The sequence below is a fragment of the Pinus tabuliformis genome, chromosome Q (genome assembly GCF_031772625.1).
Source record: "Pinus tabuliformis cultivar Carrire ecotype Pingquan chromosome Q, CPIR1, whole genome shotgun sequence".
NCBI lineage: Eukaryota > Viridiplantae > Streptophyta > Pinopsida > Pinales > Pinaceae > Pinus > Pinus tabuliformis.
Genome location: NC_142296.1, coordinates 1,302,323,208 through 1,302,395,296, shown reverse-complemented (window position 1 = coordinate 1,302,395,296; position 72,089 = coordinate 1,302,323,208). Strand labels below are relative to the sequence as shown.

Here is a 72,089-nt window from a genome sequence, read left to right as displayed (position 1 = left end):
TCTATATGGAACAACCCATTGGCTTCATACAAACAGACTCCAGCCTTGTTTGTCGACTTAAGAAATCCCTTTATGGCCTCAAGCAAGCTCCTCGGGCTTGGTATGCCAAAATGGATAGCTTTCTTTTAGAATCTGGCTTTTCTAGGTGTCATTCTGACAATACTGTCTACACCAAGAAAGTGGGCAACTCTCTTATCATCCTTGTTCTTTATGTTGATGATCTTATTCTTACTGGTAGTGATCCCAACCTTATAAACCATGTGAAGTCCAGCCTTAAAAAGAAATTTGAAATGACAGACTTAGGACACTTACACTATTTTCTCGGTCTTCAAGTCTTGCAATCCCAAGAGGGTATTTTCCTTTCCCAGTCCAAGTATGCTTGTGATATTCTTCGTCATTTTCACATGGAAGACTGTAAGCCAGCCCCTTCTCCCTTTCAGTCTGGAGTCAAACTTTCAGTCTCTTGTACTTCTCCTGAAGTTGATGCTACCTTATACCGTCAACTTGTCGGAAAACTCTTGTATTTAACCCATACTCGTCCTGATCTTTCCTTTGCTGTTGGCCTTGTTGCTCGTTTTATGCAAAACCCCCGTGAAAGTCATTGGAAAGCAGCTAAAAGAATACTTCGTTATGTTCGAGGTACAGTACAGTTTGGGATTCATTACAGTGCCAAAGCAGCTCCTCTGTTAGTTGGTTTCACTGATTCTGATTGGGCTGGTGACCCTGATGATCGGAAGTCTACTGCCGGTTATGTCTTCACTCTTGGTTCAGGACCTATTACATGGGCTTGTAAGAAACAGGCTGCCATTTCTCTTTCGTCAGCAGAAGCAGAGTATCGTGGTGCCGTGGAAGCTAGTAAGGAAGCCTTGTGGCTTCGTCAGATCCTATCAGAGTTTGGCTTTGAGCAGCAGCATCCAACCACACTTTGGTGTGATAATCAAAGTGCCATTCAGCTATGCAAAGATCCAGTCCAGCATCAGCGCAGCAAACACATTGAACTACACATGCACTTCATCAGAAAGCTCATTCATGACCATGTTCTTGAAGTGCAATATTGTCCAACAGATGATCAGGTTGCAGACATCTTCACAAAGGCTCTCACAGAGGCGAAGTTCACTAAACTTCGATATATGCTTGGAGTTCAGGAAGTTGTCACTAAGGGGGGATAGGCTCTAGTGCCTCCTTCCTTCTCCTATTGTGTCATATTTGTAAATCCTTCAATCCTATCCCAAGTTGTTCTTAAGGGGGGATGTTAGGATATTCCGACACATAGGATATAGTTAAGTTCAACTTGGTCTAGTATAGAGTTAGGTTAGAGTTAGGTAAAGTGTGTTTCTTTACCGTTGTACATTTTGTAACTTACAATCCGACGGTCACGATATGTAGTGATCCGACGGTTCACTCTCACCTCGGTATTACCGACACTTGATCCGTGGCTTGACACCCGATTGGTCCATGAGTTCTATTTAAAGCGCATGGAGGGTCATTGTTCGGGTTATCCGTGCATGAGAGAAGCTTATGTAAATTTTCATTCTTTGATTAATAAATTGCCTGTAGTACCCACGTTGGGACAGGCCGTGGACTGTTTCCGTCCTTGCACTCTGAGGGTTTTAACCACGTCAAAAATACTGGTGTATTGATTTGAGATCTGGTTGTGAGCGGTGTCCTTTTGGTATACTTTCTGTGGAACTTACCCTGTAAATTCCTACAATCACGAGAAGTCTACAGTGGTGAAGAATTTATTTTTCCATGCAGAAGAGAGCGTCCAAGTTTATAGAGTGGCCTAACTCAGCCTTGAATATTAACTCATGGCTAGAAGAAAATTTTGAATGTGATTTGTTTTATTCATGTTAACTCATGTTGATTTAGGGTCCGCCATACCATATATCATCAAATGCACAAATGAGTAAATTCATCAACCTCCATTGTCATTCTTACAGGCCTTCTCAAATAATTCTCTGAGCAGAACAACAAAAATTGTAGTGGAACCCATGGGGACAAATTTTCATATTTGATTATAAGACTCCTAAGTTATGGCAATGGTGGCACCCTTCAATATTGGTGCCACTAAGTTTTATTCTCACTACGAGAGAGAAGTGCCAAATTTGAGCTTTGATTTGCACCATGCTCATTGTATATGGAACTTAGGGTACTACATAGTTTGTGGATATATGATTTCAAAAAGCCATCTTATTCACAATGTGGTGAACCAATAAAATGTGAGTTATTAGTGATCCATGAACACGACAAGTGTCTTTAGGCAATTGTTACATGTGGTTGTTGCAAGTTCCCACTGCCAGTTATAGTTCTTGATAAACATCTAGCCGTTTAGGATAATAGAACAGAGTATTGGAATCCCCATGGAAAGTACATGAGAAGCATATGACAATGCGCCAAATATTGAGCAAAATGACATGGAGAAAAGGACGAGAGACAATAATGAAGGTGGATGGATTGTCTAAAAGATAAAATGTTACCCACCAAAGTCACAAGAAGAAGGAGAAGGATATTGAAGGGCAAGAAGCATCATTGATCTGAATTACCTACCTCTGATGTTTTAAATAATGATTTTAAGGTTATGACATCATTTAAAGTTGGAGAATGTATGAGAAAAGTTGCAAACAAGACTACTCCCCCACCTTTGGGTACAAAAAGCATGGATGGAATTGGTTGGTAGAATCCTTGGGAATATGTTACCAACTTAACTATAAAAACTGGTAAGATTGTTTTCGGTTCGTCTTCCAGTAAGTAGTGTGCCACAAAGCCTGTTGGAGAAATTAGTTCTAACGATAAACTATCGTGTGAGCTTCTTGTTGCATTAAAAACAATTTTTATTGCATAATAAACATTCGATAATATATTGGAAAATGACATTCTCGGATCAACAACCATTAGTTTTAAGCAGTTTCCCCGTAGCCTCCCAAGTTGCTGCATGTTGTTTAGCAACGTGCATTCTTTCAAAAGGTTGGAAACTAAAGATGCTTCCTAGTGTTAAGAAATGGTGAATCTTGTTTATGTTCTTATTGATGATAAAGGTGAAGTGTCACAACATGGGCGCAAGTGGTTGTTTAACTAGGCACCACGAGAAATAGATTTTTTAAGTGTTGAGAAACGAGGTAGGGGTAGTTCAAACATTTTGGAAAATGTTGCAAGATCTTGTTGAAGGTTTGAGGTGGATTCCTTTTTCAAGAGTACATGTAATGCCTTTATGTGGGGGAGATGTTGTGCTCATATTTTTCAACACCTAATTTGACCTTTTATCCTCATGTTTTACACTCATAACCACATATCGCCTATGTTATTATGCATCGCTAACTCTTTGAACCCAAAATCCTTTTGACACACATATCGAGGTAAAAGTTGCTGATTTGTATTAATTCCCAAGCCTCTAATGAATAAATTGAGTTTTAAGTTGATTTTGCAAATGACAAATTGTTTAGCCCAATTCTTGTACAAGTAGTTTAGTTCATGTACCTGATCATGGTTAGTACATTTGTGCCTTTCTAGAAGAAATTCTGCCACATGAGTTTTGAAGGAAAAGGTATTAAAATAATTCTAGGTTGGTCCAGTTTGTACATGAGAAGCTCCTACTCTAAAATAAAGTTAGGTCAAATGTAACACCCTCCTCCCACAACTACCTAAGTAACTATCCAACCAAGGTAACACATGAGACGAGAGGCTACTATGATTGGATTCAACCTCCTATGTGACCTTAAGGAAGTGGAATCAACAAAACATCACACACGGTCATCCAACATTGGCTTCAGAATCCTCGGGAGACAATTCAGCCACTCAGACAGCCTGTCCCTAGGTCCCACTAATGGTCTGGACATCTTAGACCTCAGTCACTCCCATGCCATGGGTAAGAGAGCGTCCAAAAACCCAAAGTCGCTCTCACAGTCTTGCCTGCCAACGATCAGAGACTAAGATTGCCAGTTCTGTGCCAGTGACCCCGGGATTTAAGCCACTTTTTCAAGCCCAGAGCCCAAGTCACTGCCCAAAATGGAGTGATATCTTAAAATCGGTAAAAGTATAGGGAAACAATGATGCCAAAGCAATAATTTGAACAATACCTTAACCAGACCCCTACTAGCTATGACAAACATTTCGTCAAACATATCATTAATATGTAACCTACAGGTATAAACAACAGAATTAAGTGTACGGATCTCATACTTATCTGAGAATAGTTATGAACCATTGTTCTCTCATGTCATTTGTTGCATTATCATCTATTAGGTCATAGACACATTATCCATTCATTTACAAGTAAAAACATGCTAAGAGCCATACATAGTTGTTGTCATAAAACATACATATAACCAACATAATAGGAACAAAAATATCATAAACATATCAACCATAAAATCCACATATACATCAATACATTTACACATGAAAATCAAGGGAATGAATTTCTCATTAATGAATGCAATAAACCAACCAGAGATGGGACTACCATGTTCCACCCAACCATAGATTGGCTGAGCCAAGTCTCTCTTCAGCCAATCACCCTCGTGCCATATTCCAAGCATGAATGTGGGACTCATAGAACACACCAAAAACACCAACAAGCATGGATTCCACCGAAGTTCTTCGCCTACACCATGAGGAATTTGAGTGCCTCCTAGTCTCTCAGGATTTACCGCAATCCACAGACCTATCTAAGGATCAATAGGCCCTACATCGAGACATACCCTCCAGGCTTTACCCTACATCCCATCTCGAGACTACTAGGCCCAACGGAAGGAAAATCCACCTCTTAGCTTTACTGTATATCCCGCCATTCACCAGCAAGGATTCTTAGGCCCACCGAGGCGCACAAACTGGCTTTACTATAACCCACAGTCCAGTTTATGGGTTACTAGGCCAGTGGCTTTACCATGATCCATAGTCCGGTTCAGGGACCACTAGGCCATGTGTTTGTCAGTTCGGAGATCCACCCCACTCAACTTCGAATCCAATCTGACCATCCCACATTAACCGAATGTGAGAACCCATCTCATCAAAGCTATCAAGAAATGGAAAGGCTAGGCTGAAGAACATTGTCACACCTAGAAAAACCCATGCCATGATAGAAAAGAACCACATGCAATCCCATGCATGCCAAATCTAGCAAGGAAAATACACATGCAAGTCAATACCTGCAATGAAGCCTATTGTAGCTGCTTGATCCTGCCTTTCCCTGCTTGATCTTTGCTTCCTCTTGCCTTCTTTGCCTTTCTTGCTCCAATGCCAAAGTGCTCCAAGAAACTCTAAGTGTCCAAGAGAGAGAGAGAGAGAGAGAGAGAGAGAGAGAGAGAATAATGAGAGAGCTCCAAAACTCAACTGACAAAAGGTTACCAACTGATCCTCAAAAGCCTTTTTATCAATGAGGCCTCTATTTTCTTCATTTTCCATTATTTTCCTTCATTTCCTCCTCACATGCAACATGTGACCTTTCACCTCTTTTTTCTCCTAATTTCCATTTTTTCATAAATAATTGTGCCAAAAATGTCATTTTGCCTTTCCAAAGCCTTAGCCATTGCCTTTACCAATTTCCTTAGCCATAAACAACCAAATGAACACCCCCTAGGATGTCTTGCCTAGCATTCAACTCGAAATAAGTGTCCCATCGACTGTGGTTATTGTTTTTAACTTTTATTACATGGAATTTTCACCATGGTTGTTACATCAAAGTTTTTAGGCAAACAACTTTGGGCACGTTTTTTGAGGCTACAAGAGAGAATTTCAAAAATTTGTGACTTGGCTTTTGTTCCTCGTATGGAAACTTGGTGACACAATGGGTTTTTTTTCCAAAATACTGAAAAATTTAAGGGATGTCCATGGTTCTTTAACACTAATTTGGCCAAAATGCATAATTAAGCCCATATTTGTAAACAGTGCCCATATTTGAGCAAAATGCCAAATTAGTGATCAAGACAACAAGGGGAGATGAATCTCAACTACCTTGAATAATAGAAACCGTTTGTTAACATGTATTTGTATTTTTGGGAAGCAAGAGATCTAACTTGTTTTGAGTGTCATTGTTTTACTATCTTGAATGTATTTCACAGTTAGGAAAATTCGAGATTGGGGGATTGGTTTTGTTCCACGTAATGCTTTGTTTGAACGAATACTTACTCATAATAGAGTTGGGAGTTGTTGATCATTCATTCTGTAATAGATTTTGGATGGGTAGTTGATAGGAGATTTATTGTGGCAACAAGGTTGTGTGTTGCCCTTTTGTAATCAAAGTTGGTTTATCATCAATGAATGTTGTTTGTTCCTAATCTTTGTTGTATCATCTCAATATGGTTTGAGTGTTCTTGGAAGCATTAACCAGGCTAAGAAGGATCCCTCAATCTTGTGTGATGATCTGCCTCTTTATTTTGATAGTTTAGTTCATGTTATTTAATTTGCCTCTATTGTTACTACATTACTTTATGTTCTAATGCTTCGTCTTTAATCTCAACATTTGATTCCAAGGAACTAAGATTCACAACTAGAATCCTTTGCTTTCTTGTTATTGGTTGCATGAACGTCGTCCGAAAGAAGTGAAAGATTGCAATCGAGGTCGTGCCAAGCGGTTTGAGACAAGGATTGGCTAGATGAATTTTGGTTTCAATGTGTTTTTATTGACCTTTAGTTTTCCTTCATAAATATGTCATTTAATTGCAATTTTTCAGCAGTAGTTTCGAGAATTAGGTTAGATTAGAGTATATTAGGATATAATAGGGTTTTTATCTCGCATATACTTTTATTGCATCTCCAAGTATTATGATCTCAGTTTGATAATTAAATGTTGGTAATATAATACATATATTTTTCCCAACATAATGCTTGACAACAACTACCGAAGTTGGAACCCCAAGAAGAGTTCATGAAGCTTGCAAATCTCACCGCTGCTCAAAACTGCAACACTGTCTATGATTTATAGAAAGCATCTTCTAACCCCTGATAATGGATAAATTGGGAATAAAGGGAGGATTGATCAACTCTGCTAGCTTTGGACCCCTAGACAAAGCTCAATTAGGAATTGCAAAACTGCAAATAATTATAACAAACAACCCTGATAAGCTCCATTGGGGAGACCAAACAAAAGGAGTGTTCCCAATCAAAGAATCCTACTCACTAAATAACATAACTCCCTCTCTAAAATGTCCATTTGGTTTAAAGTTTGGCTTCAAGGTCATTTTCCAAAAGTGGCACAATTCCTTTGGATGATAGTCATGTGTCATGCGCTCTTCTAGGAAAAAATAGGAAGAAATGGATTTGAGGGTTCGTCAATATGCTTACATTGCAAAAATTAGGAGGAAGACCTGGAGCACCTACTTAATTCTTGTCCCTTCTTTGGAAATTTATGGGATTGGGTTTTGACACTCTTTGGGCATTCTGACCAGAATTTTACCAGCCTCATAGACACTATTGATCAACGGAGACTAAGAATCTTCAACAATCCTATCCTAAACAGAGCATGGATCCTAGTGCTAGAAGTGCTATAATTTCTCTTATGGCTCATATGGAAATAACACAACAAGAGGATTTTCAAGTAAGTAGAGTCTTCAAAAAACACGGTTTGGAAAATTATCATACATAATGTCTAAGAAACAATTCTCTAATCTTCTTGGGTGCATCTTGATTGGGATGTAAACCCACATGCGAAAGTTATTCTTACCAAACTCGAGTTCTCCCTAGATATGAGTATTGCAATAGGACCCACCCTGCCTCATACTAGAGTTGACTCACCTATAATCTTCCCCCGTTTCCTAACAAGGTTTATCAAGCAAAATTTTGATGGAGCTTTGAAAGGAAATTTGAGCTTGGTTAGCTTTGGAGTATTTTCAGATATAACAATGGCCAAGATTGCTTTACTTGTCAACCACCCCTCCTGAAATCCAAGATGAAATTCGGTAACTTGAAGCCTGGGTTGCAAGTTACCTGAATGCCCGTTTCAAATCAGAAATCTAGGCGGAAGTCTTTGACTGGGTCCCAGATCTTGGCCTTACTAGAGGTAGTAGAAACCAATTTTTCCATTCCATCACTTTAAATTGGCAAATGAAGACAATGTTGGGATGTGTCATCAAAGAAGAACAAGATGATCATAATGAAATCATGGCTTGCCTCAATGACTTCCAACAGATTCAAAAGCTAGTGCTCTTGTCTTGTCAACTTGGATGCTTGGCTACCTCACATTGATAGGCATCTTAAATGTGGGAGACACTCTCCAACAAGACCAAGCACATAGGTTGCCACCCTTGCTTCTTCTTTTGAGGACTAATGCATGCCCAGGTCCCCTGTTATTTCATGTTTATGTTTAATGAAATTTATTTTACTTTCTCAAGTGTTTCACATTGTGGATTGTTAGTTACACCTAGTTGAATGTTTGTAAGTTTTATGATTACTTTGCTAGACATTTGTTTTGGCATAGTGATACATAGGCAATATGTTAATTTTGATAGACAAAAGAATGTTGCATCACTTATATATATATACTGGCACACAATCTTCTGACTACATTATTTTTTATATACTTCTTAAACACTGCTACAAAATAATGTTCAATTACTACAGATTTTCCTTTTGGATTCTCATTTGAACTAAAGATTTAAACCTCATCAAAAGTCTATTATCGATTATGTATATAATTATATATTTTTGCATGCACCTTTTGGTCAAATCTATATTTCATTCTTGTAATCTATTCTACCAAAATAGAGTCATTCTATTCTATATTATAACACAGAAAGTTATATTTAGCATGTTTGGAAAATGCTTTCTGTGTGGAATGATTCATTTATTAAAATGATATGAAGGAATTACTCAATGACGTTAACATCTATAACATTGACAACAAGGACATACTTCCAGAGCAAGATTCACATGAACAACCAATAAATTTTTTTAAATAAAGATATTTGTCATACACCCTGTACATTTTGCCATCAATAATTGTTATTTTTAATAATTATAATAATTAATAATAATAATTATTTTTATTATTATCATTTTTAAACTAAAAATAGACTAATTGATTCTATTAAAGTAACCTACAATTATTATAAGACATATGTAAAGCATATATGGAATTAATTATAACAATATATTCATTTACTTCTACTGGAACATACAAAATGCATATACAAAATACAATATAAAAATGAAGAGCCCAAAAAAAAATATAGTTTTATATATTGGAAAACAATATATTCTTGAGTTTACTTATTTATTTTCATTTTACATAAAAATATATATACATATATATATATTTTTATTTTCATTTTACATATTTATTTTAAGTGAGACACTCTTCATAGATATAATAGCATAGGAGTGTGAGTCATGTACTTTTGTATAAATGTGTTATATATTGAATTTTAAATTCTTAAAAATTAATGTAAACATTATTTGAAATTATAATATTTATTTTTATTAAAATTGGACAAATTTTAAAAATTGAATTATGAACAATTCTTCATTCAGTTTTCAATTTAACATTCGTAGAAATCAAAAAAATTCAAAATATATTTTAAAAAATTTAAAATTGATATATTGAGAATTTTACTAACAGTTTTAAATTTTAAATAAATAAACATAAAAAATTTACTTGAAGATATATATATATATATATATATATATATATATATTGTAAGTTGAAGATTTTCTATTAATAAAAAAGCATAAACAAAGATGTCAAAATGCATTTAGTCTCACCTTGATCAGGTTTGTTGACCAATGTTATAACCATACAACATACAAAAAGCAAAATGCCCAGTTGAGAGGTCCATAGCCTTAAAGGCCTAACACATCAGAAAACAAAAAGAACTAGAAAGACATCGGTTCCCATAATCAATCATTAGAGGTGATTGAAGCAAGATTATCTAGCCTCGCTCCTGGAGGAAGAAGAGAGCGATACATGTAGTTGACATGATGCTCAAAGTGTGCAAGCCAAGCTTCCAGCTTTTCGACTTTCTTCGTCAACGTATTTTTCCCACGCTAGACAATTACGACTCTTTCATGAACATGGCATTGGAAGTAGTGGATTTGCTTCAACTTGGCCATAATTGCCTCATGCTCCTCCCTACGGGCTCTGTTGTGAGACAATAGGTCAATGACATATTGGACGAACGCCTAAAGAGTCATGGAACTCCTGGTACGCCTGGAAGGAGAATCACCAGCTAAACCCACACGACCCTCGATGTCGCTCCATCCCTGTGAGGCCATGGCTCGGTCGCAACTCGATCCTATGCATCTTCTGACAACACCACAACTGCTCTGAATTAACACTATGTTGGCTCTGCCCACCGTGGAACCGGCCGAGGACCTACACCCTCCACGAGCTCCATGACTCCCATGCCCTAACACCACATAATGAACCAACACCCTGTCTTTTGCTTCCACCACTTGTGTTCACTATGCCACCCTGAACGCCTTCCTGAACAATTAACCCTTCCCTAAGGAGCGACACTTCTGCCTTGCCTGAACTGGGGCACGCAAGGAGTGCGGGCTTGCCTTCACACTGAAGTCCAAGAAGAAGCCCAAATCTGAAAGTCTATCCCCAATCCACGCCAAAGACCACCAAAATAAACCAAGCAGCACACAGCCAGAGACTACACACTCAATCAATTGGCCACCCTCCACTAGATGCCCAACAATCCACACAACAGACAATGAAGGAAAGGGAATTCGACGCTGCAGATCACCCCACCTTAAATTCACCACTAGAAAATATCGAACCAGGCTCTAGCATGTAAACGGACCCTTGCCTGGAGAGGCCACAGGGTGACCTTTGAACTGCGCACAAGAGCAGTTAGGAAAGCGGGCTCCCAGAGTCCCGACTGATGCTAGAGCCACAAGGCTATGCCGAAAGGAGGTCTTTTATCAGCGACCCCAAAAGGGAAGAATCAAGGGATGCCTATACCAGAAAGCCAACACCACCCTAGCACCAATTTTGCCACCCAAACGAAACCAACACCACGAGAAGTCTAGGTGTCATTTAAACAAGCAACATACTCCTTATACAGATGACCAAAGAACCACCATCCATAAGGCTAAGGTGAGAAACCAGCCAGACCTAGAGCAACCAGGGCCAAAACCAACCAGAACCTCAAACAACATGCCCTCCAACTTAGGAAGAAGAGGGAAAGTTTCACCAAGTGCAATAAGGAATGGAAGATTACCGAATTAAGCCCGCAGGAGGAGTGATAGATAGACGATCACGACTTGGAGATATAGGAACACAGAGGAATTCACATCTCTCGGAGAGCCAAAAAACAACCAGATAACTGCGTGCACCAAGCTACTTAACCAAATAAGCGTAAATGTCATTAAACCTCGAGACAGTACAATCCGTTGCACATAGACGAAGGAGGATGTTTCACACATACGAGATCAAGGTTATTAACTATCGTGTAGTGGAGGGGCTATAAGCCTACCCTTCCCCGCTTTAACCAAGGGTTAAATGTCATTCTTCACATGACGAGTGGATCTTGTACTCTGACACCCCCATCGGGGATACTTGAAGAATTTTTCAAAGTACATTTTTGAATTTTTAAATTGATATATTAAGAATTTTAATAACAATTTTAAATTTTAGATAAATAAATATAAAAAATTTACTTATTATCATTCTCTTCCATGGTGTATATATATAATCTTTACTTACCCTAAAATACTTAATTACATTAAAAAAATATTCATATAATTCATTTTACAATTTTGTTATAATTGGGAACACTTCTTACAACACATTATGACATCAAAATATTTTTATTTAAACCAAACAACAGAGACGCTAACTATATAACCTTGTTTCATAAATAAATTTTAAATAAAAATATTAAATATAATGTTAAATAAAATCCAAAAATATAAAACATAAAACATGATTTTGTAATAAGAATAGGAGAATAAACATAAAACAAAGCACAAGGTATTGTTTTATTTTATTAAATATTAAATACATAAAACAAAGAAGCCGTGAAACATGTAATATTTTTTTATTATTTTATTTTTATTTTTATTTTTATTTTTTTTATTTTTTTTTTTTTTCCGAAGGTGGTAAAACCTATCAACTCAGGTGTCAAACCAACAGTGAGGACAGCCATCTCTAGCTGCTATCCGCGAATGCTGGGATGACTCATCACTGTTAAATAGGAAAACCACGCCACCTGACATAACCCTGCTGGTGGTCCGTAATCGGGAGCAGGCTCTCACTCCTGCCAGATGCCTCTGGGTCTTGGGCCGTTAACCTGTTTCCTTACGTCCGAGGAAGACGAGCTCTTAGCCAAGCAGAAGCAGTTTTACGGCATACTCCAGGCCGCGTGAAACATGTAATATTATATACATTAGTAAATTTATAAATAAAATATTTTTTTATTTATATTAAATAAGAATTTAAAAGAATAATCATAAAATATTTAAGTTTTTTTTAGCTTTGAATCTCACAATATACATAATACTTTATAATACAATAATTTATTAAGTTCTCATTTATTCATTTTTCTCTCTATATATATAAGTTTAGATTTATCTTAACTCCGAATTTACCAAGTGTCCAAAAAGACCCTCCTTGGGGCTTGGTAGATCTAGAGTTAACATAGATTTAAGTTAGTTTAATCCCCCCTTTAAATAAGCTATATTCCACGTGGATACCATGGGTTCTCATACCATAGATCAATACATGAGTGAATACCATGAAATTATTTTTATTTTAATATTTTATTTTATTTTATTTTTTAATTCATTTTGGTCGAGTAAAAATGTTTTCACGTTATTAATTTTATTTTTATTTTTTATTTATCTGAGTCAAAATGTTTAGAGGACAGGGCATGACAAGGCATTACAACATCTCTTCCACCCTGGTTGGAGCACATCTCGACAATAATTGAAAAAGAAATGAATTCTAATTACGTAGTTATGTTTCTTTTTACAACTGCGTATAAAAATATGTTTGATATTAAATAAATCATTTTTTTTGTAAGCTTGGTAGGACCTTTTCATTCATTTTCTCAAAAAGTACAGGTTACAACCATAAATCAAATTGTTAGGTGGCCTCAACCTGCCCAGAGGGAAACCATATCTGTTGGCCACCTAACAACATTATATGCCATCCAAAAACATAATAATTTAAGCCTGACAAGCAGTGCTAAATATGTCTGAGTATCCTTATACTTCCTATACTCTAGATAACTTAAAACAAAAATTAAAGTATGTAGCTTCATCATATAACAAAATTCCAAAACATAAATTAAACCATCATGCTACTAGTCATAAGAGGAATCCACAAGGGTTGAATCCTTCGCACTTGAACCTAGAAGCTCATTTTGCAAGATACATGGAATGTGCTTTTCGATGTGACTATCGTTGAAGCTGAAACTGGATCAGTTGAAATTCCTTATGGAATTTCGAGAATCCCTGAGCAATCTTGGAGGATTTAGTGGGAGGGGTTACCACCGCTTTGACTACTAATTTTTTCATCAACCAATAAAGATAATTTGTCTGCTTATACTGAGAGGATATGCATCTGGAATGACAGGGGTCCGACACCAAATCTTGCCAATCTTCCATATCAATTTGTGTATCTGCAACTCGTTGATTCAAATCACTTCCCACCTTGCAATACACTTGTAGAATTTTTCTACACATCAGCTAGCTCTGATACCATGTAGAATTTTTCTACAAATCAGCTAGCTCACTGATATCATGTAGAAATTTCACCACCTGTAGATCAAACTAATATATGCAATGTACTAAAGCATAATACTAGATCTACTTCTACAACCAATTTAGCGGAAGCTCAATCGAACATGAGCAACATCAATAAGAACACATATAACTGATATGGAGAAATCAAACACACATAACACAGAATATATAACTAGGGGAAAGCACCAGCCTAAAACCTCATCTCTATATTATCATACAAGTGGAAATATGTCCGGATTACACAAAGCCTTAGCTCGGAAGCTATCCAACTCTCAGTACAATCCCTCTGCTACTCATAGACAGTCAAAGGCTTCTCACAAACCTTCTCCTTTGCCCTCCAAGCCTCCTATTTGTTTCCTGTGTCCTCCAGCTGCAACCTGTGCGATTCTCACCTCACACACAACACTGACCTCTGAAATAACTGCACAAAACTGAAGGAGATAAATCCTCATCATGGATGAGCTTCCTTTAGAGGAAAAATATTCATCCAACTGATAGTACATTGTCCCTTCTCTGATCTCAACTGGGTCTCTGTCTGATCTGACATGCATCAGTTATCCATGAGAGAATACTCAGTTGTCTGAAAATAACAGTTATTACACGTATGCAAGCATCAACAAACTGTATCTCGTTAATTTAACAACTTGTTAAATTAATCTAATTGAACTTGACTAAGTTAAATTAAGTCAACTAATCCTCTCAATATAGAACTCATCCTTAATTCCTCAATGAGTGGAGCAAATCAAGGACACATTCCCCAATCAATGGAGAAATTATTGCATGTTCTCACAAAGACTTCAAGTTTGATTTTTCTTAACTAATTAGCTCATGGAGAATTAATTAATTAATATTCAAATTGCTGGTAAGACCAAATTTGAATTTTACTTCCTATGTTAGATCAAGGACTGTCTAAAAATAGGAATCCAACTTGAACTCCTAAAAATAGAACTTCTATTTTTAGCACTTCCATTTTTCATTCCCTGTTGCCCAATCCAACATTGATGCCCAAACTATTATTTTTAGCAGTGCTATTTTTAGCAATTTCTTGTTGCCAATTTTCAACAATGCTGACAATCCTAAGGCAAATTACCTTCATGGAGGGCATGGGCTGTGTCTTAGATGAGACGAGAGGTTGTTTTATGGCCTTTATTTTTTCACTGGTCGAGGGCGCGTTTGACTACCCTCATAGGTCAACATTGGATTCTTACCACGACCGCAAGAACCCCCAACTTGCTGACCTTTCACCGAGGTGGCATGAGCCACGGAACAAATAATATTAGAACCCCTGATGGTATCAACCAGAGACCACAATGACAAAACCTTGGCTGCCCCACACGAAACAACCTTAAAATTCTAGAGGTCACACCGAACAGGAGAACCTATCAAACTGTCAAGGCAAGAAGGCATAACACAATAAGTATACCGACAACCTGCTCTACAATGGGGAGCGATAATGAGCTGGAGCAAACCTCGGAGCCCAAAAAAGCACAGCCAGGGCTTCCCTGAGCAACTCAAGATGTCAACATGAGACATACAAAAACGAACCAAAACCATGAATGTAACAACCTTGGTTAAAAATCCATGCAAAAATATATATAAGGCCACGCTCATGGGACACATATTCCGAGCTTAATGGTGGGGAAAACATCCTAGTGTGTGTTCATTTCAGTTATTATGGCTAAGGAAATTGGCAAAGGCAATGCCTAAGGCTTTAGAAATGCAAAATGGCATTTTTGACACATTTATTTATGAAAATAATGGAAATTATGAGAAAAGGGAGGTGAAGGTCACAAGTTGCATGTGAGGAGGAAAATGACGGAAAATAATGACCTCATTGATAAAAAGGCTTATGAGGATTAGTTGGTAGGCTTGGTTAGTGTAAGCTTGGTCAGTTCAGTTTTGGAGCTCTCTCAATATTCTCTCTCTCTCTCACTCTTGGATACTAAGATTTTTCTTGGAGTACTCTTGGAGGGTGACATACTTGAAGTTGTGGAGCAAGAAGGCAAAGGAAGAGCAGGAAAGCGCAAGACGACATCGGTATCAACAACTACAATGGATTTGGCTTGCAGGTACCGAGTTGCGTGTATGTTTTCCTCAATAGTTTTAGCATGCATGTGGTTTATTGGTCATGATTTGTCATTGGCATGGAGGATAGGTGGGATTGATAGTGGATTTGCCTAGCCTTTTCATTTCCTAGATAACCACGGAGATTGTGGGTTTATTTCCTTGTTTTGTCTTGGTTGGTTCTCATGTTTCCTTTAGCTTGGGTTGAGTTATTAGTTCCTGGAAACCTTGGTTGGAAAAACACTCAGGAAGCCTTGTAACAGCTTGGGTTGCGTTACTAGTCCTAGAAGCCTTGGTTGGACAAATGCTCTTGAAGCCTGGCGACATCTGTGGGTTGAGTTACTAGTCTTGGAAGCTTTGGTTGGAAGAAACACTCTGGAAGCCTCAGATAGAGACCAATTTGATGATGGTTTTATGATGCTCGACCGTGAGGTGGAATCACTGTTTGATGGGTTGAGGTGGATGGCCTTTGGAAGCCTTGGATGGTTTTGGATTGATGTGTTCTATGAGATGCCACATTCATGCTTGGAATATGACATGAGGGTGAATGACTGAAGAGAGATTTGGCTTAACCATTCTATGGTCGAGTGGAATGTGGAATTCCCATCTCGGGTTTGGATTTTGCATGATCAATATGAGGTTTTTTCTCTTTGTATTTCTGTGAGTATTACACTGGTTTATATGTGGATCATATGGCTGTGATTTCCTTGGTATTTATGTCGTTATTATGCTAGTTATGAATGTGTATTATGACAGTGGCTATGTATGACTCCCATCATGTTTTTACTTGTATATGAATGAACAATGTATTTATGGCCTAATGGATGAAACTGCAACTAATGTGATAAGGAAACAATGCTTCATAGCGAATCTCAGATAAGTACGAGACCCCTATGCTCAAATATGTTATTTACACATGTAGATTACATATTTGTGATATGTTTGACGAAATGCCTGTCATGGCTAGTAGGGGTCTAGTCAAGGTCTTATTCAAGTAATTGCATTAGTACTGTTATTTCCATGTTATCTTACTGTTATGAAGGTGTCATTCAATTATGGGCAGTGACCTAGGCTCTGGGCTTGAAAATGTGGCTTAAATCTTGGGGATGCTGGCACAAAACTGAGTAAAATAGTCTCTGGACGCTGGCTTGTAGGTTTGTGAGAGCGTCCAGAGGTCCCTGGATGCTGGCTTGCAGGTCTATGAGAGCTTCCAAAGGTCCTTGGATGTTGGCATGCCCATAATAGGAGAGCACCCAGAGGTCAATTGGTCCAAAATGTCAGTGGGACCCAGGGGCTGGTTGGTATAAATGTTGGGTTGGTTCCTGAGGGTCTTAATGTTGATGTTGAAGGTTTGTATGGTATGTTTTCATCGGTTCCACTTCTTCAATGTGAATTAAGAGGTCGAGTCATATCATAGTAACTTCTCGTCACATGTTTACCTCGGTTGGCTAGTTACTTGGGTAGATGTAGGAGGAGGGTGTTACAATGAAAACCCAATGTAGATCACTGAATACATCCATTGAAATATCATTACAGTTGCCACATGCAGTCAAACAAAGGAAATAAATTAGTTTCCATAGCTGATCCCCTAGTGTATTCCCATGTGAGAAAGCAAAATTCCAAAGTATACAGAGACAACCGTGCATAATACAAACAAACAATCATAATAATCAACCATTTCCTTCCAAAAACCATAGTGAGACTTCCATCGAACATCAGACATCTAGATATGACCACTCCTCCAAAGAAAAAGTAGAGATACTTGACGAGCAATAGAGGTGAGGCGAAAAAACCTAAGCTGGAAACATAGCTATAGAAAGCGACTAAAGCACAACGAAAGTCTGCTGCAACCCAATGGAGGACCACAAGGAGTACAGTCTCGAGTCCGCAACAATCCATGAACAAGACTCTATCCAAATTCCCCGTAGAACAAAAAATTTACTTACCCTTACAATGAAATTATCCTAAAACTTCGACAATACTTACCCTTACAATGAAATTATCCTAAAACTTCGACAATACTCTGTTAGTGCCACATTCCTTAATCACATTAATGGAATGCATGCGAGAGGCCAACTCTCCATACACCTTATACATGCGAGGGGTGGTGAAGCTCCGCCATTGTACCTTGTTCATTACTATATGCCAATTGATGAGCTCCATGCCTCCGACTCGCACCCCGATTGGAGAAAATTAAGTTTAAATTTAAATTTCAATAGATACCAACTTTTAACTCTTATGCCAATTAATTTATTGATATAAATGAGCTCAATTTTTAAAATGATTTAAACTTTTCAAACATAACCTGTTAAACCTACTTTTTAAAATATCAACTCAGGTGTATTATGCATACTTTCTCGTAAAAAGTGAATCGAAAGTCATGTCTTAAACAAATGTGGAATTAGCATCCAAAGTAAACAATAATAATTTAATTTAAATGACCTTCTAACCAAATATAAAATTAATTAAAAAAGTAAACAACAATAAATATTGTTTATTAATGATTGTTACTTCGGTATTTAAAATGCTTTTTGCATGTTTTGAATATGTCACTCACATGCCAGGGTCAAACGTGGCAGCCGGAACTCGGAAGAAAACAACAATCCTGGTTAGGTGCAGAGCCGCGTATCCATAAATATGTCCCACATGAATTGTGCAGGCGAGCACGAGAAAACCGACCTTAAGTTTGGCGGTTTTTTTTTCAAAAGAAGGTTAGAGGTCAAATCCGGGGGCGCAAGTAATCTCCTCTGGCGTCGGTCTTTTTAAAGATTACGCTCGGTCTTTTTTAAATATTACGCTTTGCGACCTCGACAGAGGGAGGCTAAAGAAAAAAGCTCTGTAACGTCGGTAGAAGACAGGAAGATCACCGAAAATGGATTCGCAGCCCGCAGTCTTAGTGATCACGGACTCCGTGACCATTCATGCAGCCATCGTTAGCTGGGGTATTCAAAACTTTCAAGTCAAAGCTGAAGATTTACATGTTATTACACAGGCAGATCGGTTAGGTTTGTCCAGAAATCCTTTTATTATTATTATTATTGTTTATGCAAATCCTCGTTTTTGTTTGTTTAGGCATTTCTGGATATTGATATGGATTGATCTGTTGCAGAGGGAAAATTAAATTTGAAATCGTCGTCACTGGATGCGGTCGTTTCGGTCTCTGGACTTCACACGCAGCAATGGCTGCTGGAGCTCGCGAGGGTTCTCAGACCTGGCGGGATTATCGTTCTTCAAAACCCTAATTCTGCAAATCATGTACGTGCCTGCAATTCTTTTGAAAATTTTAAGGCTTTTCTATGCATTCATGGGGTTGTTTCATGACAATTATGCTTTTTTTTATAGGATGTTAAAGAAACCCTTTCTGCCCTAGAACGCGATCTTCTGCTGTCGGGATTTGTAGTTTCAGAGAGCGCCGATGGCAGTATTGACGGGCTTGGGCCCTTGGTGGTTAAGGGACGGAAGCCTGTTTGGGAGACAGGATCCTCGTTTAAGCTTAAGAAGAAGGTGGTGGAGAAGCCAGCTAATGTGGTAAAGGCTGACATACCAGACTTCAGGGTTCAATTAGGGGATGACCTGGACGATCTCATTGATGAGGACAGTTTGCTTACAGAGGAGGATTTGAAGAAGCCCAACCTGCCACAAGGTTTTCTTCGAAACCCTAAATCTCACCATTGGAGTTAATTTTATTATGGGTTGCCAAAGGCAGAGGGTAGTTGAGAATCCATCATTTAAATTAATTAGTTATTTCCCCCCTTTTATAACTTCTTTTCTGTAAACTTAATATTGACCTCCTACCTTGCCGTTAAAAGAAAAATTCACATGATGGCTAAATTTGTGAAATTCAGTTCATTTCTTAATCAGAAGCAGTAAGTCTATCGAATGTTTACATGTATCATACATTACAGTTTATTAAGACACGCTTTCTTGGTCTATTTCTAAAATTGCATGTGAAATTTGTGTCTTCTAAAACAGTTACAGGTTTTAACAGCGATGCAAATGACGAACCATCATAAGGCTGTCAAATTTCAACACAGGGCCTTTTTTTGAGAAATATCCTCCTATTAACAGAACCATATATTAATAAAATTACAAAAAAGTGCAGAAGATTGTTCATTGCCACAAGAAGAGAGCAGGGGTAGAGTACACACGTTTTATAAAACCAGCAGAAACATACGGTGATATTCCTTGAAGCCACAAAACCAGGGAGAAACCAAAGACCAAGGTGCAAGAAAGTGCCGCTTTACAAGCGCAATGTAAGGGAGAGGCATGAGCCAGGGTTCTGTAAAGCCACTGAATATTTATCCCAGAAAACTGCTGAAAGGTTATTATGGGATATCACATCCTCAACACCTCAAGCAGACATGCTGCCAGCAAAACTGGCCAAAAATTCTCTGCTTTCCAGTTGCTAGCGGCACTGTGGTGCCTAGCTGAGCCAACTTCTCATTGCCCAAGCTGCCTGACCCAGACATAAAATATTCATAAAGTTTGAAGCGGACAAAGTTCCTTCTACAAATTAATTACTCCAGAAAACATGGAATATATAGATATCCATTAAGGATATAAATATTATATATTAAATATATGAATAAGAATGAGAATTGATATACAAATGAGAAGGAGAGGCTTGCTTATATACCAAGCAAGTGTCTCTTCATGTAGAGTCATGTCCTATTAGACATGTCCCTTCAACCTAATTACTATTTAATAATTATTTATGCTTATTATCATTTATATTATTTTACATTATTTATATATATTTTATTCGTTACATTGCCTCCTTCCTCAAAAAGCTTTGTCCTCAAAGCTTGTTGATGATAAAAGGCTTGATCTCTTTTTCGGCTTCAAGCGTCTTTCTATCTTGGAACAATCATCTTCGTCGATACAAGCTGATATGATCTTCTTAGTGACAAACAGAATTGTTGCACTGAGAAGGGATCATACCATCCCAGATTAATCTTCTATATAGTATTCTGATCACTAGAACTTTGTAACAACTTGGCATCATAAGACGAGATTGATTTTACGTCATTATTCTCTGAAACATCAATTTGTTGTTTCTGGTCTGAATGGTCCTGATACATAGATTGGTTGAGTTGTCTATTCTCACGATTTGGATGTTGATAGGGAACTTTTTTGGTTTTACTTTCCCTTATTGGGCATGTGGCAATTTTTATAATTTCTTCTGGCGTTATTGAATTTGGTTCCAGTGTAAAATCTTGGAGCGTTATTTTCTTCTTTTTGTTAGCTGAGACTATGTTTTAGCTATTCCTCAATGTTGAGTGGAAATTGTCCCAAATTTCAGCTGATGTTAAAGGACATAATAGGTTTTAAGGTCTATTTATTCATTGTAATGTACCAATGAAACAATAGGAGGTGAGTCTTTATTGAAATGTGACTTGATGTTTGGCAAGAAGAAATGTCTTTGTTTAGTAGTCTTTCTTAATACAAGTTGTTGAAGAGTAGGTGTGTAGATTTGCAAGGGGAGGGTATCCATGAGTAATTGGGTCTTGAGAATGATGCAATATCATTTGCTTCAGAGGAGGATTGGGATGTGGACATGATGTTTGGAGGGACACTTGCTAAATTAGAATCATGCAGGTAAGGTTGCCGTTAGGGTTGGAGGGATTAGCACTAGACTATGACACAGTTACAAGTTTGTGGAGTTTGACTTTCTTAACAATTTGTTGCCTTGATTGAGTAGAAAAATATGTGTTTTGGTAGCCTTTGCTATCCTTGTGAAGTTTGTCAATGTTGAAGAATCCATTGAAACACAATCATTTGTATCAATGGAAGGTTGAATGGAAAGACAACATAACAACTATATGTGATGGGTGTGGAGAATCAACTTCCTTTACCCATCTAAGATGATATGGCCACAAATGTGGTGTGTTAAAGCATTGGGGCAGTTAGCCAACCTTTGAGATATTAGGTTCATTTCATTGTGATTTTCCTTGACCAAGGCTCTCCTTGTTTGTGGTTTTGCCCAATCTAGAAAGCGAAGAGAGGCTCTCGCTCTAGATTGCTGTCTTATTGGGCTAGGAATTATTGGAGGAACTAGAATCATGGAACTTGGAGTTCTCTGGATGTTCGTGGGGGCATGTTCTTTGATTACTTGTAGTTGTAGTTTAATAAGGAGAACCTTTGTCTTTTTAGCTTGCAAGGTGCAATATTTATCATTGGTATGACTATAGCACTAATGATAAGAATAATGTTTATTCTTCCCTCTACTAGTGGGATTCATTGTCTCTAGAACAAAATTGGTTGTGGCTGATTTTGGAAGGTAGTTGGAAACTAGGATTGGACTCGACACAAAGCGTACTTGTAAAATCCCTTACCTTAAGAATTTTTTTAAAGTCCTTGATGAATTGTAGAATTGATTGTCTAGGAGCTTGTTAAAGTTGTAGCCGCAATACTAGCATTGCGTCTTTATATCGAAGTGGGTAAAATTTATTGTAAATGTTTTGAAATCCTTCCAACTGTTGATTGGAGTTTGGTTGGAGGTTGCAAGGGGTTTGTCATGTGTTTGCTACCATGTCAGGGCTTGTTTTTCCATGTGGACCTTAATGTCAAGGATCTTTAGTGTGTTTGTCATATTGGGTTGTGTTTTGAATTAGGCTTCTAAACCATGAATCTAGAAGTTGAGTATGCCTGTGAGTGTGGTGTGGTTCGGTAAAGCTTTTCTCTTGAGATCAACATCTTGTTGAGCTCAATGTTTAAAAAAACGATCGAATCGAATCTGAAACGATTGAGTTGATGCGAGTCGTTGGGATTTTTTTTGCCTCGGCAGAAAAAACAGAATGGGAGGCCGAGTCAGTCATGACTCGGTCAACTCGGTCGGTTTTGCAATAACTCGGCTGAGTCAATGAATGCGGCCTGTAACCCCCAAAAAATGTGATTTTTCATATTTTTTAACTGTTAGCTGAGTGTTGGGGACTCCAAGGTCTTTTCTAAATTAGTTAAATGCTTATAAGTAGAACTTCGGCGTAAATCACATAAAGAGAGACATTTGTTGACGCGTTTCAAACCAACTAGTGTGGCTCATCGTCAGGACAAGTTGAAGAAAGCGATCCAGCTTTGCATGCTAAATAGTCTGAGCAGAGCCTCCAATGGCTATCTTCATCAACGGCTAATTTTGACTTAGGGACGGTAGTCAAAAAGTCAAAATGATAATTTAATGGGAGTTAGTTATCATACCATAGATTATATAAAAGTAATAATTCTAGAAGTTGATTACGTTAATAGTTTATTAAAAAACGTGACTTATATGGGAATTAGTTAGATCAAGGACCTGACATCTATATATATATATATATAAATATAAATGTAAGGCAATTTCAAGATGATAGTTAGTTATAATAACTATATATTACTAGAAAGTTCAAATTATATATATATATATATATATATATATATATAAAACTAATAAAAGTTAGTGGAAAGGTATAATTTAAAAATTCAATTAAGTGGGAATTAGTTATATTAAAGACCAATATATATAAATATATAAAGTAGGTTAGTTGTAATTACTAGAAACTTAAAAATGAACTAATTTTATATGGTGATACTTATAAAATTATAAATTCAAAGGACATTAGTTATATAAAAGATAAATATATTTATTTATATAAGGTAACTTTAGGGTTATAGCAATTAAATATTACTAATCTATTAGAATAAGAAGGATAGATAGTTAAAAAAAAAATGAGTAAAAACTAATTAAGAATGTAAAAAAATAAAATAATAATAATAATAATAGTTACAATTATATTCAATAATAACCATCAGGGAGAAATAAATGGAAAGAACCCTTAACAAAAAAAGAAGAAGGATTGGAAAAAGTCTAAAACAAGAAGGACAAAACCCTAACGAAAGCAAAGATGAAAAGGGGGGAGCGGGGGGGAAGAGGGAGGAAGAGAAGGATGAAAGGGCAAGGATCCAACATCTACCAATATTCTAGCGGTCATCTCTATTGAGATTGTTTGGCCTTCTTTCAATCTCAATAGCTTCTCTGAATTTACGATGATGGAACTGAGCAACTTTGGCGACAACCTTGGCCTCCTCTATACACACCTGATGCTTGGTCTTTTCTACATGCTCCGCCAATGCTGAAGACTTGGATCTACCATGTCTTAGGTCGGCAGCATGTTCGCTGATCCTCTGATGGATGGAGCGCCCTGTTTCCCCAATATAGGGGGTCCCACAAGAACACCCTTCATGTCCTTAGGGTTAATGGGATCTTTCACCGATCGAAGGGAATTGCGAATGGTGTTGAGGGGCCTAAAGGTTGAGGGAATCTCATACCTCTTAAGGATCCGAGCAATCTTGTCCGTGGTTCCTTGGACATGTTGAAATTTGGTACAGGAGGACAGGTGGTTCCCTTAGGCTTTGATATTTGGCCTAGGGAAAAGTGTCCAAAAGAATTTAATTTTTCTCCTAAAGTGACTTTATAATTTTATAAAGTTAAATTTAATTTAAAAGTGACGTTAAGTAATAAAGTTACTAAGTCTAATTTTAAAGTGACTTTTATAAAGTCAATGAAAAATTAGAAAGTAAAAGTGACTTTGGAAATAAATGACTAAGTGGGTCTTTATTAAAGTAGGGTGAATTAAAAAAATAAAAGTGAGATTTAAATGAGCATTTAATTTCAGCCTTAGATCTCAATCTATTTCAGCCATTGGATTTAGGGATCACCCAAAAGTCACTTGGGGTTAGATTAAAGGAGGAAAATGAGGAAAATGTCATTAATTCTTTCATGAGCAGATTGAGAGAAAGAGAGCAAGAGAGCAAGGGAGATTTCTGGATAGTGAGCTGCGGAGTTTTAGCAAAGCGGAGTTTCAGCAGTGGAGTTTCAGCAGGGCGGAGTTTCAGCAAGTCTGTACAGCGGAGTTTCAGCAGGGCGGAGTTTCAGCAAGTCTGTACAGCGGAGTTTCAGCAGGGCGGAGTTTCAGCAAGGCTGAGTTTCAGCAAGGCTGAGATAAGTTGTAAAAGTTTGCTTGCTGATTTTTGCTGAATATTTCTCTTATTGTAAAAAGGCATTTTCCAGAAATAAAAAAGAGCTTTCAAACTGGTTTTCCCAAGAGTTGTAGGGGGTTTTTCCAGGGTCACATTGACAAAAAATCTCTGTGTTTAAATGTGTTTTAATGGCTGTTTATTACTGCTGATTTTTATTTCTGCAATTTCCAGCATTCTGTAAAATTTCTAGAATTTGTGTTTTCAACAAATTTATTTTTTCCAGCTTGTTAAATATATGGTTATGGGAAAGGGCATTTAACTATATGGGAGAAATAAGGAGAAACTGAAAACCGGGGTGGGAAATGAGAAATTTCTACATGGTATCGGAGCTTGAACGCTGAAGGACAGTTTGGGACAGCAAAAGGAAAAATTACAGATGCTGATTTTTCACTCAGAAAATTCCAGCGAGTTGATTTTTTTCATAAACAACAGTTTTATCTTTACTATAGCAGTGCTATTTTTCAGTTTTAGGACAACAGGATGTCATTGGGATTGAGGGTGGAGGATAGGCTGGATGGGCATACAAATTACAGTGTTTGGAAGGAGAGAATGCAGAGTATCTTTGAGGAGGCAGAAGTTTGGGATATCATGGTGCATACCACACAGAAACCTGTTATTGTGCCTACTGATGCTACTCAGTTGACAGCTTATAATAAAAAGAACAACAAGAGTAAGAGGCTGATTCTAGACGGAATCAAAGACCATTGCATTCCTCATGTGAGAGGAAAGAGCAATGCCCATGAGATGTGGACAGCATTATCCAATCTCTACCAGAGTACCAATGAGAATCGGAAGATGGTCTTGAAGGAGAAGCTGAAGAACATTAAAATGGGTAATGATAGTGCAGTTGGATATCTCACAAAGATTACTAATGTGAGAGATGAGTTGGCAGCGATTGGAGAGGCCATTCCACCCACTGAGTTGGTGTGGATTGCAGTGAATGGCCTCCCCCGTTCATGGTTGAACTTTGCTGATGGGGTTTGTGCACGTGAGACCCTTCCCACAGGGGAGAGGTTTTGGGATTATTGCATTCAGACAGAGATTAGGAAAGGTCAGCTTGGGGCAGCCAAGCCAGTTGAGCAGGATGAGGATGTAGCACTGGTGGCAGGAGGCAAGAAAGGCAAAGGGAAGAAGCAGGCTTCCACAAGCAGTGGTGGGGGCAAAGGCAAAGGTAAAGGTAAACAGGGGAACACACAGAAGGACTATTCCAAGGTGAAGTGTTGGAATTGTCAAAAGATGGGACACTATGCAGTTGTGTGTCCGAAGAAGAAGAAGAAGAAGGGGAAGAACCAGGACGTGGTAGCTTCAGCAGAGATTGAGGACTTTGCAGGTCGTGTTGACCGGGAGTTTGCGTTCACTACGTGTGAGTCCTCTAGTGCAGGATCACCTGCCACACAGGTTCAGAGGGAGCATGCTTTTCCCTCGATTAGCGGAGCATCTTCAGGTATCTGGAATGTGGACAATGGGGCTTCACGTCACATGACAGGAGTCCGTGAGTACTTCTCAAAGCTTTTAGAGAGTGGCACTGATATAGAGGTAGTACTCGGTGATGACAGAGTTGTTAGAGCAGTCGGGGTGGGGACACTGACATTTCAGAGGGAGTCCAAACCTCCCTTTAAAGTGTCAGATGTTCTTTATGTGCCAGGGATGAGGAAGAACCTCATATCCGTCTCAGCTTTGGAGGACAGAGGATATGAGGTACTGTTCAGGGGAGGACAGGTGTTGATGTATCTCAGGGGCAATCCAGCTGATTCAGCTAGAGTGATAGGTGTACAAGTTTGCATTCTAGCCCCTTTTGGCATTGAGTAGTAGTACCGACAGCAGAGCTAGCAGTTCTGAGCTGTGTGAGATTTGGCACCGCAGGATGGGACATATGTATCATGGAGCCTTGATGACATTGCGGGAGATCACTACAGGTGTGCTAGATTTCAATACTGATCACTTTGATACTTGCAGAGGTTGTGCGATGGGCAAGTTTGCCAAATCCCCTTTTCCCAGCAGTGACAGCAGAGCGACTGGGATACTTGATTTGATTCATTCCGATGTGAGCGGTCGGATGTCTCATGTTTCCTTGAGTGGATATGAGTACTATGTTTTATTCATTGATGATCACTCCAGGAGGACCTGGATTTATTTTTTGAAAACCAAGAGTGAGGCCTTCAAGCGGTTTCAGGAGTTCAGAGCTCTTGTGGAGACACAGACAGGTCGAAAGATCAAGTCCTTGAGGTCGGACAATGGAGGAGAGTACACCCTTGGAGAGTTTGTTGACTATTGTGCGGAGGTAGGCATTAGGAGGGAGTTCACTGTTCCTTACAACTCCCAGCAGAACCAGGTTGCAGAGAGGAAGAACAGATCCATCATAGGGGCTGCCAAAGCCATGTTACATGATCAGGGGTTGCCATTGTTCTTGTGGGCAGAGGCCTGCAACATAGCTGTTTACTTGCAGAACAGGAGTTCGCATCGTGCCTTGGGGCACATGACTCCAGAGGAGGCTTTCTCTGGGAAGAAGCCTGATATTGGTCATCTTCATATCTTTGGATGCATTACATACACCTATATACCCAAGGAGAAGAGGACCAAACTAGAGCCCACCGCAGAGAAGGGTATGTTTGTGGGCTACAGTGAGACCTCAAAGGCCTTTCGGATTTACATTCCTGCACAGAGGAGAGTTGTTGTCAGACGGGATGTGAAGTTCGAGGAGGACAGGGCCTTTAGGAGGTCACGGGAGTTAAAGTATTTGGATCAGCCAGACCCTCAGCAGCAGTTGAGCCAGTCGCAGGGATCCAGTGGACAGGGATCAGGAGGATCAGGGGGTACATCTATGAGGATGTCAGGTCCGTCAGTAAGTAGTGGCTCACCGAGCCAGAGGGGTGGTGCTCCAGGCAGCATGCAGAGCAGTTCACAGAGCAGTTCACTAGGGAGTCCACTGATGGACAGTTCACACGGTATCTTAGCTTCTACAGGTTCAGGTGCAGGCAAGAGGACAACAGACAGACAGTCAGGAGTTCAGGCTCCTGATGATGATGAGGAGGAGGAGTTTCATTCTCCGGTGGGAGAAGTGCGCTCAGGGAAGAGGAAGCCCAAGTGGCTTCAGGACACCTTGAGAGATGCCTCATCTGTTGCTTAGCCGAAGAGGCCGGTCAGAGAGAGTAGACCACCTGAGAGGTTTTGTAGCTATATGGCGATGGTTACCAGCATCCTTGACTCTGAGCCTTCTAGCTATGAGGAGGCAGCTAGCCAGCAGGTCTGGAGAGAGGCCATGCAGGAGGAGTATTCTTCTATCATGAAGAATGATGTTTGGGAGGTGGTGTCGAGGCTTGAGGGCAAATCTGTGGTTACTTCCAGATGGCTTTACAAGGTAAAGCATGCTGCAGATGGCAGCATTGAGAAATTCAAAGCAAGGTTTGTGGCTAGAGGGTTCTCCCAGGTAGAGGGAGTTGATTATGAGGAGACCTTCGCTCCCGTGGCTCGATATACTTCGATCCGCTCCATTATATCGATAGCAGCAGAGATGGGTTGGAAGATCCACCAGATGGATGTGAAGACTGCATTTCTCAATGGCTTCATAAATGAGGTGTACATTGAGCAGCCACAGGGCTTTGAGGTGCATGGGAAGGAGTCCCATGTGTGCAGACTGAAGAAGGCCCTTTATGGCCTGAAGCAAGCTCCCAGAGCTTGGTACTCCAGGATAGATACATATTTGCAGGGGATGGGTTTCACAAAGAGTGAGGCAGATCCGAACCTTTACTTTATTGTGATTGGTGAGGAGCCTCTCATTCTGGTGCTGTATGTGGATGACTTGGTCATTACAGGTGCAGAGAGACTCATATAGCACTGCAAGAGAGATCTTGCGACGGAGTTTGAGATGAAGGACATCGACTTGATGCATTATTTTTTGGGCTTGGAGGTGTGGCAGGAGGAGGGGCATTTCTTCCTGGGGCAGGGGAAGTATATTGTGGACATCCTTAGCAGATTCCACATGGAGGATTGTAGACCCATGTCGACACCGATGATCACCAACTGGAAGAAGCTTCATGCTTCGGATTCCGAGTTGGTGGATCCCACATTGTACAGGCAGTTGATTGGTTCCTTGATGTATTTGGTCAACACTAGACCAGATATCTGTTTTGCAGTCAACACGATGAGTCAGTTTATGTGTGAGCCTAGGAAGGTTCACTGGGTGGCTGCAAAACACATTTTGCGGTACTTGCAGGGGACAATGGATTATGGTCTGGACTACAGGCAGGGAGATGGAGTGAGATTGGCAGGATACACTGATTCTGATTGGGCAGGTTGTGCTTCTGATAGGAAGAGCACTTCAGGGTGCTGTTTTGGGTTGGGTTCAGCAGTAGTGTCATGGTTCAGCCGGAAGCAGCAGTCAGTAGCACTGGGTTCAGCAGAAGCAGAGTATATGGCAGCCAGTCTAGCTAGCTGTGAGGCTATTGGCTTATTTGGTCAGTCGTTGAGACCTTCAGTGATTTACTGTGATAATCAAAGTTGCATTAAACTCACGGAGAATTTAGTATTTCATGACAAGTCAAAGCATGTCGGGATCAAATATCATTTCATCAGAGACTATGTTCAGAAGGGAGCTGTGAAGCTTGAGTATATTACCACTGATGAGCAGGTTGTAGATATTCTTACCAAAGCCTTACCACGGGGCAAGCATGTCTACTTCAGAGACAAGATGGGTGTGGTGAGGAACACCTTTCTCGGTAAGAAGGACTGTTGAAATTTGGTACCAGAGGACAGGTGGTTCCCTTAGGCTTTGATCTTTGGCCTAGGGAAAAGTGTCCAAAAGAATTTAATTTTTCTCCTAAAGTGACTTTATAATTTTATAAAGTTAAATCTAATTTAAAAGTGACTTTAAGTGATAAAGTTACTAAGTCTAATTTTAAAGTGACTTTTATAAAGTCAATGAAAAATTAGAAAGGAAAAGTGACTTTGGAAGGGTCTTTATTAAAGTGGGGTGAATTAAAAAAATGAAAGTGAGATTTAAATGAGCATTTAATCTCAGCCTTAGATCTCAATGTATTTCAGCCATTGGATTTAGGGATCACCCAAAAGTCACTTGGGGTTAGATTAAAGGAGGAAAAGGTCATTAATTCTTTCATGAGCAGATTGAGAGGAGAGCAAGGGAGATTTCTGGACAGTGAGCTGCGGAGTTTCAGCAAGTCTGTACAGCGGAGTTTCAGCAAGGTTGAGATAAGTTGTAAAAGTTTGCTTGCTGATTTTTGCTGAATATTTCTCTTACTGTAAAAAGGCATTTTCCAGAAATAAAGAAGAGCTCTCAAACAATGTTTTTAAAACCGGAACCGGTGACCGGACCGGTCCACCTAATGAATCGGTTTACCGACCGGAACGGGTCTAACCGGGACTGGTTTGGTCTAAACGAACCGGTTTTAGAAAAATACATTAAATAATTATTTTTTAATGAAAAAAACTATTTTTAAGATTTAAAACCATGATTCCAAGCCAATAGAGACAAAATATGCAAAGATTGCTCATTTATATACCATGTAAAGGTGAATATATCAAAATGGCACCGAGTGCAATACATATCATCGACAAAATACATAAGCAATGGGGCTCTAAATGGCCTCTAGAGTGCAAAAACAAAGCCTACAAACTATGGGGCCAGTGGCCTACTACAAGACTTCAGTCTAGACTCTACATATATGATAATAGTAATACTATAATAGTGATCAACATTATCACTTGAAGTTGAAACTTCTCATGAGTTTCAGTCATCATGATCAAACTCAGTTGGTTGAGTCTCGACTCCCAAACTTTGTAGTCACAAACTTCTCTATTGGTTCAATGACTTGAGTCTCAAACTTCTGAAGGTATTCTGCCCTAATATGCCTTATTATTTCATTTGGTGCTCCACATGGCTTTACATGGCCTCCTATCCCAGCCAAGTGTTGCTTGAACCTGTTAATACCCCCTCCTTGAATGGATTTTTGGCAATATTTGCAGATCATTTTGCCATCAATCATATCACAATGAGCCCATGCAGTATCTCTGGCTTTTGGAGGCATGATGACTCCCTGGATGGTAGATCATAGAAGTGAGAAGTTTATAACACAAAAAAAATTAATTCATGGACAACAGTCAAATAAGGAATTTTCAAGTGCAAATCCTTACCTGGAAATACAAACTAGCTTCCTTAGCCTCCTCTTGAAGATGGCAACTCCACTGACAGCTACACACTATCTCCAAAATAGCTCCAACTCCAACTTCAAGATGACTACTTCAGCAAAAACTCAACACTCTCCAAGCTCACAAACACTCACAAACACTCACAAACACTCCAAATCAATTGTGTGAGACAAATGAGAGTGAGAGGGGCCTCTTATAGCTTGGAGAGGGTGTTTTTGGAGGGAAAACACCCTTAGTTCCCCCCCAAAACCCCTAAACCATAGTCAGAAAACCGCTTTTTGCAAGTTATGGTGGGCATGCCTAAAACCGGCCGGTTTAGGACGGAACCGGCCGGTTCTGTCCTAAACCGGCCGGTTTTCACCGGTTAGGGCCAAAATTTGGAGAAATTGCCTTTCCAACCGGGTTTTTTGGCCGGTTTAGACCGGTGGCCTTGCTAACCGGCCGGTTAGACCGGTAACCGGTTTTTAAAAACGGTTTTAAAAACACTGCTTTCAAACTGGTTTTCCCCAAGAGTTGTAGGGGGTTTTTCCAGGGTCACATTGACCAAAAATCTCAGTGTTTAAATGTGTTTTAATGGTTGTTTATTACTGCTGATTTTTATTTCTGCAATTTCCAGCGTTCTGAAAAATTTCCAGAATTTGTGTTTTCAGCAAATTTATTTTTTCCAGCTTGTTAAATGTATGGTTATGGGAAAGGGCATTTAACTATATAGGAGAAATAAAGAGAAATTGAAAATCGGAGTGGGAAATGAGAAATTTCTACAGGACATAGGGAAGATGGACACCTAGACGACGCTCTTTAGGCTCTTTCTTAATTAATGCATTTTTAGAGGTTTTACGGAAAGCCTTCTAACCTAGGCGCCTACTATATCCATTTTCCACAAAGACATCAAGGAGATGGGATCTCTCCTTATCAAAGCTCTCACTATCAGAAATCCTAAGGGCACGAACTAGTAAATTTCCATTGAATTTTGTCATGTATTAGGGTATGGAACTCGTATTTAATAAAAAGCACCAATCCCTTTATGTACCTTGATGTTAGTGACATTGGTTGTCGAACTCCTCTGGGATTCGCTCCCAAACTAGGAGTTTTTGAAAATGTCGCTCCCACTCCCGCTGCCGTTTTCGCCCTCGCTCCTGTTTTCGCTCTTGCTCCCCACTTTCACTCCTGCTCCCAAGTAACACTGAGCCAGATGATGTTGGCATTTCTAGTAGTAGCCAGTAGTACTGGTCACAAACTTTTGTTGTAGAGGACATTTATAGCCTCCTTGGTTATTTGTTTTTGTTTGGATCTCTATATCATCATTGTGTATGTATTGGACAGTGCACTGGGTGCCATTTTGATATAATGGATATATTCATGAGCCTACTTTGATCATATGTTGTCTTCTATCTATATTCTAATGTTGTGTGTTTGGAAACATGAATGAAAATCTTTAAAATTATGTGTTTTTATAAAAAATAAATATTTAATGTATTTTTTACAATGAGCGAGTCATTGAAATCGAGCCGGCTGAGTCGATTCGGAGTCGGTGTTGGAGTCGGAGTCGACCCTCGGTTGAGTCAGAGTTTTAAAACATTGGTCGAGCTAGGTGGACCAAGGAAGGGTTGGAGGATTTGGGATTGTTGATTTCATAGGTCTTCCAAATTGATAATTACTTCTAATGATTTCTTAACTTAATCTTTCATGTGCTCACATGTGCTCACATTCATCATTAAGTAATTACACAGAAGATATCAACATTAGAAATAACAAAGGCAATAGGATCATAAAGAGACAACCAAACAAGAGACACAAGAAATTTACTCTGGGAAAACCCACTTGGGGGAAAATCCCAACAACCCTTTCTTAGAGAAATTATTCAGTTCAACAAGCAATACAATTTGATCCTCTTCAATCAAAACAAGGCCAGACTTCACTGTAACCAAATTCAAGTCAAACTGATCAAACATAAATAAGTAGCCTCGGGAATTTCGGTCAATCTTTCCATAGAGAATTTTGGCCTTCCTCAGAGATCTGGCCTGTCTCAGAAAAATTCGGTTTGCCATGAACTAGGTCTTCGTTAGGAAAATTTGGTTTGCCATGAACTAGGTCCGCCTTAGATAACTATGTATGTCCATTAACCTAGTCCGCCCATAAAGAATCTTGGTTTGCTGCTTCACGTGTCAACAAAATTGAATAAGAGATTTGAATTGGTTGCTTAATGGAAGAGGTTGAATGCCTTTATATAGTTGTGGGATTGCCTGAAGTGGTGTGCCTATACCATGAGCTGACTTGTAATTTTGGGGCTAGCCGACATGATCTAGGAGGCAAATAATTTGGATTTTGAAAATTCAATTTCCCACTTTTGAAGTCGACTTAAAATTTAAATTATATGTATTTTTTATTTTTACTTTTGAGGGTTTAAACCAAATGATGAACACTGACCATAGCTACAAAAATTTAACAGGGATCATGGATATTCCTTGGGGTATGTTATTCAATTCATTCTTGTAATTCAACAAGGAGAGCCTTGGTATTTTTAGCTTGCAAGGTGTAATATTCATCGTTGGTACAATGACCATAGTGTTGGTGATAAGCACAATATTTTTGCTTCCCTTGCCTAGTGGGAGTTATTATCACTAGAAGATAACTTTGTGTGTGAGTTTAATGGCAATGATTGAGTGAGTTGATTAACTTTGGACCATTTGATAGCCTTTTTTTTCACCAAAACCCTTGCGAGTCTTACCAAGACTATACTAGATTATCCAATCTATCTTTGCTTTTCAATTATTTGGCAGGATATTGAGAGCTCATGCAAGGCTTGTGTGTTGGGTGGCATCTCCTGTTTGGTTAGACACTCTTTCTAGGACAAGGTTATAATGGTAGCATTGGACTAGTGTGCTAGGTTCATGTAGGTTTTGATTCAATGGCTTGCCCTTGCTTCCTTGAGACATTTTATTATAGTTTGCTTTGACCTAAGTGTTTATAGAGTCTTTGCGTTGGTAGGTTGACATGGGATACGTGCCCATTGTGTAGTATGAACCCTCATGGGTTGAGATCTCGATAGTCATTGACTCATTGTTGCAAGCAACCAAACCAAGAAAAATAAATGATGTTCGATGTATGGTCGTTCTCTTGAGTCTTAGCTTCCTAGCTTATAGATTCACGAGACTAGTAATGAGGTCGATGGAGGCTTCAAGAATCGATGGAGGTGGGGGTGCATGGTGTATGATCAACCCTTGGATGTTCTGCGATGGATTTGCATACGAGAGATGGTACGTAATGGGTTTGCGCATTGGATATGGCTTACTTAGTGGTTGCTTGACCTTAGTTGGGTGTTTTCATGATATTCATCTCTAGGTTGTTGGAGATCTTGAGACAACTTGGTGATTTTCTATATGATGGCCACATGGAGATGGTTGCTTGGTTGGAGAAATCCCTACTTAGCAAGAAGGGTGTTGGGATCGTCAAGGAGGAGCATTTTATATATTTGAGGATGGCCTTGAGCCCTATACAACATAGGATAGCTCGGATACTTGCATGGAGGCTTGGAGTTGGCTTGAGGATGCATGGGTTGTTATAGTGTTCATGTAGTGGGATTGGACCCAATAGAGTATATGGCTTAGGAGGATTAATGGAGTCATTGGAGGCTTATAGGAGGAGCGTTGGACACATTGTGGTAGGTATGTGCATTTGGAGCCTTGCTTGTGGACGACATCACCTTGGATCTTGACACATGTACTCTTAAAAATGTAATACTCCAGGTCTCAAGAAGAATTCGCTTTTAGTTTTGGTCATGGAGCATAAGGGCTTTACAGTAGAGTTCAAGAACCAACAAGTCTTAATTTGGTTGAAGGATCCTAGCCTAGATACAACTCAGGTGATTGTGGTTTAGAGAAGGTAATTTGCACAAGCTGTAGGGTGAACCAATTCAAGTTTTTGGTGCATAACAATGACAACTTGTATGAGTTGCGGCATAAGAGAATGGGACACTTGCATCACAGGTTGTTGCCTTTTCTGAGAGAAATAGTCATAGGTCTTTTAGAGTTTAGTGTTGACCAATGTGGAATATGCAAAGGGTGTACACATGGCAAGCATGCCAAGGCTGCTTTTTGAAGTAGTGAGCATTGGTCTAAGGGGATTCTAGACTATGTCTGAAGTAGCGAGCATTGGTCTAAGGGGATTCTAGACAATGTCTGAAGTAGCGGGTATTGGTCTATAAGGGAATTCTAGACTGTTTTACATTCATATGTTTGTGGATGGATGTCAATAGCTTCAATAACATGAAGCATGCATTATGTGTTAAAATTGTATTGAGGACATGTACTTCTATGTTGGCTAAGTGTCATAGCACATAGAAGTCATCCTATTTAATTAATCAGCTCAGACTTTATTATTTTAATAAAGTGACTCGTTAAAAAGTACATCAATTAATTATTGATGTTGACTTGTGGGAATAATTATTTTTAATAATGATTTAATGAGAGTAAAAGAGCTCGGAGTTGAGTGACATGTCATAGAGTGTTTAGTTCAGTTAAGTGAGAGAGTGGAGTTAACTCCAAGAAATGATGGCTGGAGTTATCTCCAAGAAAATCAGTTAACTGTAAGCAAGTGAGAGTTCACTTATGTCGAATGAACTCATGCATGGTGAGAATCCCAAGGAGGGCGCACCTCACTAAGGAATGCATGATGCTAATTCCAAGGCGAGTTAACTAAAGAGGTGGCAAGTTTTGGCATGAATTAAAAATATAGGAGAGGAGAGCTGGTGGTACAGGTTCCAAGGAAAAATGCATAGAAAATACAACACAAAATTCAAGGCAGCTTGTCATAGAATTCTAGGTGTTGTTTTGGCACTGTTTCCTAGATATTTACAGGAGAGTTTTGGCACAAACTTTGAGGGCAGATTGCTGTAATTAACAGCAGAATTTTGCAGGAGATTCGAGATAATTTCTAGGGCTTTTATGCACAGAAATCAAGGCTGCTATCTAACGCTGTTTATGCATGGAAATTGAGGGACAAATTTTCCGTGTTCAGTCCTATTGTTCTGTAATTTTGTTTTCAGATTTCTCTCTTTCAGACTGAATAAGAAAAACACTATTTCCGGTTTTTCCATTCTGGGTTTCCAAGGTACATACTGTGTCATTTTTGTGTGTGGTTCTATGAAGTTTTCCACTGCAAATCTGTTTAAAGGTTTTGGAATTTTTAAGTACATGCATGTGTGAACACTTGATGAGAATTAAATCAGCTGCAGAACCTATAAAAAATTAAAATTAACATGGTATCAAAGCATTAAAACTCTGAGAAAGAAACCAAATCCTGACACAAGTATTGAAATTAGCAGGGCTATTGATCAGTATAGCAGATAGGGCTATGATGGCAACTAGTGTCAGATGCTAGGACAGCTTGGAGGGAGCCTCAAACTTTCATTAGTGGAAAGTTCGGATCACAGATGTTTTCAAGGGGGAACAATTATGGGGTTATGTCACTATAGAGGTGATTCCATCTAAATCAGAGCTAGTAGCTTTGGACATTCATGAGGTAAAAGAATCTAGAGCCCAAAGGATTGTTTTAAATGGTGTGAAAGATAATCTAATCTCCACACTTGGCTGAAAAGAAATAGTTAAAGACATGTGGGACACTTTGACCAAACTCTATCAGTGTGATAACCAGAACAGGAAATTGGCATTGGGAGAGAAGCTCCATAGTATCAAGATGTCCTATGTAGAGGATGTGATTTCTTACCTTATACGGGTCACACAGGGTAGAGATGAGTTTGCAATCACAGGGGATACAGTTTACGATGAAGAATTGGTACGTATAGCCTTGAATGTATTTACCAAACATTGGAATGTATTTGTCAAATGCATGGTGGGACGAGAGAAGCTTCCAACATGGGAAAGGTTGTGGGATGACTTTACCCAGGAGGAGATCCAGGAAGGATCTCAGAATAAGGACCATAAGAAGCAGAGTGAGGGAGAAGAGAACCTTGCACTTGTAGGCAAAGGGAAAGGAAAAGCTAAGAAATGTTCTAGTAGTAGGGAAACCTCGAAAGGGGAAAAGGAGGACGACATGAGCAAGATAAAATGTATTGCATGTCACAAATCGGGACATTACTTAAGCCAATGTCGTAACAAGAAGCAAAGTCTCGCATGGCAGCTTAAGTAGGTCGAGGACTTCTCAGAGAAGTTTGAAAAGGAGTTTTCATTGTACGCTTGTCTTTCTAGTTCAGTGACCACAAGAGTGTGGTACATCAATAGTGGAGCCTCATGTCACATGATTGGGGTGAGAGAATTCTTCTCAAGCGTAACCCATAGAGACTTATACCTTGAGATAGAGCTTGGTGATGATGTAAATTACAATGCTGTTGGCATTGGTACAATGGCATTTGAGAGTGATTTTGAAGTTGTATGTGAAGAATGTCTTGTATGCTCCAAGCTTGACGAAGAATTTGTTTTAGTCTTAGTGTTGGAAGAGAATGGTTATGCAGTAACCTTTATGCATGGGAAAGTACTTATCCATCCTAAAGGTTTTAGCATTAGTTCAACAAAGGTGATTGGGATTAGAAAAGGAAAGCTTTACAAGCTTTAGGCAGATTTAGCTTAGGTATTGATTCATACTAGTACAAAACTGTGCGAGCTGTGGAATAGAGGGATGGCACATTGGTGCCACAAGGCACTTAAGGTGCTACGAGAAATTGTAACCGGACTTCTAGAGTTTAGTACAAAGCATCATGGAGTGTGCAAGGGATGTGTGCTTGGAAAATATGCAAAGATTGCATTTCCAAGTAGTGAAAGTAGGTCCAAGGTAATCTTGGATCTAATTCATTTTGATGTATGTGGGCGAATTTCTTCTATTTTGATTGGTGGATCTAGTTATTATGTTAATTTCATCGATGATAATTCTAGGAACACTTGGTTGTACTTTTTGAAGACCAAGGATGAGGTCTTTAGTAGATTCCAAGTGTTTAAAGCTCTTGTGGAGATTTAGACAGGGAGAAAGTTTAAGGACTTGAGGACTAACAATGGGGGCGAGTTCACCTCAACTGAATTCAATGATTTCTATGCGTAATCAAGAGATAATTGATTGTTCCTTACAACCCCCAACATAATTAGGTGGATGAAAGAAAGAACATGGCTATAATTGGAGCAACCAAAGCAATGCTTCATGATTAGAGTCTTCCATGTTTTTGTGGGTGGAAGCATGCAACACAATAGCTTACATAAAGAACATGAGTCTCCACAAGGTGTTGGGGAACAAAACTCTAGAGGAGGCTTTTATAGGAGTGAAACTTGAGATTGGGCATCTCTGCATCTTTGAAGCCTAGTATATTGTCATGTCCCTTTTGAGAAGAGGACAAAACTAGACCCTACAACAGAATAGGGGATATCTTCATCTCAACATTAAGGAGGACAATGGTTACACGAGATATTAGATTTGAGGAGGAGAGGGCTTTCAAGAAGTCCCATGATAGTTCTCCACAAGTTACAATAGATCAAGAGCTAGAAGCTCTGAAGGATGAGGAGGCATAGGTGGTTGGTACAGAGACAATCACAGGCTTAGGTGGTTTTGATACTCATACTTCAGAGCAGAGAGAGGAGTGAGATGTTGCTCTTTTATAAGATGTACCTTCCATTTTGGGGAAGATGAAACCCAGGCGGGCTGAGCAGATCTTGAGAGATGCACAAGAGCATGTGGAGGCTCCTAGGAAAACTTTCAAGGAGGGCAAGACACTGTAGAAGTATTCTAGTTACTTGGCACTTGTTTGTGATCTCATAGATTTTAAGCCTTCTAGTTATCAGAAGGTTGCAAACCAACATGTATGGCCAGATGCCATGTTGGAAGAGTATTCTTCCATCATGAAGAATGGAGTTTGGGATGTGGCGCCTTGTTTAGAGGATAAGTCAGTGGTGAGCTCCAAGTGGATTTACAAGATGTAATAGGATGCCAATGGCAACATTGAGAAATACAAGGCAAGAGTCATAGAAAGGGGGTTCTCTCTAAAAGATGAAGTAGATAATGAGGAGACTTTTTCTCTTGTTGCTTGATACACTTTTATTTGAGTTGTCATTTGACTCGCATCTGAGATGGGTTGGAAGATCCATTAGATGGATGTGAAAACAACATTCCTTAATGGAGAGATTGAGGAGGAGGTCTACATTGAGCAGCCGAAGGGGTTTGAGGAGTAAGACAAGAAGGCATATGTATGCAGGTTGGAGAAGGCCTTTTATGGCTTTAAAATAGGTTTGTCTTGCATGGCACTCTAAGATAGTTGGGTACCTCTTTGGTTTAGGCTTCACCAAGAGTGATGTTAACCCTAACTTGTACTACATGCTTGTAGAGTGTGAGCCAACCATCATTGTTCTATGTGTAGATGATCTGTTATTGACAAGGTCAAAGAGGCTCATTGGCATGCATAAGGAGGAGAGGCTCATTGGCATGCATAAGGAGGATCTTGCCATAGAGTTTGAGATGAAGGATACTGGATCGATGCACTATTTCTTGGGATTAGAGGTGTCACAAAAGACAAGGGAAACCTTTCTTGGATAGGGAAAGCATGTAGTAGAAATCTTGAGGAGATTAGGGATGGAGGATTGTAGATCGATGTTAACTCTCATGGTTACCAACTAGAAAAAGATTGATGATTCAAAGTTAAAGTTGGTAGATCTTGCGATCTATTGTCAGTTGATTGGATCCATCATGTATTTGGTCAAAACCAGATCCTCCTTAATTCCTTCCTTCTTGCAAAAATCTATAAATTTATTTGAGATGTATTCCCCTCTGTTGTAGGACTTGAAGATCTTTATTTTCTTTCCTATATGATTTCTAACAAAAGCCTTGAACGCCTTGAATATTTCGAATGCCTCATCCTTTTGCTTCAAATAGTATATCAATGTCTTCCTTGAGAAATCGTCGATGAATTTGATGTAATAAAGATGACCCCCAAGTGAATGCACGAGCATTGGACCACATATATCAGAATGAATGCGGTGAAGGATGTCTTTCGTCTTGTTGTCGATAGAGGGGAATGGTCCCCTTGTCTTATTTCCACTAGCACACCCAAGGCATACTACCCATGTTGAGCTTGAACATTAGGGGTCTCGGAGACCAACTTCTTTAATTTTGGAAGAGCATCATAATGCAGATGGGCCAATTGTCGGTGCCACAAGATGATTTGTATTATGGACCATAGCTAGGAGAGGTCTTCCAGAGTCCTTCAAACCTAGATCCCAATGTGAAGGCATTTCTCAGATAGGATCCATCAAGCCAAGTGAGTACTTTTCCTTTGATGAATGCAACCCTCATTCCTTTATCCTCTAGAGCAGATATCGAAACCAAATTCTTCTTTAATCCCGACACATTTAATACATCATGAATCAAGATAGATTCCCCAGAGTTCAAATGAAATTTGACAGAACCAAAGCCCTTTACGGAATGAGTGGTATTTTCCCCAAGAATAATGTTCAAATTGGTCTGCCTCTCTACCAAGTTAGAGAGAACCTCCTTATATCCAAAATAGTGGTAAGAGGCCCCATTATCAACCAACCAACTATCCCAAGAATGAGATGAACTAGATAAAGCAAAAATAAGAATATATTCAGATTGATTAGTAGCATTGCCTTCATACCTGGAGTTCCTTGACCTCTTTGGAGGACGATAGCTATCTTCACGATCATCGGGAGAGTCTCTTCTTCTTTCATTCCTTCTTCTATCGTCTCTTCTTTCATATGACCTGTTGTTGTTGAAGCCATGGTTATTGTTGTAGGACCTTGAAGAGTTTCTTCTTGGAGCATCTCTCTTTTTAGGACAATCTCGAGCATAGTGACCCTTTTGATGACAATTGTAGCACTCAACATCTCTATTTCTCCTTCTTGAATCCTTGGAATCTCGATTGGATTGAGGAGGTCTTCTTGATTTAGATGGATTTCCCTTTCCTTTCTTTCCATTCTTTCTCGATTGGATTGAGGAGGTCTTCTTGATTTAGATGGATTTCCCTTTCCCTTCTTTGCATTTTTTTTTCCTTGAGCAACGAAGGCAATGGGCTCTCCTTCATTTGGTCCTTTAATTCTTCCTCTAGATATCATTGTTGATTCTTCTTGAGTGAGCTTTCCAACAAGCTCACCAAATGAGGGGAAGCTATAGTTGTTACTTATAGTAGTAATGAAGATTTCTTAAATGGAAGGGAGACCTCTAAGAGTTACAATCACGGATTCCTTGTCAGGTGTGGTTTCCCCAATTCTTTGCAATTGATCTCGAAGACGAGATATCCTCATAATATATGATTGCACAAATTCTCCTTCATTCATCTTCATGTCTTTGAGTTGGTCTTTCAGAGAGATGATTTAATTCAAATTGTTGAATTCATACATGCAAACTATCTTATCATACATGTCCTTAGACCTTCTCAAATTTGGCTTTGCAAGTTACATGTAGGATTGTTTGATTAGGGGGAGCCTACAACATTTACTATGATAATCAAAGTTGTATCAAAGTCTCAATCAATCCAATGTATTATGACATGTCCAAGCATCGACAATGTTCGTCCAAACTTTTGGGATGGGGTACAAATAGGGGGGACGTGTGAGAGCCGCCCCAAATTTTAAGGAAATTCAAGGTGATGGGGGGATATTAAGGATTATGTGTGTAATTCACTGAAATAGAAATAGTAAAATATTGTATACTTTGATTTGAAGTCGCCATTCTAGAATCTACATCAATTTGAAGTTGCCATTCATTATTCTAGAATTTGACTAATACTAATAGCAGATACTAAAGTTTGAAGACTAGAATAGTAAATTGAAATTATTGAAACTCAACATAGTAAAGAGTGATGAGTCAAAGATTTGGTTTGAGGTCATTAGTATAAAGAATCAAGACTTAAAAGTTAAAATTGAAAATGAACAATGAACCAATGTTATCAAAATGGTACCAGTAACTGAAACCATCGACCTCAAAATTGGGAAGAAAAAAAGCAGACCAAAAAATCAATTGACCATGAAGTACATAAATATTCAAATTTTGGAAAAAATACATAAATATTCACGTGCATCCAAATGAATCCAAGCCATTATACGCAAATATGCAAAGTTTCTCGTATATGGAGCAATCAAGGGTGCATATAACCAATGTTACCAGACTTGAAATCAACAATAAATCACTGAGGCAAAAGAGCAAAGAGTTTTAATTGGATCGGAAAAAAAGGGGAAAAAACCAGTGGATACAATAAATAAATATATACACATATATTGAATTAAAAAGAAAAAAACATTTTTCATTGATATTCAATAAAGCCATGTCCAAACAATGCATAATATCAATAGATGTCCAAAAAATCATGAGGGCAATGTGTATACTTCAAGTATAAAATATATTTAGTATTGGAAAACATTTAAAAACAGGTACAAAGATTCAAATGATATGAGGAACTTCCAAGTTTTTGTCAACCAACACTGCGGACCTGCTAAAATCTTACTTGGGGTTACAGTAGCATGACTTCTAAATTGGGTTAAGTTTGCATTGGTAGTGCATTATACCCATTGGTAGATCACTTATACACTCGACGACAACAAATGAATTTAAGGAATTGTTTCATTATTATAGGTCCTTGTAAAGTTCCAACATTCTGCAACGATTTGCTTTTATTCAAAACGATATAGAACTTTAACATACTACAACTAGTTTCTTTTATTCAAAATGATATTTTTAAAGGAAAAGAACGTTGCTCGACCATTGGGGAGTAGCCACAAATATGTACGTATACCAGCCAAGTCAATAGCTACTGGCATGAGCATCGAGGCAAGTAGTTCGTGTTTGATAAGCAGACCCATAGTTCACTTAGGTGACTCTTTGGGCGGGGTGAAGGCGGCGTGGCTGGACCTAAGGCATAGAAAACCTGGAAAGCAGCGTAGTCTAGTAAGACGAGCGATCCAACCAATGCTAAAGTTGTTGCCTAATACATGAAGTCGACTGCCTAATATTGTATACATGAAGCTGACCAACAAAACCCATTGCGACCTTGATGAATTAGAGAAAGGGTTCATGTTTATTGAAGCTGATGTTTGTGTAGTGAGGGAAGATCGGGACAATGGCATTGTTTGATCCACGACGTCTCTGGATAGGCAGGCAACAAGAAGAAATGAAAGTGAACTCCAAGCGCGGCAGGCGGCAAGAAGAAGTGAAAGTGAAACCACAAAATAAAACCCTGCGGACTTTTAACCTATGAATCTGAGTGGCTCGTTGAGTCCTCTACAAATCGCCGAAATCGCGAGTCAAACTCACGTTAACCACGAGTCAAACTTGGTCAACACGAGTTTGACTCGCCGAGATTCAGATCGGCTCGTTTGGTTGAAGATCAGAGTCGGAATTGTGAGTACTCGTGAGTGATCACTGCATATAACCAAAAAAGCACCGAGTGCAATCCGTTTTTGAACCCAAAATCCATCGACAAAGAGGCTCTAAATGGCCTCTATAATCCAAAAAAATCATGCTACAACAAACACCTACATATCATCAAAATCATTGTGTATATTGGGATCATAATGATCAATACCACCTTCTAAACATTAAATAAGATAGAAAAGCTTAACATGTCAAATCGGGATTTTGTTTGAGTGATGGGTACATTTTAATTTTTTATTAGGGCCATGATAGTAGAGTTCAACAATTAATGCCACCAACATTGAGGTACATAGAGGGCTTGGTGCTCTTGATTAAATGCTAGTTCCATAGACTTGTTGATGATAGAATCCAACAGAAATGTTGCAATTCCCCCCCAATTCCTAACCATGAAAAATAAAGTATGCTAGATTTTGAGTGGGATCTAAAATTCTACTTTCTCCATATGAAATCCAAAGAAGTCTGAACCACTTTCAAATGTCATGAAACAATTAATGATGATGTTAAAAGTTTATGGAGAAGTAGGTCCTTAGGGTAAAAAATTAAGAATTTAACATTACCATTAATTACATAGCATTAGTAGGGCCTCAAGGTTGAATATTAGGCTTCCCCATTCATAAATTGTTGTATTTAGGGAAAATTCAGGGGTGATGCTTAGCCCTTTTTGAGAGTATGCCCACAAACACCTTTTTTTATGGAATTGTGTGCCCCACGTTGGGGAAACGTTTCCCCTTGTGTTTCCCCAATTTTCCCCAAAAGGTGGATGTGGGGAAACGCTTGCCTAACTGCCCCTCATCTTGGCAGTGTGAGAAATGTGGGGAGCGTTCCCCCCACCCTATGGAATGCATTGCTGTGAAATACTGGGGATCAGATATCAGTTCATAGGAGGCGGGGGTCAAAAGGGAGTAGTGAATCTCCAACATATTCCCACATATTGCCCAAGCCTGTGGCTAAAGGGAAGTTTAAGACATTTAGAGTCAAACTTGGATTGGTGCAGAATTCCTTCCTTGCTAAGAGGGAATGTTGAGAATTATAGCTCGGATAGGAACCTTTGCACATGTTCATTGTGAACACACAAGTAGTACTTCGAAATATTTTCACACAAATAGTACTTCGAAATATTTTTGAAGTTGTTCTTGAAAAATAATTTTTAATTTTGGAAAAACAATTCTAGATTGTAATTCACTTTAGTTAAAAAGTGAAAGTCTTATTTTTAGCAGTTGAGTCGAAAGTTGTGCTTAGACCAGGAGTAATCTTAAAAAGACATTTTCCACTAAAACTATAAGGGCAGGGAAAGGTAGACGGTTTTAAACAGACTCGAGCAGTTGAGTGTGAGTGAGAGTGAGACAGAGCAGGCAGCCAAGGAAGATGCAATTCCAGGCAGCACACATTTCAAGACATCAGCTTTGTACATTCATATGAAATCTGTTCAACAACAGTGTACAGCAGTCATACACACTGTACAGTGGTGTTGTGCGGGAGAGAATTGTTCTTGCTGATTTTTCAGCATTTGTACCTCTCTAAGAGCTTGTAAAAACTCAACTTCAAGCCTTTTTTGGTATTTGAGCATGTTGTTTTTCTGGGAAGTTGTGAACGTTTACTTATAAATTTTTCAAAGGAATAAAAACTGATTTTAAGGAGTAATTACCTATGTGAGTGATTTTTTTTTTTTTTTTGTGCTTCCACTGTTTAATTTCTAGCTGTTGTGTGATTGATGCTATGGTCAAATTTTAATTTCAGCATTAATTAAATTTAGCTATCTACTTGTTTGATTGAGATCATAAGGACATTAATCACCTGGGGCCTGAAATTCTAACAGTTTGATTTTGCTACAAGGAGTCTTGAATGAAGTAGACTGGTATTTTGTATAAAGAGGAGGGCCAGCTAAAATAAGGGCCTGGGTGGGGGCAATGCTGACCATTGTTTGGAAAAACCTATAAGAAAATCATAAGCATCGGTGAGAATAGCAGCAATGCACTTGGGTAAAGGTGACATCAATGAATGAGAGATTCTATTCTTGCCTTAATTCAACCATACCATTTTTGCTTAGGAGTATAGGGAACAATCTTCTATCAAGAATGCCATAAGAGTGGGGAAATTATTGGAAAGCATAACCCATATACTTGCCTTTCCCATTGATCTAGTGATACTTGTTTTTTGTTTGCATTGAGCTTCAGCCAGAGTTTTGAACTCCAAAATTTGCCACACACCTCATGCTTGAATTTAATGATGTAGACTCGTAGAAACCAAGAGTAATAGTCTATAAAAGTGAGGAAGTAGTTGGCTCCCTGAAGAGAAGCTGTGTCCATGTGACCAATGTTGGAATCTGAAAGCCAGCCTTGCCTGTCAAAAACAAATTGTGGTCAGATATTTTTACTGCCCTTCAATTTGTGTTTACACAAATCAATAGGCTCTATGGTATTTTTACCTTCTATGTTGAAATAATAGTGTCTTGTTATTTTTATTTCAGGTCATTGATGGTTTTTAATTCCTTACTGGTGGATTCAAAGCTTGTTAATGATGATGCGCTGTAGCCATTGGAATTTTTTCATATTGTTTGGAAAATATTTCATGTTTTTGGTGCTTTTTAATATATTATATTCTTTTTTCATGCTCTTGGATTCAAAGGTTCTTAATATTGCCACACTAGGTCCATATGTGAAATGTAAGGTATTCTATGTGAATGTAATTTTCACAATTTTTGTAAAAGCACATAAGTTAGAAACGTTCTGTTCAAAAACAAAGTTTAGAATGGGAACACTGTTTATATATTGTATCTTGTTCCATACTCATGGATTCAAAGCTTGCTAATGTTGCTGCACTATGTTCATATGCATATTAATGTGGGATCAGCCAGTAATGACTCTTTGATAAATTAATAACAGCCAAACATGCCATATCAATGCTCTATAATAAAATAAAATGAAATAGAAAATTATTCACATAACCCCACAAATGTCAAATTTAAAAACAATCAGACTATATAGTAAATAGGCAATATATGCAAACCCTAGACTACATATATCTATCTCAATTCTTGGTCTCTCGAGCTTCCAAAATATTAACGTGCTTAACTGGTCTACAATTAAAATTCTTACATTGCAAAATATTTAAAGAAGATTTTGATTTCCCAGAGCATATTAAGCCATTAGCAAGAAAAGAAATCCATAAAGAGATGCCTGGTATTCTTTTTCCTTCTATGATAACCTTTGCAAGTTATCTTGGCCCAAGCTTTCCACTCACATATGATACAGACTTTGCTTCCTATATTATTTTCATGTGGTAATCTGGAACAATAGGATACACCCTTGAAGTTTAAGCAATCCCTCCTCGACCTTGGTCCCCAATCCTTTAAGTTTCAACTTTTCCCTTCTCTGCTTTGGTGTTAAACATTTTAAACTAACATAGATTAATATTAATTTAGATAAGAATCAGCTTATATATTTATGAACCCTTTTACCTTGGCCATCACTTGTAAAAAGGTAAGACCTCCAGGGTATTGAGTCTGGCAGTATACCTGGGTAGCGTTCATTGTTCTGAATAAATTGGTGTACATCCCAAATATGCCTCACACTTTTGTTAACCTTGGTTGTGATGAACAACGTCGAGCACGTCGAGCTCCACATAAAGAGTGATCAACTCCATGGCTTCATCCATTTATAAACATGAGGTCATAACTATTATCACTTTCAGGGGGAAGTAGTTTCTCCGCATACATCCACAATCCCAATCCGTGAATTAAGGCTGTCATTTGATCGTTCCAAATATGATAGTTTGCCCCATTAAGATGGGGAATCAGCCATTTCCCATTGATAATTTCAGTGCCATCTAAAAAGAACCTGCAATAGATTGACTGAAAGGAGAAAAAAAGAGTGTGCTGCCCTAAAAGAGAGGATGTCAGTAAACTAAGCCCTGAAATTTGAATTGAACTTTATCATTGTCGAACCCGAACTCAAACCCGAACCTGAACCAGAACCAAGTGACATAGCATGTAATTAGCAAAAGAAATTTGGGACTAGGCTATCATTGGGCTGTCTTTTGTATAGTTTAAACCTTATATGAATCTTTCAATTTCTGTTCTCAGCAGATTGTTGGTATAGCTCTAGCCCCTGAATTCACAGATAACTATGAAGTCCTCTGAATCTAAATCCAAGAAGCAAAACAAGATCAAGAGTAGCTGTTGAAGAAAGGTCACATAATTGGTTGATAGGTCCTTGAAGTTTGTGAGATTCATACTTGAGAGATAATTTTAGTAAAGGGTATAAATGGTAGACAACATGTTTACAAACTCAGCACTTGTTTATTTCTTATAAAAATGATATAATACTTCTATTGTATATAAGCATTTCTTACAAAGCAGTAGGTGATAGGGGCATGGACAGGGGTGATGTTTATACTGTCTGTTGTTTCTTCCCTGCTATAATGGTGTACAAGACATCATTTCTAGCAAGATAAGATACAAGTTGCTGTTAGTACAGTTGGTCTGTGTAGTATTTTTTATTTGTAACTAAGAATCAAGTATAAATAATTAGATAGTCACTTTATTATGAATTGCAATCCAAGACACTGGAAAATGCTTTATTCATTATAATTTGGTATCAAATCTTATTATGGGTATCCCGAGGAAGTTCTGTTTGTTAATTATCTTTAAATTGGTATCCTGTCTGTTCTGCAGCTGATGATTGTGAAGTAGGCAAGGCAGGAAGAAAAGCATGCAAGAATTGCACATGTGGCAGGGTTGAAATGGAAGAGAAAAAGGAGAAGTTGGGATTGACATCTGATCTGTTGGACGACCCGCAGTCTTCATGTGGAAGTGTATGGTTGCATTTATTCCCCACGTTTGATTTAAATGTGTCTTATTCCCTGTATTAATATTTTATTTTTCTGTTTCATTACGCATTGGCTTTACCAGGCTCCAAGGCTGATGATATTCACATTTGTGTTTCCTAAAAGCTAGTTTAATTGTTTATTATAGAAACATGTTAGGTCACAAATCAAAACAGAAAATGATCTTTCTGTGCTGCTGTTTCTGGAATAAAGTGAACATGTCTTTTGTTGCATGTTGTCATCCTTTATTACTTCCCAATGTCCTTGAGCCCAGGAGTAGTAAACTGAATTTTCAAACCTGAAAGGGGCATTTACCGGCCTTAAGCTTTTGGGGAATTTCCAATTTGATCGATCTTGAATGAACATAGATTTTGAAAGTGCAGCAGTGATACAACTCTTGAAATGAGCTGCAGACTACTGATATGCTCTGAATAATAACAAGGACTTTAGCACAGAGAAACCAATAACATAGATAAGATAGATTACCATATGCTCAAATGAGACAAGGGACATTCATCATGGGCATATTTTCATAAAGGTTGACCTAAGTGGATCGCGCTTGCTAATCTGGATGTATAGAGGAAGACTTCCATGACTTCCCCAAGGTTTCTACTAAAAGAGAAAATTAATAAGATTTTATTGATTGATTGATAGATAGAATATTATTAGATGTTTTTAAATATACATCCAATATGTATACATAGGCTGTCTGTCCAAGCTGAAAACTCTTGGTAGAAACCACTACAGAAAAGTGAACTACGCTAGGATATCTACTTGGGCCTTATTGACGTTTGATTGGCCTTTACATTTATCATGTTTAAATGTCCAGTTATTCAAAGATCATATGCTTACAAGCAAATGGCTGATGTAAATAGACTTTAATTCCACAGGAAAATTGTTGTGGTTAGGTGCACATATCACTTACCCCGCGTCCTTCAAAATGAAAGATTCTAATGCCCTCTCTGATCTGAGTCACTAGCAAGCAATCAGTCCAGTATTTCTGTTGTAAAGTCCTGGCAACATCTTCTGTTATTCCAAGTGAACTTTGCATGTTTAGGGAAAGTGCACACTAGGTTTTTCAATTTAATTATAAGAGTGAATTTAGGTCTCCAACAGTTCCATTGGCATCTGGAAAGCTTCTAGTTTTGACAAGATTTGCTTTTTACCCCTCAGATCATTTGGAGCATACAACTGCTAATCAAAAGGTTTAATAAATCAGACGAGGCATTTAAATGCTAAAGAGAGCCATCCCTCACTTTCGACCACACTCTCTATTTTGAATCTGCAGGAATCCCACAGAATTGCAGGGCCTTCCTGATTGACCTCCTGCACTGCTAGAGCCTAGCCATATGGCAGCAGTTCTTCAATAGGCTATTGGATATCTCCTTTTTACTTTCTGTCTAACTTTGCCTCTGTTGGGATCAGTTGTTTTCAACATTAGTTTAATTAATCTATTTTATCGGATATCTAGTTGTGACTTGGACACCTGATTAATGCATTCTGTTTTCTTCTATTTTCATGCAATGTATTTCTTTTAAATTTCAGTGTGGGCTTGGTGATGCATTTCGTTGTTCGACGTGCCCTTACAAAGGTCTTCCTCCTTTTAAACTAGGGGAGAAGGTATGATCCACTAGCAACAATATTTTGTAACATCTAATTTTTCATTAGATCTTTTATTGACTTACAGAATTGACATGGCATGAATATGTTATGTTTGCAGATAACTCTTAGTCAGTCATTCTTGACTGCTGATATATGAGAAATTGGATTCAAAGGGTAATCTGTAGCAGCACTAAACTTCTGACATTCTTCCATTCAAATTCAATTGTATGTGGAACGGTCTAATTTTTGACTACTCTTTGAAGCTTCTTACATAGTTAAGCTAGCAGTTTGTCCGTTTAGGCAGTTAAGAGGCTTTTATAGATGTGGCGGCAGCAAGGTTATATCCTGTCTCATGAACTCTGATTGTCTTCGGCAATATTTAAAGTGGAGCATCAGTTTGTTAATGGATGTATCTCCTGATGACAGTGGTTTGGTATTACAGTGTTATCAGTTATCTGTTCGTTAATGTTCCATGATGCTGTTTTAGCATTCATACTATTGTACTGCTCCTTGTTGGATTTCAAACCAATAGAAGTTTTGATTTGCCCGTTGTCATGATGACTAATGGAAGCTGTAGCTTTCAAAATGAGGTTGCATTGAAGCGATTAACTGGACACTTTCTGTTGAGATGGTATTTTTTTGTCGATTCTCCTTTGGCTCTTAATATTTTTCCTGAATATATCGTGGTATGCTTTTTATTGCTCAAATTATGGATCGTGGTTAGAGGAGCTTTATATGGCACAATGTTTGCTGATTTCTTTGAAGATATTTTTGGAAGGGTTGATGCTCCAACTACTTGCTTGCGAAACACATGAAGCCTGACATGGATATTGTCCATTCACCTTTTCATTTAAAGTTGGAACTATAGTGCTACTTGTCTGTATTCTTTTTCAGTTAAACTTGGAACTAGAGGTTGTCGAGACTGCCTGGAAACGTGTATTGTTCTCAGATGTAAAAGATTGAATATTTGGATCGAGCTCAATATCATAATATTCAAGTTTTAAAGTATCTTGTTCATACTGATGATGAGTTTTAGATGGTGCTTTACAATATCTTGCTGATACTGATGCTGAGTTTTAGATAGTGCTTTACAAGTTCAGAAACAATCGGCACCTAGCATATCCTGTGTTCCTAGTGGAGTGAGCCCTTGAGGTTTAAATTGCATCACGTGGATTTGGATAATAAAATGTTTTGGTCTTAAGGGCAAAGAGCATTATGTGGCATTGGACGTTTAAAATTGTTGAGCTCTGGAGATTTGGAGTGCATAACGTTTGTGGATTACGATGATAAAATGTACTCGATGAGTGTAAGTGGTACTAACTTTGCATTCATATGCATCAAAGCGGTAGACTCAAGGTTGGAACCTAATTGAATTGACTGAATTACGTATGTTGATTATACTTGTTGATTTTAATGGGCCATGTTACCCACCAAAAGTGGGTGATCCCATAGGCGAAAGTTATCCTACCATTTCTTTTAGCCAGCAGTCAGTAGCCCTTGACAGCCACCAGTGGCTGATGTTGATGTGCCATTTATATCTCCACCTTAGGCGAAAGTTCTCCTACCATTTCTTTTAGCCAGCAGTCAGTAGCCCTTGACAGCCACCAGTGGCTGATGTTGATGTGCCATTTATATCTCCACCTTAGGCGAAAGTTCTCCTACCATTTCTTTTAGCCAGCAGTCAGTAGCCCTTGACAGCCACCAGTGGCTGATGTTGATGTGCCATTTATATCTCCACCTTAGGCGAAAGTTCTCCTACCATTTCTTTTAGCCAGCAGTCAGTAGCCCTTGACAGCCACCAGTGGCTGATGTTGATGTGCCATTTATATCTCCACCACATGCATCAGTGATATCCTTGCCCATTCTGTAAGAGTGACTTCAATTAAAAGGTACTTTATTCATTTTGCAATCTGGTGTTTATATCTTTGCCCATTTGGTAAGAGCACACGTTGGAAGGTGGGCTTCAATCAAAAGGTACTTTATTCATTTTGCAATCTGGTGTTTATGCTTGTTTCTATTTTAGGTATTTGGTATGGATCTAGAAGGAAGAGGGGTTTTGACCATCATTTTGTTCACTCACCTTAAATGTGGGGGCAAAGGGTTAATCTTTCATTCTAGTCTAGTGGAACTTCCCTTGATAGCTTAATGGGCATTAGAGGGGCACTAATTGAGAAACTTTGATTGATATAATGTAATTCATCTCTCCCTATTCCATACTCACCACTTTTCCGTTATTCCACCTCTCGTCTCTTAGTTCAATTGACCATTGGTTCTTTGGAATTTGGCACGATACCCCATACTTGGGTAGGGCTTGAAACTTTGCTCTTGGAAGTTGATGCAACTAAAAGAAAGAGAAAAAATATATGATAAATACAAGCAAAATATCAAAATGCAAAATATGGTCGAGATATACATATTAGCACGTCGGTAAAAGCCTAGCATGAACTTTACCTCACTCGTTATGGCCATTACTCGGTCCCTGAGCACATGTTGCTCGTTATAGTATGAGAAAGAACCTTTGCGTGTTCCAACCTTTGGTTGGTGATGAATTGCCTCACCCTTAAGGGGGTAATCACTACTATACATCATACAAAGCAAGCTCTAACTCTTGAGCTACGAGCAATAGTACAAAGAAAAATCAAGAAAAAGTAAAAGACGCACAAGACGGGTGGGAAAAAGGATGTCGAGTTGGTAATTCGTGTAGCCATGGTTGCTCCCTCCCCACATCTATATACTCAAGATGAGGAGACCATCGTAGTTGGTCCCTTTGACCATGGTGTTGGCCGTGAAGTTTTCTCTTCCACCCTTAAGGGGGTAATCATTACTATACATCATACAAAGCAAACTCTAACCCTTGAGCTACGAGTACAAAGAAAAATCAAGAGAGTAAAAGTCACTGGCCACGAAGTTGTTTCTCCTTTGTTCCATCATTGTTCACATGACACCCATTAATTGAAGGGTGGACCAAGTGTAGAAATATATAACTAGGTTTGGTATTCATAATGTCTCGTGCAAATTTGATTTTATGTATTTGATGTAAAGAGAAAAAGAATATTTATTATTATTATTTTCTAGCATGGGTTTCATGCTCAAGGTTATTTTTTTTATAGGTCAAGCACCTAGGGCTTTGCCATAAAGTCTAGGAGTCAAGAGAGTCATTGTAATATGTAAAAGACCCTAATGGGCATCTTGTAATATGTAAAAATAATTTAAGTAAAGTCATGTTTAAAGACCCTCCAAGATCAAGTTGGCTTGCTATCAACAAGTCAGCGGCTTAAGGGCTACTCGACCTCCACAAGAAGCTTATATATAAGAGGTACTCGACTTCATTTGTGACATACCAAAGAAATTTCATTAAGGAAGAAAAATACACCAAAAGGGAGCTAAGAAGAAGGAAAAACAAAGGAAGAAGAAACATAAGTTTTTAAACATTGTTTTGGGCTAAATCGTACCACATGTGTGAAGAGTTAGGGCATCAATTTGTTGTAGGAAGATTGAATCGCAGAACTGTCAAGAAGCCGAGTTTTGGTACCAAGAATACCTACTTTGGATGTCGAGTATCCAAGAAGAAAAGATTAAACTAAGCGAAGGAGAAAAAGGACTCTATTATGCCATCTACATAGTTCACACGTGCGAAAATCACAGAGATTACAGGGGGCCAAAAATTGTAGGTCTAGGAGGCCAAAAAGTTGCAGAAATGAAGGAGTTGAAATTTGTTGTAGGGGTCAAAGTTGTGCCAAATAAGAAGTATTTGACTTGGTTTGACTTTGTGAAACAAGCTCATAGAAGTGGACTTGGTCTTGGAAGGGTTTTGTCAATGGTTTAAGGTCTTGGAATTTGTCATTTGAAGATTCTACAAGAAGAGAAGAATTTTTGTGGGTTTTCTTCTCAAGAGGAGAGAACAATGTAAACTTTAAAACGGGAACTGATACTGTTACCCATTTTGTAGAGATAACAAAAAAGTGACCCGATTTTGAAAAGCGGTGATGTAGAACACGTTTTTTTTTAGAGCATAGTTTTTGACACTTTAATTTTTTTTTTATGTACATTGCGTTTTAGCATGGTAGTGATTTTCATGCTAATTTAAAAAAGTGATTATTCTGCATCCGACTTTTTTTTAAAAGATCTATTTTTTGACTTTAAATTTTTTAAAATATGAAATGTAAATAATTATTTCGTAACCCTTTTTTTAAAAGACTTATTTTTTGACTTTAAAATGTATGAAATGTAAATAATTATTTCGTAAATTTAATAATTTTTTGAAGTGGTCTTCTTTTTCATATTTTCTAGTTTTTATTTATTTATTTATTTTTTTTGCAGTGGGGTTTTTATTGATTTGCATATTTTTTAGTTTTTTTTTTTTTTTTTTTTTTTTTTTTTGCAGTGGGGTTTTTATTGATTTGCATATTTAAAGAAGAAGGTCCATATTTTGCATTTTCGATATTCTACATATTTATACATCGTTAATTAAATTTTCTACATATTTATACATTGTTAATTAAATTTTCAATCCACATGAAATAATTGTCTCTAAAAAATAAATATAAAAAAGACAAAAAATTTAAAATGTTAAATAAAAGAATTCGGAAAAAAAACAAAATTAAAAAATATATATATATATATAATTAAGTAAGTAAATATTGAGAAATTAAAAAAAAATATTAGCAAAAATTAGGGAAAAGAAAATTAAAAACATATATATATATATATATATATAAAGAAATTAAAAAAAAATATTAGCAAAAAGTGGGAAAAAAATAAAAATAAAAAATAAAAACAAACTAGTTTAAAAAAAATAAAAAATTAACAAAAAAAAAATAAAATTAATATTAAAAAAAAGCCAAAAATAAATTTAAATTATAAAAAAAAAATTGTTTTTTTTTTATTAAAAAAAAGAAAAAATGCAATTATTTTTTATTGAACATACATATTTCCTGTTAAAATAGTTTGTATTAACTAGTAAAATTAATATTAAAAAAACAAAAATAAATTTAATTATAAAAAAAAACAAAAAAAATGCTTATTTTTTATTAAAAAAAGAAAAAATGCAATTATTTTTAGTGAACATACATATTTTTTATTAAAAATGTTTGTATTAAATATCTATTAATAATTTAAAAAAATTATTAAACAATTTTTTTTTTTTTTTTTTTTTTTTTTAAAATTCATTAAACAATTTTAATAAAAATTATTAAATTTTAATTTATTAAACAATTTTAATAAAAATGAAATTTTAAATAATTTTAATAAAAATTAAATTATTAAAAAAATCAATAAAAATTATTATTATTATTATTATTTTTTAAATAAAAAAAAATTTGGCCCCCTGCCGCGCCACCATCGGGCGACAGGAGGGCCGTGGGGTGATTTCGGCCGCGCAACTACCGGGTTGCAGGAGGGCCGTGGGCGATTCCCGGAATCGCCCCAATGGCCCTCTCGCCGCCCGGTGATGGCGCGACCGGGACCAAATTTTATTTTTATTTTTTTTCTTCTTTTAAATAAAAACAAAATTTATAAAAAAAATTAAAATTTAATTTTTATTAAAATATTTTAATAATTTTTTTAATAATTTAATTTTTATTAAAATTGTATAATAAATTAAAATTTAATAATTTTTATTAAAATTGTTTAACGAATTTTTTGGTTCAAATAAAAAAATTACGTTTAAAAAAAATTATATTTATATATTTTTTTGTTTGTTTGTAAATAAATAATAAAAATTTAATAAAAAATTTATTTATTTATTTCTAAATCAAAATCACATTTTTTTAAGTTGAAAATGTTTTTAATTTTTTTTTTTTAATTGGAAAAAACCTATATTTTTAAAATTTCGATATTACTATTATTATTATTTTTTTAATAATTTGAGCTTATTTTTGTCTTTTTAGTTTTTTCTAAATGTTTTTAATATTAATTTTACTAGTTTTTAATTTTATTTTTTTTGTTTAATTTAGTTTGTTTTTAATTTTTTTTTTGTTAGTTTTTGTTAATGATTTTTTTGATCTTTCTATTTTTACTTACTTAATTTTATGTATATAATTTTTTTTAATATATTTTATTATTATTATTATTTTTTGTCTAGATTCTTTTATGATTTCAGAAACAATTTTTTTTTAAACATTTTTTATTTATTTTTTGTCTCACATATATGTATTTTTACATTTATTTTTTTAAGTAATCATCATTTTAATTTTAATTTCACTATTTTTTAATTTTTTTGTTTGTTAATTTTCCTTTTTTTTTTTTTTGCTATTTTTACCTACTTAATTTTATAGTTTTTTTTTAATGTGTGTGTGTGTGTGTTTTTTTTCCCAAATTTTTTTATGGTTAACATTTTTTATTTATTTATTTTTTAATATGTTTGTTTTACTATTTATTTGTTTATAATTTGTAATTTTTTTCTAGTTTTTTAATTCTTATTTTTTATAGATTTTTTTTTAGTATATATTTTTGTTTATGTTTTGTTATTTTGTTATTTTTTTGTTTTGTGTCTTTTCATTGTTTTAATTTTAATTATTATTATTATTATTATTATTTTTTTTGAAATTTTAATGTTTTTCGGGGTCATGATAAAATATTTTATGCTATTATTTCGAATGTTGAAATTTCACCCTTAAAATTTTTTGTTATCTCAGCATCAACACTTTTCGTTTTGAGGGTGTTTTTTGGACAATTTTTGCACAAAAAATTGGTTTTCACCGCCATTTTTAAAACATGTTGAAAATTTACCCTGGACAAAAAAAAGGTGTTATTCCAGCATCAACACTTTTCGATTTTAGCACTTTTTTTAATGTTTTTTTCGGAGTTTTTTGGCAGAGTTTCTGTTTTGAGTTTATAGTTCCCGTTCAAAGTTTACATTATTAGAGGTTTTGGCCATGGCTAGTAGCGTACATTTTATGTCCTCTTGTCTCATTGATATTCATAGTTTGGTAGTTGTTTGATGATAAGAACACAAGAATAATCGAGTGAAAAAAAGCTATTTACAAATACATTAAGTAAAAGAACATCACAAACAATTATCGAAGTAAGAGAAATCACCTTAATCTCGCTGTCCTTGACATTTCAACACCAAGGACATGTCATTTTCCTTTGGTGGTTGGAAACACTTAATAGGGTGGCTTTATAAGCCACTCTTACCTAGGGAGGTAACACTATTTCAAGTTCAAAGCTTTGATTCTGGAAGGGGAGCCTTGTTTGAAGTGTCAAATTGCCCATTACTTGCGAGCTTGTGTGACCTCGATGCAAGATCATGTAGATGTTAGCATTGGATTTTGTGTGTAATTGTTAGGTGGTTCGACATCCATGGCTTGGGCAACTTAATTGGGGCTCAAGTCTTTAAGAGGAACATATTGACACCCACGGGTGAGCATCACACATCACCACGAGTCTCCAAACTATAACAGAGCATCACACATCGCTATGGGTATCTCCAACAACGTTCTAGCACTTTGCCCTATATTGATGACTTTTATGGGATGATGCACCTGGATCTAACATGCCCCAATGGGCTTAGCACTTCATGAGAGATTGACAGTTGATCCAAGGCCTAGAGGAGGAGGGTCCTACACAATGAGACATGGGAGGGCTAGCAACACTTTGAGAGCCCTCAACATTGGAGCAAAGACACACATGATGACCACCTGGAGATTCATGAGACCATTTTTGTGCCTTAATGAAAATTGGGGTCCACATAGGGAAATTGATAAAGACCTAGGGGTCAACCCCTAAGAGGCTATTTTAGAGGGCCTCTACTCACATAATGGCACCTTGAACCCTCAACGCTTGCCCTAAGCAAGCCTAAACATGCATGATGTAAACATTTTCTCCTTTACAACTCACATGTGTGGGGGGGAATTTTGTATTTTCTCATTGGCTACTAGGTCGATTTGTGACCTAACTTGTTTCTTACATATTATTTTATTGTTTTAGGGGCTAATAGGCTAAAGTAGGAACTCAAACTCATATAAATAAAGGAGTCATTTGTATCATTCATCGTGAGACACTTGGAATTTTGGCCATCTAGTCTTGTGGAGTAATTGGTTTTTATGAATGCATTTCGAAATTTGGAGCAAATCATTTGTCTTTGGTGCTATTATCAAAGATCAATGGATGTAATCTTTTGTATGTTGCCTTGTAAGTGAACTCATTATTGAATATCTATTTTCTCCATGTTTAATGTATGAAATATGTTGAATCTGGGGGTTTGCTATTGTGCCATGATTTATTGAAAAATATATTGAATGGTATCTAGTGTCACTATTGCATGCGTTATTCATGAATATCATGTAAATGAATTTCCTAGTGGTGAACTTTAATTAGCTCTCCCATAAAACCCCTTTACCCATTACATATGTAATTGTTAGGGTTTTTGATGCTAGGGCGTCAATACTTTGGCCTCCATAGCAAATTTTTGGTCAATCAATCAAATCATAGACTCCATTCTTCCAAGGATCTAGGCACTAGCATTTCCATAATTTGTCTCTTTTCTCTTGCCCCAATTCGACCCCTTTAAGGTCAAGCGACCAAGCTAGGGCTTGGTGCAAATTCATAGGGAAGAGGAATTTCCGGAGTTGGAGAGTCTAATTTCCAAGAGGATAGTGGTTGCCACAAAATCACTCATGTTGGGAGGCATTCACTTCAATTTTGTCCATAAATTTCTTTGCCCTAGTTACTAGCCATAAGCTAACCCTAGTTTGGATTTTGGCTTCAACTTGGGAGCTTTTTGAGGGTTTCATGTGCCTTGTATTTATTGAAAATATTTTTTTGGAAACCCTTTCTCCACGCCTTAACCTTTGGTCATCACAACACTGAACCTACTAATTAAGCCCTAGGTCTCGAGCCTCATCTAATAGGCCTCTACCAAGAAAGTGAATTGCCTTTTATTGGAGCTTTGAGCTTAAATTGTGACGTTCTTGTAGAACGCTGTTGGAAATAATACTGAGAAGGGGGGCGGGGGGTGAATCAGTATTATTAAATCAAACACTTTTTCATTTTCATACTCAGATTCATATACGCTACTTCAGTGAAGGGAACTTGCGTGTACACGTCTTGCTAGTTCAGTGAAGGGAACTGATTCCTTTGAGTTGTCTTGCATCCCATGTATTCTGTCACATCTGATATTTCTTCTGTAGATTCATCTAGTTATATATAAGTGAGTTGTTCTTATACAAGGGGTTTCCATCAAGTACAACACATGCATCATAATGCCAACAATCTCCCCCTTTGGACTTGATGGCAACAACCATACCAAGTCACTTTCCCCCTTTGACATCAAGGGCAAAGGGCGAACCAAGGTATTCTCTTCTTTGATATACATTCCGCTGTCCATACTCCCCCTGAGTACTTGCTGAAATCTCTGATTGAGCTCCCCCTTTGTATATGCCAAGGTGTACCAACCTGTCCATGCTCCCTCTAAGTACATGCTGAAATCTCTGTTCTGCTAAAGTGTGTTGTTCATGCTCCCCCTTACTGTAAGCAAGGTTTGCAAAAAGATATTCTACAAAAAGAACATGACTCTATACATCATAAATGACCTTTCTATCACTAAAGCCTCATACATACATCCATCTCCCAACCAAGTGGGGATATACCAATATTGACTCATCCACCCAACCAAGTGGGGATATACCAGATACCAATTTTTTATACATGACTGAAATATTACATCATTCTTCCCATGCATAGTGGGGGTACAATTTACATCATATGACCAAAAGGGATTCATCAAATGACTACAATAGGCAGAGACAAACTATTACATTATGAGTCTTGATATGACCTTTACATTGAATGATATACATGACATTTATAACAGAGACCAAACATCTAAATAAGACCAGGATAGTCATCAACAACTAACATACACAGTGTATGATCTGCTCCATAAGCATCTATCAATAGCATCTAGACCAACACCCTGTATATGTCCATTAGTGTAGATAGCATTAACCTGTGACAAGATATGTCTGCATATAGATATCAATTCATTTTCTTGATCTTGAGCATTATAAAATCATTCACATTATATCATATGCGAAAGACACCATAGCCATCTCATCAACATCAAGATCTGCATGATCTTATATATCATCCATGTATCATCACTCGGGGACTTCCCTCATCTGTATCAATCAACATATGTAAGTATCAACCTGTCATCATATGGGTAAGAACTCATCATCATCATGTCTCCAACAATGCAACTTTGAGTAATCATCCATGTATCTAGCATATTGTATATAGCACTATGTATCTTGAGCTCAAGATCTTTTGTCAAGACTTCTTGATATCATCAACAACAACAATCCTCATCCATGTGAACGCTAAGAACTTGCATCGTAACTGTATTATATGTCGACAACGCCGTATGAATGACTCATCATCAAGTAATGAAATTGCATATTCAAGCTTTGTACTTCTCCTTATCCTTAAGAAGATCACCATGTAAGCACCATATATGCATCATTAGAGAATCAACCACAAATCTGATCTGAACACCAACTATGCAACCCCAAGAATCATATGATATTTTACCATGGAAAACTCATAACCATATCATAGCAAGATGTATCATTTAGCCATATAAGCATCATCACCAAGGACTACTAACCATAATGCCAATAATGCATTATTAAAAGTATATGCTCCCCTTGAACTTGTGCCATATTGTTTACTATCAGATTTGATCATGCATATATTAGCAAAAAGTATCAAGGCATAATCATCAACAAGTTAGGATCAAAACACTTCTACACATCTTATAAGTATCAAGACATTTCCACACATCATCAGCAAATTGTAACCATGATCAAACAGAGCAAGTAATGGACTGAATCATATTAGACCCTTTTCCTGAACCTGTCCCATTGCTTTTCTCAAACTGACATATACACGACTGTGCACTGTCTAACTCGCGTATATACGCGACTTCTCTTTATGAAACTTGCGTATGAGATTGAGAACACTGAAGTTTTACACTTTCAGCTTCCTTTGAGTCTGTTATGTCTGTACATTGTGCTGTGCCACATCTTTCTGACAATACTTCCTTCTTTTTCCATATCTTCAAGTGTGATGATGTTTTCTCCTTTTGGTATGGTGCCCGTACTTTGTTCCTGCATTCCTTTGCTATATGTCCAAGCTTGTTACATGCATAACATCTTACATGTTTCATATTCCTTCTGTAGCAATCAACAACTTTATGACCAAACATATTGCAAGAAAAACAATATCCCTTAAAGTACCTGGAACGTGATGATCTTTTTGTGTGATGGTCTTGAACCATTCTACTTCTGCATCTGGCTGCAACATGTCCAAGATTATGACATACATAACATTCAACATTATTCATCAGAGGAGTAAAAGATTTTCTTTGAAGAATTTCTTTCCTTGGTTGTTGATGGGACTGACCTCTCATCTCCTTGTTGAGTATTTCAGATTGTTCATTAGAGTTCCTTATCTTATTTTGTGAACTAGATTCACCTTCAATAGATTCATGAAAACCAAGACCAGTTTTGATAGCAGGAGACCTTTGACTACCAAGAATATCATCCAAGATCTTAGTACTATCTTGAAATCGTAAGAGCTTATCCTTTTCTTCTAAGTTATCTTTTAGAATATTTACCTCAACCTGAAGTTGCTCTTCCTTTTCATGATATTGCTTCTTCATGTTTTCTTCAACTTTTCTTCCTTCTTCCAACTACTCTCTTAATTCAAGAACTTCGTTTTCTTGTTTTTCAAGAGCTTGGAGTAGTTCCTTATTTTGCTTATTTGATTCTTCAAGATCTTTTTTTAGTGAGAGGATCGTAGCTTCAAGACTTTCATAGTAACTGGTTCTTTCTCTGAGTTTCTTGATTGTTGTGCTCCTTTCATTTACTTCACTTCTTAATGATGTCACTTCATCCTGCAAATTTTGACATTGATCTTCCTTTTCCTTGAATAGTTTCCTTACCTTGTTTCCTTCCTCTAGTTGAGCTTTTAGTTTGGTAACTTCTTCTTTGGAGATACATTCCCTTTTGTGAAATAGATCTTGTTGATCTCTAATTTTGTCTGTAAACCTTTTAAATTCTGTCTCTATTTGATATCTTTCTTTCTCATTCATAAGAGCAAATTCAGTTGTTTCACTATCACTTTCATCATTTTCAAATGGATGGAGAAATGTATCACCAGAGGATAACAAATTCATACCTGATAGTTCTTTTGCTTGTTCATCTTCATTCTGAAGTGATTATGAATCTGAAGTGCTTCTTCCACATATTCCCCAATCGATTCTCCCACTGTCATAGTTCTTCTGGGATGTCTTCTTTTCCTTAGGTGCTTTCTTCTTAAGCTTCTTTCCCATTGTTCTACGGATCTCCTTCAAGTGATCAAGCTTCTACCAAAAGACATGATCTGATACCAATTGTTGGAAATAACACTGGGGGGGGTGAATCAGTATTATTAAATCAAACACTTTTTCATTTTCATACTCAGATTCATATACACTACTTCAGTGAAGGGAACCTGCGTGTACACTCAACTGTGTCTAATGCAACTAGCATATATCCAGTAAACTTATGATTTAGTTAATCCATTAAATGTTGATCTTTAGTTAGTGCATCAGATCTTTTATTAACCATATGAACAGTAAACAGGTGCAGTAAAACAGAATAGATCATTACACATAAGAAGCACACATGAACACCATGATGTAAGGTGGAAATCCAATGTGGGTGAAAACCACCTGCCGCAAGTTGTCTCTATCTTCTTTTAATAAGAAACTTCTTTTTACAATATTTCTGTACTGGAGCAGTCTTATACCAGTACATAGGGTTCTACTTACAGAAGGCTACAACCTTCTCTCATTCTCCAGCTTCTCCTGGAAGGGAGATGCAACCCCCTTAGCTCTTGTACTAGCCGATCCTTTTACTAGTACGTAGGTGCCGACCTACTGAATGCTCCAACCTTCACTTGTTTTCCAGCTGCTACTGAAAGGGAGCTACCACCCCTTTAGCTCTTGTACTAGCTGATGTACTAGTACGTAGGTGCTGACCTACAGAAGGCTACAACCTTCTCTTTCTTCCTCTAAGTACCACGTTTCATAAATTTTCAGACTGGATACTCATGGAACACATCATCATAATCTGAAGGCCACGTTTCATCCAATTTTCATACTGGACCCATCAATATCATTGAAGCACACAATCAATCAACACTAGCATCATCAATCTTTGAATCACCCAATACTGAATCACTGAAACCCAATCAACAAACTACAATCACCAGAACACAGAGCAGAACACAGAACTCTGCAACAATGTTCAGATCGAACTGTATCATCAAAAATCATGTATCAGAGTGCATACGCTACTTGGAAGAGCCAAACCAGCGTGTATACGCAACTTCACCAAAGCGAACCAACGTATATGTCATTAATTACTTATAACTTTGTTGCACTTTTTGACTTGAGACAAACCTAGATCAATCATTATGATCCTGATCCATTATAGATCTCATCCATCAACACTGAAGCTAAACACAATCAACCAAACTGAATATGCAGAATACTGACACCAGTGAACAGTGATTAGAACTCATCAACAACCAGAACCACCTGTAACTTCAGATATCATAGTTCATATGGTATACGCTACTTAGATGTATCTAACCTGTGTATGTATGCGATTTTATCATAGTCAACCAGCGTATACATCTGTAAATATTCACTCATGATTTGCAGCTATTCCAAAACTTGAGTTATACCCAGATCATAATATTTACAGAACATTACATGCGTCAGTATACATATCTAGAATAAGTGTGATCAAACCGTATAGAGATGATTCATTCCAAGCCATTAGATCCCAATCTATCCTTAGATCTTGTTCTCCATCAGCCGCTGAGATTCCTCCTTAGCAAAGCATTATGAACCCATAACCTGCATACTAGATCTCATACTTCATCAGATATTCAAGACTTTCTCAATACCTTTGCCTAATGATCTTCTTCTCCTTTTATAGTCTTAGGCCTTACTCAATACCATGGTCAAAAACCATAGAGAATCAATACCATGGACCCAATTCCTAGGTTCAACACTTCAGATGAGATACCATGGTCCAAATACCAAGGACTAAATACCACGGGCCCAAAACTTAGTTTTCCGACATGTATGTGCCTTTCCTTGCATGAAAGTGCGTATGTATGATATACGCGCCTTTGTATATAGTGATCCTGCGTGTATACACTACTTGGTATATAGCGAACTTGCGTATATACGCGACTTGGTATATAGTGAACCTGCGTGTGTATACGACTTGGTATATAGTGAACCTGCGTATGTACGCGACTTGGTATATAATGAACGTGCGTATATATTTTCCTTTCTTCATTCTTTGTAGTCTGATCATCAATCCTTTGCTACTGACCTGTTGCACTATGATCTATCATCTGTGTGAGTTGTCATCAAGGACAACACTTGTATCATAATGCTAATAATCTCCCTCTTTGGACTTGACAACAAAGCTAACTTGCCATACTGAGAACTGTCATCTTAATGAGTTGTCATTGTTCATTACATTTGAACTGATTCCTTTGAGCTATCCTACATCCCATGTATTCTGTCACATCTGATATCTCTTCTGTAGATTCATCTAGTTATATATAAGTGAGTTGTTTTTCTACAAGGGGTTGCCATCAAGTACAACACATGCATCATAATGCCAAAAAAGGCCTCATTGTGCCACCTTGTATTTTAACACTATAATATCTATTAGGTGACCTCACATATCAGGACTCCTCTTATTGGCAAAAATCCATAAAGAGTAGGGAGTTTTGGGTGTGGTGACAGTGGGCCATCATCTCATTATTGTTACTTGGTCTAATGTTAGCCTTTTCAAGTGCCCCTCTCCAAGCCCTATTAGATTTTGTTGTAACAAGGCATAAAGGAAAATGATGAAGATTGTGATGGGTGGAATTTATTTTACAATGGGAAGATTTTTTTTTTCAACTACGCAAAGGGAGAGTTTAAGAAATTATATGAGAATGCCATTATTATTGTTTTAAAATATTTTCTTGTATGCCTTTCCGTTAATTTTAATGAGCTCCATCAATGAGGTATTGGCTCCCAATGTTTTATGCTCTAGAATTCTGCTTGAAGGTATCATATATAACTTTTACATCTAAGACCTAGTGCCGAGGTAGGTTGATTTGGTTTCTATATTCTGCTAGATGTTGATTGATTTGGCTGTTCTATTCTGCTATGGGGTGCCCTATCTATCTAACTTTTAGATCTAATACCGTAAAGAGGTAATTCGGCAAATACCATGAAATTTTTTCTGTTGGGCAGATACCCTAACATGAAATAAATCTAAATTTAATCGTTATGAATGTTTCATTTTCAAACTCCATCACATATTCCGTGAATAAAACATGGGCGTTAAAGTGATATACTAGCAAAATTGAAATAGTCATGTTTTATTACGCAAAGTCGAAACCCCTACCACGATTTGGTAGCTTCTAATTGGTTTACATTGTGTCAACAAACATTGACTCATATTTATATGGTTGTCATATCTGGTTGTGTGAGTGAATGTAGTTTTCATGACTAGGCTTTTAGCTGCTGGGCACTTTTCTTCTTTCTTAGGTTGTAAGTGCACAAATAAGAGATAAATAATAAATAATATATAAATATTATGAATACCAAGTTAATTTCTATTTATTAAATAGCGCATATATATATATATATATATATTTTGGTTTTAAGAAAAATAAAGTAATTGTATTATTTTGTATATACAATTTGAAAGCATATTATAGAAATAATCATCATGTAAATAGTACAAAAAAACATATCTAAGGATGAAATAAAACAATTATTCAAAAACTGGAATTGATAATATTATCACTGAACTAGGATAAATAAATAAAAACCATTAAGTAGAGAGCATATAAACAAGCTATACAAAATCTTAATTGGTGAGTTTATGTGAGAATAAATTAGAAAACAAAACATGAAAGAGGTGAGATCGCCACTTTATCATATATAAAAGAACTCCAAAGAATTGAGAGGATCCTAATCATATTTGATCCACCGAGAGAACTAGAACCCTTTGTAGAAAACTATAAAACCAAGCCCGCAATAAGGATCATGAAATAAAAAAATTGCCATCTACATACAACAAAAGTGATCCTTGCAAAAATGGATCTTGAAATCAACATTGATATCTGCATGCATCATAGATTGGTTCTTGAACAACAACAATGAGTCTTTTCTACTTGTTCATTTTCTTGTTCCATTATGACTCAACAATCCTTCTCCAGATGTAGGTCATATTTTGATAAGCTGTTTGCAACCTGATTCCTTTCCCTGAAAACATGAGAACATGATAAAGATTTGAAAGATTCAACAACATGATAAATCTCCTCTATAATAGGCTTAAGAGATATGTTCCCACAAGAAATAATGCCATTGAGCCAGTTTATAGCTAGCTTCGAGTCCCCGTAGACGTGAATCCTTGAACATCCCTTCACTTTTGCAAATAGTAGCAGATATTTACAAGTAAGGATCTTTGCTATATTGTTAGCCCCAAGTCCCAAGCCCATCTTGACCTTGAAAAAGTGGTTTGGAGAGAGGAATATAATAAATCCACCATCGCAATGTTGTCCATTATCGATAGAAGCTTCATCAAAATATCCTCATGGATTGGACTGATCAATACTTTAAGGGGAAATCAGTCTGGGAGCAATATAGTCTTTTTCATGTGGATAATGGCTTAATATGGCCAAAACTTCATCAACTATGTGTGATGGAACCAAAACCTTGTCCTGAAAGATAGCCCAATTCCAAAACAACCAAAACCCCCAACAAATGATAAGGTGGAGGGCTTTGATGAGACGAAATAATGGATTATTGTACCACAAATGTGAAGCCTCCTCCAGACTAACACCTGTGCATGATTTGTGACCCAATGTTGGTCTGCAATGTTACCAAACATTTTGGAAGAAAGGACATTCCATGAAAACATGAATATCACTTTATCCATCATTTTGACAAAGAGAACACCATCCAAGACCATACATATGCCTCCGCTACAGGTACTCCATGTTGGAATATTCTTCATCATAACACACCACATGAAAATTTCAGATTTTTGAGGACATTTGGCTTTCCATACTGCCTTCCACTACCATTTCACCTCAAAATCCAAATTGTCTGCAATAAGATTAACAAAGCCCAACTTATGAGAGCAGATACCAAAGGAGGAAATACACCATATAAGTTCATCAGGCATGTTAGAGATGCAAATATGATTTTCAACAAAACATTTCCCTGTTGATTTGGGGTAGCATCGGATGTGCTCTAGGCCTCAAATTTTGCAAGGAGGCTTGGGCACATGTATTCGAAAGAACTCAGGAAGTGTTTTGGGAAATTCCACCTAGAGACAATTTTATTAAAATAATTAATATTTTTTTAATGGACCCTAAGTTTATCCCTAAGTCTAAACTTAGGAAATTAAAAATATTAATGGGTATTAATTTAATTGTGGGTGTAACCTCTAGAAGAAGACAAGGATCAAGCTAAAATGATCTTAGCCATTGATTAGCTTTTAATCTGGCCCATTGAATGTCAACGAGAAGATTATTTAAGGGAGCTTGAGGGTCATTTGGAAAACATACCTAGAGATCAAGAGATCGAATTTATGAAGTGAGAAGTTCTCATGAGGAAATTCTGATCGATGAGATTTTTTGTAGAGAGGGGCAGTGAGTATGCGAAAGAAGGAAGTTTTCCTAGGTCGGAGAGTACGAGGTAGAGAGAGGGCAGAACAATGTCTAGAGAGAGGTAGACACTGACCCACGCAGCGCTGACACAGTGGCAGAGCAACTCTTAGAGGGAGATCGAATTCCTGCTGAGGAAATCGAGTTTCTGTAGCCGGGAGCCGGGGTGTGAGATCGGGAGGTAGAGACTCGGACTTTCCAGCCAACAAAGGGTCTAGAGAAGAAGCAGTGTGATACCTAGTAGGCGTGACGTAGGAGTGACGCAAAGGCTCTAATTCAGCGTGATCAGACTCATATTCTCCCAGTGATAGGGTGATATCACTTCACCATTTGTTTTTTCCAGTTTCTCTATGTATCATATTTCTAGTTGAGCATCCAAGAATTGTACTCAGATTTTCTCCTACATAATAATAAAATCCTCAGATCTGTTGCACTGGTTTTCCCGCATTGGGTTTTTTCGGGGACATTTTTCCAAAAATAACGGTGTCAATTGTGTTGTATTTTCTTTCTTGCTCAATCTCTTGTTTCCACATAATACTCAATTAAGTGAAGGCTGTAGTGTATGCATTACAATATTTACCGTAGGAAACTGCAAGCAGTTTTTTTAAAGGTATTTAACAAATAGGAGTAATATCATCAGTTGCTGTAGTAGGGATTTTGGTTGAGGAATTTTCACATTCCCCATATTTCCAGACCATTAAAAGAAGAGAGCTCAATACCCTGTTCATCGTCTAAACTCCATATAGTGTTCAAAACTTTCTGACCTTTTGCAAAGGCCTGAAAGAACTTCGTGTTCTCATCACCACTTTTAAGCCATATTGCCCAATTCTTGAGGCACCATTCCTCCTCTCTGTCTTTTAAAATACCAATTCTTCTATTTTACAAAGATCTATTATAAGCACAAGATTCCATAGAAGAAAAACCCTCCCCAGTAGAAGATGATATAGATTCTAGTTCCTTTTTGATCATTAGTAGCTCATGAGTGTCCTTCATTTTCTTCCTCTTACCCCGCTCCTTCATTTTCTTCAATTGTCGATACATCCATCAAAGGGACAAAAGGAATCCATGAAGATTTAACCAAATAAATACACTCCTCATCTTTCACCCAGTCCGAATTGAATTTGAAAGGACTAGCTGGTTTTTCTGTAAACCCTTTGATTTCCAAGAGAATAGGAGAGTGGTCTAATATGCCACCCTCACTAGTCCATTATCGAACCATAGATAGGGAATCCAAAAGAGTTTCAACAATTAGAAACCTATCAATTCTCTTGGCAATTCAGTCATACCTGAAATGCCTATTCCTCCAAGTGGGAGATAACTTTACAGGGTCCACATCCATCAACATATTTCAGACTAATCGACTTCTAAAAGAGTCTTCTTGTGGATTTAGTCTGGCCCGAAGACCCCAATATTAGTTTTCTAATACTTAACAACTAATTTGAACATCCCGATATGCAAGAACTAGAAATTGAACTGCAAAATTCATTGATCAAATATACTGAGTATTCTAACGAATTTGTAGCAGAGAATAAATTCATAAAGGCACAAGCATACAATTAAAAAAACACCAAAAATACCCAAGAAACCCTAACTAGGGAAAACATGCTAATTCATGTTTTTATTGATATGCTCAGAAAAGTTCAGTGATTATTTACAAATCACTTGGGAAAAATTCCCTTCTTACTCTCTGTTCCTTAAGACAATATCCCGCACACCTTAGTGTGATATCCCCTGACTTGAGGCTTTTACATAATTAATTGTGTATATGTTGTTTCTTTTTGTTGAATGTGTAAAGTTTGAAAAACATGTGAATAATTTAATTATCATTATTTTATTACTGATACTGTATGATTGTAAATCTATATTTTTGATGCTTTATTTTTTATAAATAAAGATGTTTGAAAAATTAATTTTGGAGTACATTTGGCTGAAAGAGATGAGATTGCAAATTGTTGGTAAATATTAGTTACCCAATAATAAGTCCTAGGCATATAATCTGGATGATTAAATTTATTGTGAAATTATGAAGTTGGCCAACTAATTGCATCCCTAAAAGACAAGATGTTGTCTTTGGGAGTGGGAAATAAAAGCTCATTAATGAGGTAGTAACTACCTGCAACCTGTTGGTAAGGTGGAGGTAGTTAACGACCACAAAAAATGAGTGGTAGTTGGGTAATGACCAATTTTTCTTTTTATCTATATTTTGTTTTATGAATGGAAAGACTCAAGTTGTCTAGCAGGGAAGATGTGAGAAAATCAAGTGAAGAGAACAAACAAAAGACAATTTGCAGACTTGTTATGCTCAGGGGGACACTGGATGGATGCAGTATCAAGGTTGGGAGGAACCAAGTAATTAATTATTAATTCCAAAACAATTAAATTCAAGTCGGTATTTTTGCCTTCTGTTATGTTAAGAAGAGTAAAAGATGTAACATATTATGTTTTATTTTATTCTATGTGGTTTATATACTGTTAGAAAAGATAAAGAAAGGAAATAATTAGAACAATCATTCTTTGTTTGATTATTATTAGGAGAGTTGTGAAGAAATAGGAGAAAGAGAAATTAGTAGATGAAAGGAAAATTTAAGCTCTATTTATAAACTTGTATAGTATAGCAAAACTAAGTGTAATGACAAATAGAGTAGTTTAGAATCATTGATTTCCATTCTATTGAATTTTAGAAAATAGGAAATGAGAATGCATCAAAAACATAAAGTTTTGTGTATCTGTAAAAAAAATTGGTGTTGTTGTAGAACACCGATAGTATTATTTAAACTTTCATCCAAATAGAAAAGAAAGGTCCTGCACAAATGTTATATTATTTCTTGGTGGTAAAAAAATGTTTAATTTGGGTAATAAAACATATATATGTGTATATGTGTGTAAATTATATATATAAAGCTCTAACGATGTACAAAGTACTTCTCTAAGCATAAACAAATGTATTCAAGTACAATATGGATATATAAATGAAGTATATGTATTCATGTGCATATAAATAACTAGAAACAAGTTTTTAACTCTTGTAAGAAGGTAGACACATCACAAGAGTTAGAACCAAATATAGACTTTGTAGTTTATGAATATATAATAAAATCCAAAGAGAAGTTTAAAGAGATATTAATACCAGATAATTACTAAATTAGTCATGACAAACTTTGCAAAAAGTACACATTTAGAAGTTCCAGGTATATATTAAGGAATGTTTGGTACTAATGAAACAAGTTGTTTAATGGAAAAATAATATATATCAATATACAAACAGAGAATGGTTTCCACTAAACTATTTGCATGATGACTATACAAAATAAAATCATGCAAAAATGATTAAATAAAAGATTTGCTAATACAACAATATTGGTCAAAAAGATTGACCCTAGTTTGTATTTCATACAAGAAAAAATGTCACTGACATAATTACAAATGCATACAATAAACCTTGAAATATTTCTTTAATTCCTTAACTAGAATTACATGTTTATGAATACATTTAGGAAATTTCATATATAAACATGCAAGAGAATGCTGGCAATGAAGTCATGAACATAGAGCAAAGTGCAGGAGCATTCAACTTGATAAGGAACCCAAATGTCTTGTAAGTCATAAAAGAAAAAATTCCATACTGGAAACATCAAAGGAAAGCAAATAACCTATTCTACATGGAAAAAAACCCCTGCAAAGATAAACAAGTATATAGGTATTAGTTCTAATAGTCTAGTTACAACACTGATGCAAATGGAGTATAAATATTGGTACAAATAAGATGTTGGAATAGTAACGGATTTAGTTACCTTGGATGAAATTCCAGATCCCACACTCACCAACGATAATTGTAAAAATAATTAAAAAAGGAGCAATTAGGACATATATGAAAAGAAATTATAAAGAAAAGGAACTTGTAATTCTATTTACAATATAAAGATAAAACTTTGAAATATGTATACAACCTTATTTAGTAATGAAATGGGACACACACACACATATATTAGGGTGTTCAAGAAACTTGACCTAGAGAATAAGCTTTGACTCGTAACGCCATGTAGGTTTTGCACTAGAAACTTATATATATATATATATATATATATAACAAAGTTGCACTGAGTTCTCAAAGAGTAGGGTCATGACCTGTAAGTGAATGTAATAAGTAAGAGTCGAGATAAATTCTTAAAACCCCAATAAACTTCAACATAACATTAGAAAGGGGGAGAAAGCCATAATATTATCATGCTTACTCTTTAAAGTACAACAATAATTACTAACCCTGAGATTAAAAATATTCAGAATTTAAAAGGGTACAAACCCTTAAAAAAATTAGAAAAAAATGATCACTAACGGAGAAAGATAGCTACATCAAACTTGAAATATTATGACAAATATGTTAGAAAGGGAAATTTTACACATAGTTACCTAAAATTTGAGTAGCCATTGGGTGGAAAGCTAAAAATACAAACTATGAACCTCAAGAGTATTTCCAATAAAAATGTATCACAGAAGGAGTGACTGTAAACGAATTCAAACATTATACTATAAAATCCCAAATTGTTATGTTGGGAAAACATTAAAAGAATTAAGAAACAATTACTATTTCGTCCCAAGAATCACCAGTGAAATAT

The 72,089-nt window shown here is 37.0% G+C and overlaps 1 protein-coding gene across 1 annotated transcript; it reads left to right on the top strand.

The window, feature by feature from the left end:
• Positions 1-18,510: 18,510 nt before the first annotated feature.
• LOC149224605 (anamorsin homolog 2-like) lies at positions 18,511-50,214 on the top strand. The gene is made up of 6 exons (XM_089386182.1): positions 18,511-18,755; positions 18,860-19,005; positions 19,093-19,393; positions 47,975-48,114; positions 49,672-49,746; positions 49,847-50,214. The coding sequence occupies exons 1-6, from the start codon at positions 18,623-18,625 to the stop codon at positions 49,883-49,885; spliced, it is 834 nt and encodes a 277-aa protein (XP_089242308.1). The 5' UTR covers positions 18,511-18,622; the 3' UTR covers positions 49,886-50,214.
• Positions 50,215-72,089: the final 21,875 nt, after the last annotated feature.

What these genes read in the sequence shown, in the direction of transcription:
- LOC149224605 (XM_089386182.1), top strand. Translation starts at nt 18,623, where the DNA reads ATGGATTCGCAGCCCGCAGTCTTAGTGATCACGGACTCCGTGACCATT. An exon ending in TACACAGGCAGATCGGTTAG is followed by an intron (nt 18,756 to 18,859) that starts GTTTGTCCAGAA and finishes GATCTGTTGCAG; the next exon opens with AGGGAAAATTAAATTTGAAA. An exon ending in ACCCTAATTCTGCAAATCAT is followed by an intron (nt 19,006 to 19,092) that starts GTACGTGCCTGC and finishes TTTTTTTTATAG; the next exon opens with GATGTTAAAGAAACCCTTTC.